This window comes from Rana temporaria, chromosome 7, assembly GCF_905171775.1.
Source record: "Rana temporaria chromosome 7, aRanTem1.1, whole genome shotgun sequence".
In the NCBI taxonomy this organism is placed as follows: Eukaryota; Metazoa; Chordata; class Amphibia; order Anura; family Ranidae; genus Rana; species Rana temporaria.
Genome location: NC_053495.1, coordinates 28,410,659 through 28,482,747, shown reverse-complemented (window position 1 = coordinate 28,482,747; position 72,089 = coordinate 28,410,659).

The following is a 72,089-nucleotide window of genomic DNA, read 5'->3' as shown; positions in this document are numbered from 1 at the left end:
TGATCCCAACTCCTCACCAGCACTGCCACTGATCCCAACTCCTTGCCAGCATTGCCACTGATCCCATACTCCTCACCAGGGAGTAAGAGAAGGAATAAAAATAGAGAACACATGGAAGGAAGAGGAAAAGAGGGGGAGGAACAAATAAAAAGGGAGAGAAAGAATAAGAGAAAGAACAAGAAAGACACCTAGAGAGGGATGGGGATAACAAACAAGAAATTAGGATAGAGAGAGATAAAAGGGAAAGAAAGGAGAACAAAGAGAAAGAGTGGTACATCCTTAAAGGTTTTAATATTGTACGAGTGGAAGGGACTCAGGGAGCGCTAAATGTCCGTGGGTTAGGGGCGCAAATGACTTGTCTTGCCTTGGGTGCCAAAAACCCACGATAGGAAAATAATTTTTCCGTTAGGGGTCCCCACAACTTGGGAAATTTTATCAAGGGGTCACGGCACTAGACAGGTTGAGAACCACTGCCTTAGAGCTTCTTGATTTCGTTTTTTTGACTGGTGCGATTCAGAAGTCATTAGCTGTTCTATTTACACAGTCAATGGGCTTATATAAAGGTGACAGATTTTTCTGATCAGGCAGTATTCAGGTGATATTTCTATATTAGGAAATCACTCTCAAAAGGCAGTGATCATCATCCAAAAGTCAATGGGGTTGATTTACTAAAGACAAATAGACTGTGAACTTGGAAATGTGCCATTGCCCTCTACAAGTGCAGTTTCTCCAGAGATTAGTAAATTAGGTAAGGCTTCACATTGCAAGGAGTACCCAATCACGTGCAAGGAAAAGAAAAAAAAAAACAGCATATTTGCTTGCACATTATTGGATGATGGAAGTCATCAGAGCTTCTGCTCATTTACTAAGCTCTGGAGAAACTTCACTTGCGGAGTCTTTTTGCCTTTAGAAAATGAACCTCGATGCATTAATTTATCTCTGCCTGTGCATTATTGGGAGTGTGCGTACACGTGCAAACCTCCCACTTGTGAAAGTGTGTATCAATTGTGTCCTGACTTGAAGAAGGAAAGGACAAGAATGAGGCCTTGTACACATGACCGAGAAACTCGACGGGCGAAACACATCGTTTTGCTCATCGAGTTCCTTGTGAAGCCGTCGAGAAACTCGACAAGCCAATTTTCTCTATTTCCGTTAAGGAAATAGAGAACTTGCTCTCTTTTTGGCTCGTCGAGTTTCTCGACAGTTTCCTCGACGATAATGTACACACGACCGGTTTCCTCAGCAAAAAAATATCTCCCAGCAAGTTTCTTGCTGGTTTTTGCCGAGAAACTCGGTCGTGTGTACGAGGCCTGAGCATGTGGTGAAGAGCACTTCATACAGAAAAATTAGCTGCACAGTGGAGGTAAGTATAACATGTTTTTTTTTTTTAAATAAAAAAACTCCTTTTAAGGCTTTACAACCACTTAAATTTTTTTTATTTCTTTTATAGCATGCCATCAAGCATACTAGCGCGAGCTACAGTATGCCTTTATTTTATTTTTTGGCGCCATACTCACAGTTTAATTCCGTAGTGAAGTTTCAGACTCCCCGCGGGGAATGGGCGTTCCTATGCAGAGGGAAGATGATTGACGGCTGGCTATGGCGCGTCACGCTTCCCGAAAATAGCCGAAATAGGACTTGGCTCTTCACGGCATCTGCGCAGTCAGCTCCTAGTCTGTGCGCAGGCGCCGTATAGCGCCGTGAGGAGCCGAGACCTACTCCGGCTATTTACGGGAAGCGTGACGCGCCATAGCCGGCCGTCAATCATCTTCCCTCTGCATAGGAACGCCCATTCCTCGTGGGGAGTCTGAAACTTCACTACGGCATTAAACTGTGAGTACGGCGCAAAAAAAATTAATAAAGGCATACTGTAGCTCACGCTAGTATGCTGGATTTAATGGTAGAAACTGGTTTCTTAGGGTGAACCACCGCTTTAATTGCTTTAACACCATTTATAACCATACATTGGTAGACAGAGGGTTAAAAAACCCACACATATTGAAAAATGCCTTTGTTGAACTTGTAAGTAACTTTGCCATGCTTTGCACAAGAAACTGAATTTTGGTGTAATTTTGAATGGGACCGATCACAGAATAAAATTTGGCATTTTTATTTACAGCAACCCTAGGTGTATTGAAATGAACACTAATCAAATTTTTTTTTGTTTTCATTGTCCCAAGTTACCTGTCGATCGCATTAGAAAAGAGAATTTTACAAACAAAAAAGAAAATAAGAGAATTTTGTAAGACAATATTGCCTGAAGTCTCAAGTCTTGAAACAACTGACATATTTATTGCTTCAGTATTATAAGTATTGACAGGCATATTGGCTGATCAATAGTCTTATTGTGGAAATGTGAACATGTCTCTGATCCATAAGCGGTATACCGGCGCCAGGTGGTAAAATACGTTGTCGAAATGAATGTTTTATAACTGTTCAGATTATTCTGACGCCCATACCTTCACGTAAAGAAAATACACCAAATGAGTATTTTCTATCAGACCGTTGTAAATCAAACTCAACAAATTCCTGCAAGGAGGCACCTAGTGTATTCCAGAGGTCGGCCTGAAATAGATTATTTATCATGTCTGTTCAGCTCTTCAAATGAGTATCCATCTTCAGCAAGTCAGATTATATCAGTTATATCAACCTAAAGGTGATATTTGACCCTTTTACTGGTCATAACCAATTATAGCTATGATCGGCTGTAGCCTGACACACGGAGAGTGTTATCTGGGACAGGAGAAGAAATAAGATTTTCATTTTTTCTCCCTCTAGAATGATTTACACATATTTAGTAAAACAATGGAAACTGAGAAAGAATAGCTACCAATCCACCTTTGCCTTTCTTTAGATCATGGTGTGTGCAGAACAATGAAAGCTTGTTTGATTGGTTGCAATGTGTTACTATACTTCAACAAAAAAAATGTAACTAAGTAATACCATACAAAGAAAGATTTTTATGGGACTTTTAAGGCGCAAGAAATACCAAAAAATTTAAAAAAATATATCAATTTAACCACTTCAGCCCGGACCATTTGGCTGGCCAAAGACCAGAGCCCTTTTTGCGATTCAGCACTGCGTCGCTTTAACTGACAATTGCGCGTCGTGCGACCTGGCTCCTAAACAAAATTGAAGTCCTTTTTTACCCACAAATAGAGCTTTCATTTGGTGGTATTTGATCACCTCGGCGTTGTTTTTTTTTTTTTTTGCGATATAAACATAAATAGGGCGACAATTTTGAAAAAAAAAAATGATATATTTTGTTTTTGTTATAATAAATATACCCAATTTAAAAAAAAAATATTTTTTTCTCAATTTAGGCCGATATGTATTTTTCTACATATTTTTGGTAAAGAAAAAATAGCAAAAAGCGTATATTGATTGATTTGCACAAAAGTTATTGCGTCTACAAAATAGGGGGTAGTTTTATGCCATTTTTATTATTATTATTTTTACTTGTTATGGTGGAAATCTGCGATTTTTTCTACTGCGACATTATGGCGGAAACATCGCACACTTTTGACACTATTTTGGGACCATTCACATTTATACAGGGATCAGTGCTATAAAAATGCACTGATTACTGTATAAATGTGACTGGCAGTGAAGGGGTTAACCACTAGGAGGCGGGAAGGGGTTAAGTGTGTCCTAGGGAGTGATTCTAACTGTTAGGGGGCGTGGCTTGCAATGATACGTCACTGATCGCTGCTTCCGATGAGAGGAAGCAGACGACCAGTGACGTCACCAGGCAGAACAGGGAGATGCCTTGTTTACAAAGGCAACCTTCCGTTCTGCCATTCCGTGACCCGATCGCGGGACACCGGCGGACATCGAGACAATGGTCACGGAGACCGTGCGCGCCCGATAGAGCGCAGGTTTAAAGCAATGTATATATACGTTGCTTTGCCTCCCCTTGCCATTCTGCCAACGTATATGTACGGGAGGCAGTCGGCAAGCGGTTACTAGATTAAAAGTTCATTTTAGAATGAAACCAAACACAGAATTAATCAAGCTATGGTCCATGCCATAATAGAGGCCATAGCTCAAGATAAAATAAATTACTTTAAAAATATATGGCTCCCTTGGGTAACTTATTATTTACAACCAAGCTTCGATTATACCCTGTTGTTGCCTTGATGGTTCTAGGCTTTCTCACATCAACCATTATAAATAAGCAAATGGTTATTATTGCATTCAACCCCTGGGATTCTTCCTGTCACTCCTCCTTTTCTTCTCTTCTTTTTTCTACTTCCTTCTCCCTTTCATCTTTTCTTATTCTTTTTTCTCTTATTTTTCTTTTAAGGTTCAAACAGCTCAACTTATATATACTCCACTATGTTTCAGTTATAAGATCCTAGAAGTTTTATTGTAGTGTTTAGTCCCGTCTTACGCTTTCAACTATATAACTTGGATTAATATTCTATATTTATTTATTTTTTTCTTTATTTTTACCTCTCTTTACTTTATTTAAGGCTTTATTACATTATCCATCTTCGATGTTAGCCTTCATAGTTTATATCATAATTATTATCCGGATTCTAAGCCTGGATTAGACTATGCAAAAGAGACTTTCTTTAGTTAATACGTGGAGCAAATGTTTTGATAATTTCATGCATTGCTTTTGAACCAATTTCTGTGATTATTATTTTTTTTTACTGTGATTTGTTAAAAATTCAATAAACTAATTGGACAAGGAAAAGTTCATTTTAAATAAATACATAGGATACATTCAACGTTTGATCTTCATATATAGACAGAAGGTGCAAACTGATTAGGTCTCGAAATGTTTCGATATTTCAATGGCTTCTTCAGGAGAACTTTAATATCAGGCACTGTATATGAGATCACTATGAGAAAAAATTAACATTTTCAGACAAATATAAACACAAAATTAATTTTTATATAAAACAAATCCAAATTAATTTCAATCTCCCAAATTTTACTGAAGACATATAGCACACTACAATGAACTTAAAATTAACTTTTAATCTATTAAATTGATATATTTTTCAAAAAGTTTTGTATTTCTTGCACCTTAACCACTTTACAACCGGAGGCCGTCTTTTAACGTCCTCGGCTTTGTGCAGCTTTGTGCGGTGATATCTGAATGATGCCTTCACTTGCAGAGGGCAACTACACTTTGCAAAGTGCACAGTCTTTTTTCCCTTTAGCAAATCAACCCCTATGATGGCTATATCACTTGGCACTGATGCTGATGACATTGCTCTTTCGGAATATGCTGGTGATGAACAAAGGAAGGACTGGCCAGCATAGAGGTGAGCAGGGGCAGACTGACCATTCGGGCACTGCCCGAGGGCCCCATGACACTAGGGGGCCCCATCAGGGTTGCCAGCGTCAGTAAAACCAGGGACAGTATGAAAAAATCTGTGTTTTTTTTACATCTGTCCCTGAAATGTTCCTTACCGACATCCTTTTGGTCTAAAAATCCCAAATATTATAGCTGCCCAGCCTCTCCAGTACCTTTTCAGTGTGTGTATGTGTATTCTGTGTGTATGTTTACTGTGTCTCCTTTTGCCCGGGGGGCCCCATAATCTCTTATTGCCCGGGGGCCCCATTAGTTGTCATTCCACCCCTGGAGGTGAAAGATCTCTGCTCTGCAACTAGAGGTGGCATGTGTTGGGCTGGGGAAGGCTTGGACATACTGGGTACAAAGCATAGCTTAGCCAAAAAAGGCTTTAATGCAGTTTGGAAGCCTGAAGAAAATGCCTCCATTTCCTTCATGTAGTAAGGATATAAAGTAATTGCTATCCCGTAGTCATCTATTTAATACTGACATTGTACACGCTACTCTGCAAACTCACAAGCATGCAACCTGCTGTGCGTATGTTTGAAGAAGAAATGACCTTGCACAGGTCTTCATATTTGTTAATTCTTCTGCTTCTACTGATTCACTGCGACGGCGCAAACAATTAGTGTATTTTAAATAGAAAATATAGGAAATATGTTAGGTCAGCTTAGATACAAACAGTGCTTATTGGGGTTATTTTATCTGTACTGAAGGCTTCCAACGCTTCTTTTGAAATTAATGCAAGCTTGTGTACACATAAATTCAAACTAATGATAGTAAGGCCTAAGTTCAAAGCTTCGACTCTATACAATTCACAGCTTTGCTTTTAACCCAGCCATCATTGCTAATAACATTTCACTGTGTGCAATTCAATTAAAAAAAAAAACCCCAAGGAATAAAAGGCGTTTTTTTTATTCGTTATTCAATATTTTTTTAATACTTCCTCTATCGAGGCTTTCTGAAGCATTAATGTGGTATTTGATGTACTGTGGCTTCTTAAGTGCCAGTGAGAAAATAAAGTACTGTATTTATTGGTGTATAACACTCACTTTTTTACCCTAAAAATAAAGGGTAAACTGTGCCCGCGTGTTATACGCAGGGGGGCGTGGAAAGTTTTTTTCCTGAAACTTCCCTCTTAAAGTTAGGGTGCGTGTTATACGCCTGTGCGTGTTATACGCCGATAACTACAGTATAAATTCAAGGCCCATCTCATTCCTATGTTTTTACTCCTTGACAGGAACAGACAACAATTTCTTGGTGGGCTAGCAAGCTCCTCCTCTTCTGTTGCACACATCATTTTCTCCTACCAGCAAGAATTTAAAGTGTAACTCCACAATCATGTGAAAATAAATAGGAAAGAAAGAAATAATATAGCATATACAATTGCTACTCAAGCCATATTGTAATTGAATTATTAATAATTACCTTTGATTTTCAGTCTTCAACTCTGTAATTTTCTGTAAAATTAAATGGAATATGTCGACCTGGAGGCGTCCTGTACACCATTGGTGTATCAATGTGATTGGATCAGTTTTGTTTTACAATTACATTTTTTGCAATTATTAAAACATTTTTTATTTATTATTCTTTACAATTTATTTATTACTGGAGGAGTATGGAGGGGGACTGGAGGAGCACAGAGGACAGAGGGGAACTGGAGGAGCAGAGAGGCCATGGAGGGGGACTGGAGAAACATGGAGGACACGGAGGGGGACTGGAGGAGCACAGAGAGAGGACATGTAGGGGGACTAGAGGAGGACCGGAGGAGCACAGAGAGAGGGACCGGAGGAGCATGGAGAAGGACACAGGGGACAGTCAGTGATGATCGGTGTGGTGAGTTACAAGCACTGATCTCCCTGTATAGATTTCAATAAGGCAGCTGAAAGCCGTGGGGGGGGGGGGGAAGAGAATAAGGCGGCTGTCAGCTGCTTTATTGAAATCTATACAGGGAGATCGGTGCTTGAAACTCGCCACACCGTTTATCCCTGACTACCCAGGTATACCAGTGTTGACTCGGCACCAATCCAACCCTAGTTATAAGCAAGTGAGAACTTCCCTTTTGGCTGGAGCTTTCCTGTAGTGATGTCATGGGTTAGTCAGTGCCCATATATAAGCCAGATTGGCAGAATCCTTAGTGCACTTGACGCATGAGAGTTAAATACCCCACACCAGCACATATGTAAATAGCACGTGTAGGTCTTGAACAGGGGCAGGAGGTCGGGATGAGTAGATCTGCACTCAGGAAGAGCAAGCTATAGTCTTTCTGTCCCTTAGGGCCAAAGGGCTAGGGAAAAGGCCTTTCAGGCCAGGCCAAGAGTTCTCTGTGTGAGATTGCTTCCCTGTAGTGTGCCGGGAGAGGTGTACCTATGGAAGAGGTGTGCCCCCAAATGCCAGGGCCCATGATTGCAAGGTAAGAGGCTAGCATTCAGTCCCCTCCAAAAGCCACTGTCCTGGGTGAGTCTGCCACAAGCACCATATCCAGAGAGGTGGCAACAGGCTTTTCACATACATGGAAGCCCCAGGTATCTAGGGGGCGGATGACCGAAGGGATCATTTCCTCTTGCTTTCAGCGGCACTACAAGCCTTTCAGGTCACAGTGATTGACCACTCATAGACAGCTCGCAGTCAGGACCATAACAGCCAATCACAGTGGTCATATGATCAAGCCGCTTCTCACCCCCTGAGCATGAGATCCATTTAAAAGAATGCTGAGATTGGGTGGAAAGGGGTTAACACCACAACAAACAGCTAGGCGGCCTGCCTATTTTTTTTTTCTTAACCAGTGAGATGTGGCACCATTGTGTGTATAAAAATAAGCACAGCGTGAACTGTCTAAGACAGCAGTCTTGAAATGGACATTGTTGCGTCTTTGCTAGCAGGAGGAATGACACTGGGAGATAAAAACCAGTTCAGAGAAGTAAACATGGTGGAGATGTCAACCCTAAAAATGATATGATCCAGCACTGAACGAGCGCAGGAATAAAGAAAGAACCAAGAAAAGAAAATTACTTAAGAAACCCGGCTATAAAATACTTGTCTAATAATTGAAGAAAATTTCCCACATGCTGCCCTAAAAAACGTTATACATTTTGTTCTTTTTTTTTTTCCTCGATCGGCAGCGTTTGAAGTTGATATGTTCTTCGGATGTTCCCACTCAATGTCCCACACGATTTATCTTTCCTTCTGTCTCTGTTGGACTTCTTCGAGGTTCCTTGACAGCTTGTTCACTTTTGAAATGTGTTCTGAGAAGCTCATTTCCTTTACCACGATTGTATTCTGTTCAGAAAATCACTGGAACACTGCCGACCGAAATGTTTCATCCACACTGAGCTCTGCTGAATCTGCTCCTCTTGGCACATGCCATTATTATCCCGCTAAAAAGAATTGCATTTCATTTTTTTATTTTATTTTCTTTAACAGGACAATCATTCAGTTTATTTAGAGTTATTCATTGCTGCGCCTTTTGTAACGCCAGTAAATGCAATGTAAGTACAAAGGTTGAACATTATATTTCTTGAAAAATAGTTACTTTATATCATTGTAGGCTTAAAGAGTGAAGGATTTTAAAAGGCAACATTTCTATAGAATTTGTTGTTTTATATTTTTAGGACACTATTTCATGTACTTGGGGGGGGGGGGGGGGGACTAAGCTGTCCATTTACATACGTTTCTGAAGTATTCACAGAACCCTCAAAAATAATACTTGTAAGCTGTCCAATGTGTTTATTGCCTATGGTCGTCAACTCCATCTAGTGGTTATAATATGGTATTTGGAATATATGGTATCCTGATTAAGGTATTTCAAGAACATACACTATTATGGCCAGTAGGTGGAGCTGACAACCATAGACGTATCAGTTGTGCATATTTTTAACTGATTCATGACAAATGTCCCCATACATGTGTAATATTATCTCTCTTATCTCTCGGTGACAACTAACATAAAACTTCTCCCACCCTTCTCCTAACATCTATACCAGGGATATGCAATTAGCGGACCTCCAGCTGTTGCAGAACTACAAGTCCCATGAGGCATAGCAAGACTCTGACAGCCACAAGCATGACACCCAGAGGCAGAGGCATGATGGGACTTGTAGTTTTGCAACAGCTGGAGGTCCGCTAATTGCAGAAGAGGGATCTATACTAACTACCCTGTGGAGTAAATATTTATTTATTTCAGGTACTTATATAGCGTTGTCAATTTGCACGGTGCTTTACATATACCTTATACATTCACATCAGTCCCTACCCTCAAGGAGCTTACAATCTAAGGTGCATATACTTACCTATTTTCAAGCTGCTAGGGTTGAATAATTTGTGACTACCACTATCTAAATGAGCAATAAACTCTTGCAGTGCCTTAGGGTTAAGCGCTACACTTTAACATACCCTTTAAATTATCATTGGGTTCACAAGGGATTGGATACATTAAGGCCGCGTACACACGGTTGTTCCAAACCGATGAGAATGGTCCGACGGGCCATTTCCATCGGTTCACAGCTGAAGTGGCCTGATGGTCTGATGTGCGTACACACCATTGTTCCAAAAACCGATCGGGTCAGAACGCGGTGACGTCAAACACACGACGTGCTGAATAAAACGAAGTTCAATGCTTCCAAGCATGCGTCGACTTGATTCTGAGCATGCGCGGGTTTTGAACTGATGCTTTTGTGTACTAACCATCGGTTTGGACCCATCGGGCAGCGGTCCATCGGTTCGATTTTGAAGCATGTTTTAAAATTTTGGACCGAAGGAAAACAGACCGATGGGCTATACACACGGTCGGTTTGGACCGATGAAACTGAACCTCGGTCCATTCTCATCGGTTTTGTCCGACCATGTGTACGCGGCCTTACAGATAACATTTGCAGATATTATAGAAAGGCCCTTTATCTGAGTGGTGGGGAAATGGCATTTTTCACATTTCCTTATAAAAACTGTCTCACAATATCCTGATAACCTTAGCTGACTTCACAATAAAGGAATGTCATTACAAACTGACCAAGTCCTTAAAAAGTTATGTTGCTTGCAGGGGGGGGGGGGGGGGGGCTGGTCCTTTCCTTACATACAAGTCCTGTATATAACACAGCTAAACTTGGAATAATCAGTCTCTACCAGGGAAAGCAAGCATCTGGTTCTGATCATCTGTGCCACGCCACAAGAGCAAGCAGGACCCTGTGGAGGAAAAGGCATCTTTAGTTAAGTATTTTTGTTATACTTTTTAATATTATTACATTTGTTATCTGTATCTGTTATTATGAGATGAAAGAAAAATCCTGGATTGCCGCACTCCTCAAAAAACGATGTCTTTATTCAAAACATGAAAAAACAACAAAAATTCAAATGGAAAAAACAGCCAAAATTCATGCAGTCAACCAAGAAGTGGATTAGGAAAAAAGAGCTGACATTTTTCGCATCCTGTGATGCTTACTCGTAGCTTTGAATAAAGACATTGTTTTTTGAGGAGTGCGGCAATCCAGGATTTTTCTTTCATCTCATGGTAATTGAGCACAGCCAGCACCCTCTTGGTTTGTTGGGACGGAAACAATAGGGATTGATTGTTTTTAGAGCGGTATACTTCTCTGTATCTGTTATTACTTAAAGTGGAGTTCCACCCATAAATATAACATTACATCAGTAGTTTTAAAAAAAATTCATTAGTCCTTTACGAAAAACATTTTTTTTTTTAGATGCCTTCAAAGTGTTGTTGCTAGGCAGAATAGTTAATCTTCCCACTTCCTGCACCTAGGTGCTTAATGCTTCCTAACCTACACCGCACAGACTCCTGGGAATGTAGTGGGTGTAACTTTCCAGGAGTCTGTGCACTCCCCAGTCTCAAAGAATCATGTGACTTGGACAGCACAGGTGCTGAAACCTGATCTGACACTGCTTGTGCAGCACTGAGCATGTGCGAGATTTGCAAGGCTGAAATCCAGGAAGTCATACAGTCTGGCTTCATGATGCCCACACTTAAGATGGCCCCAGTCAATTTCTATTTTATAAAGTGTCTAAATGCTGTAACAACCTAACAAAACGGACCTTAGTTTACAGACTAACTTTACTAGAATACATTAAGCTTGTGTACTACAGGGGTATTTATATTTAAAAAGTGAAATTGTGGCCGGAACTCCGCTTTAATTAAATGTTATACTTATAAGTATTTTAGTGATCTCTCTTTGCACATCTTAAATACAACCCCAAAAATGGAAACTATTACATAACCGTGATAAAACACTAGGCAAAGTTTTTAAAGAACATATCCTTTAAAGGCTGTGTAATCTACTGAGTAATTTAAACACCATAAAGTTTCTCAGACTTGTTATGCAAACTGGACATGAATTTAATGCAGTGATTACCCTAATTATATCAGCATATCCTATTTGAAATATAAGTTTAAACACAACACTGAACAACGCGTATCCCTGCTAATGAAGTTCCTGTTCACAGCTGTAATTATATGAAACTAATTTATATCCGGAATGACTATAAAAGTGAAGAAAAGAAAATGTAGGTTATCTATAGTGAGTTAATTCAGTTTTGGATGCTATAATTACAACTGTGCTATTTCAGATCGCCTTTAAAGTATTAGCAGAATCTAACTTTTCCTCTGAAACATCACATTTAGCGATATCAGGTTGAATAACTGCTGAACTGTATAATTAACACCATAAGCTTCCTTTATTCACAGCATGGCATTGTACAACCTCTTTGGAGAACCAAAGGAAGAGTACGTGTGGCATAGTGTTGGGATGAATGAAAAACTTGGGCAAAGTAAGATTTTGGAAGTTGCCGGCAGTAGTCAATTAGGCATCACTGTTCGTTTAAAAAAAATCCCCAAAGAATCGTTTGCAGATTATCTCTTTTTTTTTTATTTCCATTACTTTGCAAGTCTTACCCCCACCATTTTGAAAGGGTGGTAATATTGGGATTAAATATAAAAAAATCACTTCTCATTATATGACCTCAGGGATGGACTGGCCATTGGGACTACAGGGAGTTTCCCGGTGGGCCGATGGCTCAGTGGGCCGGCTTCAGTGACAGTGGACCACCGCCGCCCCCCTCCGCTCCTCTGTCTCTTCCTTCCCGCAGTGCTCACCTCCTCTCCCTCCCTGCAGTGCTCACCTGGGGGGGATAAAGAAGCAGGGGGAGGACCAGAGGAGAAGGGGGGGTGACAGAGGAGCATGGGGGGGACCAGAAGGAGCACGGTGGAGGGGAGAGACTCAACAGGGCTGACTCAACAGCTATGGCCTGGGAGTTTCTCATGTCTTCCTAATCTTGTCCCATAAGGGGGGGCACCGAACTGATTTTTTGCCCCGGGTGAAGTAATGTCTAGCTTCCCCACTGGTACTGTCTATAAGAGGACCAGTACCAGCCGTTCTACTCTAATAAAGTAGAATGGCTAGTGGCTAGTGAAGAGGGGGGGGGCTTGGGTGGCCAGGGGGGGGGGTGCGGGAGTTGTCCGGCCGCCATGGGAGAGACCTGTTAAAGTGGGCCAGTCTGGATGAAGTCCAGGGCCAAATTTTTGTCCCAGTCCAGCCCTGTATGACCTGCAGAGGGAGAAAAGGAGATGTAGTCTGAATGTTTCTTATGTAATTTGTATGCTATAGAGTATTATGAAATTTGTATGAAATTGTTTTATCCTCATAGGGGGGAGTTAAAATTTTTCCTATAGCTTCGTTTAGGCCTGTTGTGTCATGTAGTTTGGGATTCCGTTTAGTTTTAGGGTGCTTGAATAACAAGTTTGGGTATTTCTAAAACATGTGCAGCCTTTTGAGTATATCATAACATGAACAGTAACTGGAAGTCCCTATTTTTAAGTTCACAATGATTGAAACTTGTCATTGTGTCAGGAACTGGATCACCTGCTGGTGGCACTGTTGTCCTCAGAGTGGAAGGTTTTAGTACCGGTGTCCGCCAGTGCGTGTCTCCCAGCAGCAAGCAGATCCTAGTAATCAGTCCCCACTTGATTCTGGCTTCTGTGAGTGTATTTAGTCCCTCCTCTAGCAGTATATCTTGCTTCAGTGCTTTGCCTTGCTTGCCAGATACTGCTTCTGATTTATCCTGACCCTGCTCCTGATCTTGCTTTTGCGCTGCATCATGTATGGTGGTGCCTTGTACCTACTCCCCCTTGTTCCTGATCCCAGTCTTGGTTCCTCATTCCTGACTGTTCTTTGCACCTCCAGGTTTACCATACGATCTGTGCTCCTCATTTTGTATATATTGCATTAAAGATAGTTTGTTAGGTATATTGTCTTTGGTTTATGGATTTACTTGTATCTTCACATTTACTGGGTATCTTATTTGCTAGTGTGTGGATGTGTTTTGTTTCACTGTCTTATCTATGTCACACTGAGGAAATTTCCCTTCACTTTCTGTCCTACAGACACAGCAGGAAGTGAGAAGAGGTTTCGCTCTTAGAAAATTTTGCTCCTGTTCCTGCCTTTTCATATGACAGCTCCAAATTTTGGGATTTCCCATTTTTTCCTGTGACAGAGACAATGGTCAGAGGGTATAACCTCCAGCATATTTAACTCAAAACTAAGAGAAAGCTTTGCTCTACACTTTAACCTCTTGGCGCTGGCGCTTTCTGGCCCTTTAAAGGGTTTAGGATGCTGAGAGGCAGGATAGGTTTTATGATCATGATTGGCTGTCACGGCAGTCACATGATTGAAAGGCTCCCAATCGCAAGTAGCAATTGGGAGCTTCCCGTTAGCTACCAATAACTGTGCCAGGTGTTTGCTATTGGCACAACTGTATTTACACTAATTGGCGCAAATATGTGTCCGCTTGGTACCACGGGCCACCCGCCAAGAGGCCGCATATTTGGGGTTAAGGCACATCATAGCTGATGAGAACCATAAACCTTTCTCTTGAGACCTTGAAGAAAACATAATAGTTTTATTACAAAATAATAAAAAAATAATCTTATTGTTGCCAAGATGGTCATAAAACAATATGTGACTAGGTTGTGTTATGAGGCTGCAGATAACAATAATCAAAAAAGAGGGGTATTACATTTTTATTATAACTCATTACAGTCTCATTTTGTAAAATTGTATATGTAACACTAACTTTTTTATTTTTATTTGGATTGAGAATGAAAGGGTTAAAAACCCCAGTTTGTGTCCCATTATGGAGATGTCATCTCACCTCCTGTCCTGGAAACAGAACAGGAGGTGAGAATCAGAAAATCAATTGTACCTAGAACAGTTGTCCCCATTGCAAGATTTACACTTTACTCCTGTTCCTGTGACAACGGTAACAATTTTGAATTCATACCACTTACTGTGCTGAAAATGTGTGGTCACCAGAACAAATATACAGAGAAAATCTCCCAAGAATAGACACAGATGGCAAAAAATAAATAAAAATGATTGATGGTGTTCTGGCCCTTCCCTACTCTATTTTTAAAGAAAAGGTTTAGCTATAGATACATAGTTACAGTGTCAGCTGGTGCTCAAAATTTTTGGGGGGCGCAAACAAACTAAAAAACAAACAAAAAAACATCAATTGCAGCCACTGTGCCATCAAACGCAGCCACTGTGCCATCAAACGCAGCCACTGTGCCCATCAATTGTCGCCACTGTGCCATCAAAAGCAGCCACTGTGCCCATCAATTGCCCCATCAAATGCCACCAGTTTACCCCATCAAATGCCACCAGTTTGCCCCATCAAAAGCCGCCAGATTGCCCTCCAGCCCGGCACTAACCTTTCTCGGGTCAGCGGCCCTCCTCCCCCTCCCTCCGAGTCCTCAATGTCTTCTCCTGTCATTTTCATGTCAGGGATGCTATGATTGGACGCCTAGCGCCTGTCGTTTCAGCCAATCAGGAGACGAGAGGCGGGTCAGTGTTAGGGAATCTATCTATTGGAGATTGAGGGGTGCAGTTGAGAGGGGGCAGCACACCTGCACCCACAATGGACGCACTGCCACTGCATAGTAACATGCTTTAGTTCCTGCACTATTGTAATATTTGAGCACAACACCTTATAATCAGATTTTGCTGATTAACAAAGCCGCACATTAAGAAAGAATCCCTGGATCATGTTGATATTGAATGCCAGAAAAATTTTAGGTTATGTAATGTATTCCAGAATAAAGTAAAATTCACACTAAGCCTGTGCTAGCAATCTGGAAACGCTGGCATTTGCCAGAATGTCTTGTATGTTTAAAATTATTTGCAGGTTGATATTCACACTTGTCAACCCAATGTTAACACAGCAAAGTTAACTACATGCTGTTATTCTGCTTTTGGCCTCAGTAAGGATGCACTGTCTAGAAAGCTTCTTTCAGTTGCATTTTGTTGTTTTGCAAAAATCTTATTCAGATTTGTTGTGTGGTGTCCCTATTTAGTGTAGTCCCTGGTCTGCGGCTCTCCTGCCCTCTGCCGCATAGACTGGGCTGTCATTGTTAGTGCTGCTGCCATACATACAGTCTCTCTTCCTCTTTCCGGCTGCCAGTGAGCGTCTGTGTGGGGAGAAGAAGAGAGAGAAGATACAGGACGCTTTGATAGGACTGCTGGAGTCTGACCACAGTTCAGGATACAGAGAATATTGTGACTGGCTGCAGGAATGGACATGCACCCCTTGCCCGAGGACTGCTGGGAGGAGCAAAGACTTGTGGGGGTGGTAGTCCCCAGAGTGACCGGAGTATTGTAGATCTGTGTGGGACCCAGATATGAGTGGTGACCAGACACTTGGCTCCTGAGCCTGAGAGCTGTCTGGTATAAGTGTTCAGCATGGTGTCGATGAGAGACTGGGCTTTAGTACCTTTGCAGAGGGCACAGCTGTCAGAGAGACCCAGAAAGCTAGACCAAATGGACATCACTGGTTCTGTGAGGAATCCCCATTACTGGGTTTGGAGTCGCCACTAACACCATGGATTCCAAATATCAGAGAGTGGAAGGAGGCCTAATTACAGACTGCAACGTGGTGAGATGCTATAACTTCCTTTCTTATTTCTGATACCTTGCCACCAGTGACACCTTGCCTTGGGATACATGTTGGGTTTTTATGCCTTCTACTATGAGATCTATTTCAACCTACAACACAGTAACTTTGGGCCCCTTTTTTTCCCCTGGTCCCCTGCTTTACCCCTCCCTCATTTATTCATTTCACACTCTAATTTTCACCCTTCACCTTCTCAATCTTTTTATGGTTTATGTTCACGCGTGTCATCATCCCCCTACTCCCCTCCCTGTGCACCTTAGGTTCGGCTTCAGCGCTCATAAATATTTTGTTTACGTCAGACAAACAGGTCCCTCCATGTATGTGTTCCCCCTTGGCCACCGTGGGGGTTTTGTCTGGCCCCACCCAGTGCACCCCATCGGCGGACCTGCCTTAGGTGAGCAGTCATACCCGTGTCCCTTTTCTTTGTTTATCTACATTGTTTTTTAGTTTATTATTGATATATCGTTTAACTGTTTCTAGATCTTCTCCTGATGAAGCGGGATTACCCGCGAAACTAGTTGAGATACTGCCACAACCCTCAACTCATCGCAATGTTTTCCCCTACCGGGGACCTCTGTTTTGGTGTTGCTCGGTTGTGACTTTTTTAATTTTGTAATTGTCTGTCATGTTCTTGTTTTGTGGAATAAAAATGTATTATTTTTTTACATATCTCTATCTTATTTTGTAATTCTATACCGGTACCGTGATAGTCCTAATTGGCCCCTCTTGCTTCCTCTTGGCTCTTTGGTCCGGGGACCTTAGACCCAAGTACCCTATATCTTGATTCCAAGGATGATGGTACCCCCTACTACAATACTAATCTATTTTACCCCTGAGGCTCCCTTTTTCAAAAAAATGTCCCAATATTTAATATTGCACTAGCCAATGGCAGGGGTTTCGGGAGACTGGAGGACATTTTAGCTTCCAGTAAAGCCCCTTTAGTTAGGGTCTCCCTGGATTCAAGATTCAGGTACAAAGACACTTGATGGTGGTGTTGTACAACAGAGTTATCATATTGTTATTGCTATTCCATATGTTGCTTTGTGGGGAGCATTCCCCGAAATAAAACTTTTATTTAGCCTTGATCTGTCATTGCCAGAAGGGCCGTTGCCATTAGGAATACTAACAAGATATGTTGGACTAGTGGCTCTGAGATGCCGGATACCCGTTGACTCATTGGTGGAGCAATATATAGTCACCTGCTTCCCATTCAGACCTGGGATCCAGAAAAGTCTTCAATTACTGACTTTATTTGCAGCTCTGAGATGTAATGTGATTAAACGCCAAAATCTGAAAAAGTAGCTAATGCTGGAAGGTGTGAAAAGCTGTGTCTCTATTACTAAATCCTTTAAAAACACACACCTTTTAGCCTGCCCACCAGTCAATAAGGCATCATTTGGGGACATTTAGTTAAATTTTCCTCTCCAGTCAAAGGTTCCCAGTCCTTCCCTGCTTCGGAGTTTGGTCCTCATTGGGTTGGGTTGGGAACTGGTGTCCCTCCCCCAGGCTCTAAGGGCTCAGCCTTTTGGGGCTGAGGGTGTGAGCTTGTGAACAAAGTTGAAGGCTTGTTCTAGGACCACTACAGCTAGGGACCCTGGAAAAACATAAGACCCACCATTGATCTGAATTCTTGCAGTTGTATTACTGATAAGAAGTCGGAACCTCTACTGCAAGGAAGTTATTGAAGTTCAGCCTGCTGGGACATCTCAGATATTGGGATAAAGTAGATACACTTTCTACATTACCCACAAGGAAAAAGAAAGGGTGCTTCAACGGCTTAAAGAGTTATCGATCTAAAAAATCTAAATCCATCGGTAATATAAAATAACAAAAGAGCCCACCAAACCAAGCCACAAAATATTTGTGTATAACGTTACACATTTACGTGGCAAAGGTGCAAATTTGGTGAGATATTGGAACATTAAAGCAGTACATTCATAAACACAGTAGCATTTTTAACAAATCTTCAAAGAAGTACATTGAAAACACCACATGCATGGATGTGTCAATAGATAAACAGCATAGAAAAAGATAAGCTTCCAGGTGTTTTCTCAAGTACATCCCATCTATTTAGCATTGTATAGAAAGAAGCATTATTTCTATCTCAATGGGGATTTACATTGAACTAGCATTCTACAACCTTAGCAACACTTGGCGTATGGTTGTGGAGCGGTTCCATTAACTTTAATGGGCAAGTTTGACAGGAAAACTATGATGTTACCTGCACCATGGCTTTGTTATACCCCAGCAGCTACTCAAAATGTGTTCCTCACTAAGTGCACACAATCTCGATTAGTCTAAACATTTTTTTTATAACAAGCAGCGCTAAATCTATGACCAATAAAATAAGAAAAAAATAGAAAAAAAGAGAATATTCACATTATATATTCACATATAGAAAATGTATAAATAGATAATAGTAAAAATAAGTAATGCCTACCAACTACTTAGCAGTGTGCACAATAGTGCATACAAAATACAATATTCTTTGTACTTAAAGGGTCACTAAAGGAAACATTTTTTTTCGCTAAATAGCTTCCTTTACCTTACTGCAGTCCTGGTTTCATGTCCTCATTGTTCGTTTTTGCTCTGATGTTGCTGTAATTGTTCTCTGTTCTGGACACTTCCTGGTTGTCTGTTTCCTGATGACCACAGTACTGGGAGATTTTAGTTCCATTTTCCAAACCATCAATGCTCTACAGGGAGTGCAGAATTATTAGGCAAGTTGTATTTTTGAGTATTAATTTTATTATTGAACAACAACCATGTTCTCAATGAACCCAAAAAACTCATTAATATCAAAGCTGAATATTTTTGGAAGTAGTTTTTAGTTTGTTTTTAGTTTTAGCTATTTTAGGGGGATATCTGTGTGTGCAGGTGACTATTACTGTGCATAATTATTAGGCAACTTAACAAAAAAAAATATATACCCATTTCAATTATTTATTTTTACCAGTGAAACCAATATAACATCTCAACATTCACAAATATACATTTCTGGCATCCAAAAACAAAACAAAAACAAATCAGTGACCAATATAGCCACCTTTCTTTGCAAGGACACTCAAAAGCCTGCCATCCATGGATTCTGTCAGTGTTTTGATCTGTTCACCATCAACATTGCGTGCAGCAGCAACCACAGCCTCCCAGACACTGTTCAGAGAGGTGTACTGTTTTCCCTCCTTGTAAATCTCACATTTGATGATGGACCACAGGTACTCAATGCGGTTCAGATCAGGTGAACAAGGAGGCCATGTCATTAGTTTTTCTTCTTTTATACCCTTTCTTGCCAGCCACGCTGTGGAGTACTTGGACGCGTGTGATGGAGCATTGTCCTGCATGAAAATCATGTTTTTCTTGAAGGATGCAGACTTCTTCCTGTACCACTGCTTGAAGAAGGTGTCTTCCAGAAACTGGCAGTAGGACTGGGAGTTGAGCTTGACTCCATCCTCAACCCGAAAAGGCCCCACAAGCTCATCTTTGATGATACCAGCCCAAACCAGTATCCACCTCCACCTTGCTGGCGTCTGAGTCGGACTGGAGCTCTCTGCCCTTTACCAATCCAGCCACGGGCCCATCCATCTGGTCCATCAAGACTCACTCTCATTTCATCAGTCCATAAAACCTTAGAAAAATCAGTCTTGAGATATTTCTTGGCCCAGTCTTGACATTTCAGCTTGTGTGTCTTGTTCAGTGGTGGTCGTCTTTCAGCCTTTCTTACCTTGGCCATGTCTCTGAGTATTGCACACCTTGTGCTTTTGGGCACTCCAGTGATGTTGCAGCTCTGAAATATGGCCAAACTGGTGGCAAGTGGCATCTTGGCAGCTGCATGCTTGACTTTTCTCAGTTCATGGGCAGTTATTTTGCGCCTTGGTTTTTCCACACGCTTCTTGCGACCCTGTTGACTATTTTCAATGAAACACTTGATTGTTCGATGATCACGCTTCAGAAGCTTTGCAATTTTAAGAGTGCTGCATCCCTCTACAAGATATCTCACTATTTTTGACTTTTCTGAGCCTGTCAAGTCCTTCTTTTGACCCATTTTGCCAAAGGAAAGGAAGTTGACTAATAATTATGCACACCTGATATAGGGTGTTGATGTCATTAGACCACACACCTTCTCATTACAGAGATGCACATCACCTAATATGCTTAATTGGTAGTAGGCTTTCGAGCCTATACAGCTTGGAGTAAGACAACATGCATAAAGAGGATGATGTGGTCTAAATACTAATTTGCCTAATAATTCTGCACTCCCTGTATGTGCTAGTTCTTAGATCTACTTACTTGTGTCCTCTGGTACATCAGGCTAGCAGATCCAGAGTGCCTTGGCCTTACCCACACAGTAGCTTCCGACTTGGTCTTCCACCTCGGCAGACTGCCCTATAGAACCCTATAGGAAGCTGTGGCTCAGGCATGTCAGGCCATTGAAGCTTCGCCGGCAGTTTATAAACACAAGCAGTACGTAAGACACAATTGCGAGATAATTGTACATCTGGAGTCGGGGAATGTTGGGTTTGTTTGGCACAGAGCAGAGGCTAAAAGGATAAGAGCACTTTGTTTGAAAGTGCACTTATCCTTTAACAGTGAGACTATTTAAATGGACTGTCTTAGTATCCACAAAACAGAAACAAATAAGAACCTCCAGTGACCTTTACAACGATCGCAACAATATATATATATATAACTGGTATGAAGAGGATTGCTTTCTCAGAACAAAAGTGGCATTTCATTATAAGGGGCATTAAACATAAATTACAACCTGGCCTACGTAAGTTACACAAATGTCCAATATCTCATGTTGATGGCCCCATACTATACATAACTGTGAATGTTATTAGTGCTTCCTTTATTTTTTTTTAGGTTTACTTGTCTTTTAACCAATTAATAAAATATAAAATATGGAACATTTCATCTTTCTGCAGATGGAGCACATGGAAAACTCTGGGAAATGTCATAGAACAAAATGGATTGCCAAGAAAATGAGTCACACCATATGATGGTATAAAATTTGTCGGCTTATTTAAAATCTTGAGAGAAGTGAGAAGAATTGTTATCAATGATGGAGAGGAACCGGTGGTGAAGTAAGTCGGGGTGAGACTATAGGTATCAAAGTTTGTTTCAGATGGACCTAAAATGTCAAAGTATTCTTGATCCAGAAGGTAGTTGTGAACAAAATGCTCTGTACAATTTAAAAGTGCCTGCGGATTTTGTATGACAGCGTACATACTAGGGTTGTCCCGATACCGATACTAGCATCGGGACCAATACTGTGCATTTGTGCGAGTACTTGTACACACACAAATGCTCCCGGTGCCAGATCTGATACCTGGAACTGGAAGTCAGCATACCGAGAGGGCGGAGCGGAGATCGGTCTGGCAGCAGCGGATCAAGGGGGTATGCTGGCCAGAGCAGGAGTGCAGGGCGCCACCGCATATTTCTTCCAAAACGGTGACCGGAGCAGTCACATTCGGTACAGGAAGTAACGTTCTGTGTCTCCGTTGGAAGGTAAACATCACAACACCCATCTTAGTACACCCTGCACTCGGCTGCAGTAAGTCAGCAGCGGACATCTTGTTACACCCAGGTCTTATAGTTCGGGCTGGGTGTAACAAGATGTCCACTGCTGGCTTACTGCAGCCGAGTGCAGGGTGTACCAAGATGGGTGTTGCAGTATACTTACTAGAAGTTAAATGACATGAATGATGAGAGGAAAGGAAGGATTTTGCAATGGTATATGCCATATAGCATGGGTGCTCAACCTGTGGCTCTCCAGCTGTTGCAAAACTACAATTCCCATAATGCCTCAGCCTTTGGGAGACATGCTTGTACCTGTCAGCGGCTTGCAATGCCTCATGGGAATTGTAGTTCCGCAACAGCTGGAGAGCCACAGGTTGAGCACCCATGCCATATAGCATTGCAAAATCCTTCCTCTCCTCTCATCATTCATGTAATTTATTATGCAAATGCCAATCAGTCCTGCATTTCAGTGCCTGCCCATAAGTGCCCATAAGTGACATCAGTTCCATCTATCAGTGCCCCCTTTCAGTGCCACCTATCAGTGCCAATCTATCAGTGCCCATAAGTGCCATCTGTCAGTGCCCGTCAGTGCCACCTATCAGTGCCAATTAGTCAAATTGTCACATGACATGAAAAAAAAAGTATTGGTAATCGGTATCGGTACTTGAAGAAAAGTATCGGTAGTTGTACTCGGTCCTAAAAAAGTGGTATCGGGACAACCCTAGTACATACTTGTACACCCAACATTAGCTGAAAATCCTAAGGGCATTTAGAGAAATTATGAACTAAGGGGCCGAAATATCTGGGGGGTTCATTTCTCAGAATGCCCTAAAGATTTTCAGCTAATGCTGGAAGCCCAACCTTTCAATTAGCTTTGACAAATCCCAAACTGGTGAGTGAACCCTCTTCAAGGACTGCACACAGCAAAACCACCAGCCCTCAGTTCATTGTGCACTAATTCTCAAAATCACAACACTTTTGAGCAAAGCACACTTTTTTTTATTGCAATTTTGTCAAAGTGAAAAGTCTCATTTTTGGTCATGGTGGATCCCCAAGGTTGTTAATAGAAACCGCGTTTACTGACCTTTTAGGTGAACGAGCAATGCACCTCGAGGTGATTGGTGGTTGAAGAGTTTTTAGACATTCACCTCAACACTATTTAGTGTAGACTTTTTTGGAGCATTGCAATTTTAATATGGACATTTGTTTTGCTTTATAATAGCGAGCGTGTTTATTTAATAACATCATTAAAAGGGTTTTGAAGCAGATGTTTTAAACTAAATAAGGTATAGATGTTGATATTAGTAGCACAGAGTAATTAAATTTGATTTATTTATCACGTGTAGATATTAATTGTATTATCTATATTATTGCATATGTTATCATTATTCATATGTTTTAAGGAACAGCACACAAATTTGTTTTGAATATTATTGTTGCTAGAGTGATTGAGTACACTTGGTAGGTGGCTGCAACAGTTTTATTTTAAGGCGTGTTCACATTTATTAATTTATTCATATATAGCAGTGCAAGAGTCATATGGCTACAATAGACAGAGTTCCCCTTTTACATCAGAGTTCCCCTTTTACATCTGAACTTGCAGAGTTCCCCTTTTACATCAGAGTCCACAAAGTTCCCCTTTTACATCAGAGTCCACAGAGTTCCCCTTTTACATCAGAGTCCACAGAGTTCCCCTTTTACATCAGAGTCCACAGAGTTCCCCTTTTACATCTGAACTCGCAGAGTTCCCTTACACTGTAAGGGGGGACTTTGCTGACTCTGATGTAAGGGAGAACTTTGGGGACTCAAACATAAGGGATGCTCTAGGAACCCTGATTAAAGGGAGAACTCTGATGTATGGAGAGGACTCTGATGTAACGGGAAACACTGTGGCCTCTGGTGTAAAGGGGAACTGTGATGTAGGGGGTGCTCTGAGAACCCTGATTTACCTTAGTGTACTTACTCAGAGGCAGGAGAGAGAAGGAGACTTTAGACACAGACAGGGATGGGTGGGGAGGTCACTCATCCCTTGGCAGTCAGCACCTCTCATCCAGATGTATCTGAAGCATTTTTACTTCAAATTTCCGGCCCCCACTTTCCTTTTCTGAGCCACAGCCCTAGGGATTGAAGTGTGGGCAGACACAGAGGGGTAGGAGTGGGAGGAAGAGGAGTAGATTGAACCCTCTCTCCTCTCCTGTCTGTGTGAATGGGGGGGAAGGACTGTTAGTGCTGGCTGTGGGTCATGTTAAAGAGAGTTTAAGGCCTCGTACACACGACCGAGAAACTTGACAGAATCCATCAAGAAACTGGGTGGGAGAGCTTTTTTGCCGAGGAAACCGGTCGCGTGTACGTTTTTCATCGAGGAAACTGTCGAGGAACTCGACGAGGAAAAAAGCTTTACAAGTTCTCTTTTTCCTCGACGGGAGTCTCAATTTCCTCATCGTGTTTCTCGTCAGGCTGGTTTTCGACGAGAAACTCAAACGTGTGTATGCTTAGAAACCCTCGCGTGCTCAGAATAAAGTATGAGACGGGAGTAAAAGTAGCATTTGTAATGGAGATAACACATTTTTCACGCTGTAACAGACTGAAAAGTGCAAATCGTCTCTTACCAAACTTTTACTTAACACGCAGTAACATGAGATTAGCAAAAGCAGCCCCAAGGGTTGTGCCAGTGGAATCGAACTTCCCCTGCCGTTGTATGTGTTGTACGTCACTGCGTTTGAGAACGAGGGGATTTTGTCTTGACAGTGTGTACGCAAAGCAAGCTTGTCGAGTTCCTCGACAAGCCTAACAAGGAACTCGTCGAGGAAAACGATGTGTCTTTTCCGACGAGTTCCTAGGTTGTGTGTACGAGGCCTCACAGACACTCTCAGCTTACATAACTGCATCCAGCATCCCTGCTAGGAAGCCATAGTCCGGTCTGAATAATGTGTCCGGGTTTCAGGCCATCTGATTCCAAACCCGAACTGTCCGGGAGAATCCCAGACTGATGGCAACCCTAGTTTGGTTATTTTAGGCTCAAAAAAGGTCTCCCCTTCTTCTGAATGATTTGTGAAGTTCATCTTGTGAAAATATTGGTCAGTGTGTTCACTGGTTCAAGCAATGCCCCCTCTCTAAGTTCACTGCATTCTTGCACAAAGACAGAGCAAAGGAGGAAGGTTACGTGGTACAGAACGCTGTGAATTTGTCTGATAAACTTTATAACAAAGGTTGAAACAATCAACAGTATTGCATGGAGCTGCTCTTAAAACCTACGCTGAAAACAGATAACATTCTGCAGGAGTTGAGTGAGAAAATCTATTAGGGTATAATGGAAAGCAATCATTTTATTTAGGAAATGTTTGTGTGCAGGTAATGGAAGACACAAACTGACTCACCTTGCAAAGTGTTCACAGCAGCACGCCAACATCCATCTCAGAATAGTTGTTCCTTTTTGTTTTCTCTGTTTTGTAAAGCGTGAGACCGCAGCCAAGATAGAAAAAGAAAGTCACAGTTCGTAACCTCTGGCCGATCCCATCGGGGAAGCCATTTTGATGTTTCTGTATTTGCCCTTTTGCTGTAGGAGATCAGCATCAGTGCAACTGTTACCAGATAGATTGACTTTCATCTTCCGTCCGCAGCTGGATAGCTTTGTTAAACAAAACTACAGAACAAACTTTTCAATTCTTGGAGGAGCGTTTCTTTTTAACTTCTATTGTTGAACAGTGACATTTCCCTTAAAGGGAAAATGTGACCTTATATACAATACTACTCTGTTGGACACTCTAAAGCCTTCATTGATTTTGAAGTACTTAGGTAACACACACATAAGATGGTTGAAAGTGGACCAGCCAACTACACCCATCAACAAAAAATAAACCTATGAGATAAAAATAAAGACCCTTGGATATTATAAGAATAGGCAAAGCATCAAGCTGGTCCTTGCTTTGCACAAAGATCATGATATGGCCTTTTCCTATCGTGATGGATACATTCTCCTGTACAATGCCCTCATTACTTTACCTTTATAGTAGAATGGCTTTTTCAAAGGAACCACAATAGATGGGAAACATACAGGTGCATAAATAACACAGAGCTTTGGGCAATGTGGGCTCAGCAAGGTGTCCAAATCTAGGACAGAATACCCATCACTAGAGCACATTATCCAATACCTGTCAGTTCCATGGAAGCCCAACTAGTGTTAAAGCTTTTCTTTTTTTTTATTTCCATGTGTGAAGGGTGGAAGGGTTAGAACCAGAAATGGATGTACCATTAACCACTATGGACATGTGCCTATAGACTACGTATAGTTATTGGTGGCTCATTTTTCCACCATGGTTAATAAATATAGTCATCCCTTAAAAGTTTAATTATACATAGTTACATAGCATAGTTCCCTATTGTCCCTGATTTCGAGGGACTGTCCCTGATTTGGAGCAATGTCCCTCTGTCCCTCATTCCTCCTCATTTGTCCCTCATTTTGGTCTGATCCATATAGTTGTATATAAAATGCACTTTTTATCTTTCAAAAAGTGTCTCTTAGTGCTAGACCTTTCATCCAGATTTCAAATTGCTGCATTTGTACATTTTAAAAGCCAATATAAAGGAATATTAGTGGTAAAAAAATCACTTGTGGATTTAATCAACCTTTTTTTGTTAATTCTCCTTTAAGGGGGTGTGGCAGGGGGCGTGCACTATGCCTACATACGTTTGATAGTAGGTGTCCCTCATTCCCATTTCAGAATGTTGGGAGGTATGCCATAGTATTGTCACAGTGTTCTAAACAGTTAAGTCATGGTACACTAGGTGACCCCGATATTGTGTCAATCTCGCTCCCTTTCTCGGCGAGATTGACCACCTACAAGCCTCATCGCGGGAGCCAGCGCCAAGCTGGCTTGCCGCGATGGAGACAAAGCCGTCATAGAAGCGACGGGAGATCCGACTTGGTTTCCTGACAATTCTAGCTGCGGCATTTGGTATGCATTCCTGAGAGGGAGAACTCCACGCCAAATTTTAACTAAAAAACCGACATGGGTTCCCCCCCCAGGAGCATACCAGGCCCTAAGGTCTGGTATGGGTTGTAAGGAGACCCCCCCTATGCCGAAAAACTGACGTAGGGGGTCCCCCTACAATCCATACCAGACCCGTATCCAAAGCACACTACCGGGCCGGCCAGTAAAGGAGTGGGGACGAGCGAGCGCCCCCCTCTGAGCCGTACCAGGCCGCATGCCCTCAACATGGGGGGGTTGGGTGCTCTGGGGCAGGGGGGCGTACTGCGGGGCCCCCCCACCTCAGAGCACCCTGTCCCCATGTTAATAAGGACAGGGCCTCTTCCCAACAACCCTGGCCGTTGGTTGTCGGGGTCTGCGGGCAGGGGGCTTATCGGAATCTGTGAGCCCCCTCAAATAAGGGGACCCCCAGATACCGGCCCCCCACCCTAAGTGAATAAATATATGGGGTACGTCGTACCCTTACCCATTCACCTGGAGGCAAAGTGTAAAAGTAAATAAACACGACACAGGGTTTTTAAAATAATTTATTAGTCTGCTCCGGGGGCCCCCCCTGTCTTCTTTAGCTCTTTTAGCAGGGGGCTTCTTCTTCACCGCCGCCTGGTTCTCTTCCGCTCTCCGGGGGGTCTTCTCCGCTCTCCGGGGGTCTTCTCCGCTCCCCGGGGGGTCTTCTCTGCTCTCCGGGGGGCCTTTTTCTATCTTCTCCGCTCTCCGGCGCACCCCGGTTCTTCTCCCGCTCTCCGGTGCCTTCTCCTTCAGGGCTGGCCGCTGCTATCTTTGTGTGTTAGCTCAATTACTAGCAGGCGGCCAGCCCGCTCTTCTGTGATGTCTTCTTCTTCTCTTCTCTTCTTCTCCCTTCTTCCGATGTTGACACAACGCCTCTTCTCGCTGCAATGACGGGTGCGCGGTTTGCATCCGATTTATATAGGCCTCTCTTATGATGTCACAGTCCCATCATGCTCCGGTACCTACCCACGTGGTACCTACCCACGTGGGTAGGTACCGGAGCATGATGGGACTGTAGCCAGCAACAATAGACCTCCCTGAACAGTAGATCCGTTTTAGCAACGACTGACCTCCCTCCATCAGCAACAACCCCTTGCCATTGCATGCAGTCAGTACTGGGGGTGCCCGGAACTCCGTCCCCCCACGTTCCCGCTGAATAAAAGCCCTGCCTCTATGCCAGTAAACACTTGCTTGCCATTCACACGAGCACATTCTCGTCAGGCTACAGTCTGCCTATAAGGCCAAACTGAATAAGTTATGCACTATGGCTAATGTCCAGCCTGGCTTGAGATAGGTAATTTGGGAAGCAGTTCCCTCACAGCACCATCTATCATAAGGGAGAACACAAACTTAGCTCATCACAAATACACAGGAGTTGATTTTCTCAAACTGGAGAGTGAAAAATCTTGTGCAGCTGTGCATGGTAGCCAATTAACTTCTAACTTCAGCTGGTTCAATTAGGCTTTGATAAATAAACCTGGTTGGTTTCTAAGCGAAGCTGCACCAGATTTTGCACTCTCCAGTCTTAGTAAATCAACCATATAGTCACCTACCAATATGTTCAGCCAACCTGGTGAGTCTCATTTTTCTGAAACCTTCAATAGCAGAGCTGAAAAAACACGTATTTTCGTGAATGTTGGCTGGAAGAGTTCTGCCGTCTGAATGCAGAACAAGTTCACGGCCAACGCCCTTCAGACAAAAATTTGTCCGATGGAAGTCTGATCGTGTGTATGAGGCTTAACAGTGCAGAATGTTACCCAACACAGAAGCTCAACTGCTATGGCTTGTATAATGATAAAACCATATAATGGAATTTGTGATGGTACAGAATATTTATTATGGAAGGTACAGAATGTGCATTTCTATTCAGTACTGTAATACCAGTGATGGCATTTTCAATGTTCTATAACTATGCTAATTACAGGTGAACCTAACAAGGGAAAGCTGCAGAGGGGTATTAGCATCTTCTGTGCTCAGAAAGCAAGTTATGATTTTGCCCCTGGCTATCCTGTGAAGCTGTTAGGAGACCTCTAGGCTAAATTCCCACATGAAATCCCTTCACTAGCCCCCTGACTCTGATCAAGCTGTACTGACATTGTAGAATACTGGTGATGCCGCCTGCAGCAGTTGTGTGCATATAAGATGGAAGCAGAGAGCCTGTATATGCTTGAAACATGCATAGATTAGAAGCAACCAAAAACCTGACTTTGCTCTGGCTAACCACTGCCTTGGAGGCTTGCAGCATGCCCTGCATATTCCTCATTTATGTAGAGGTGGGGGATTTCCATGGTACGACTCCTATACTCTATTCGGTTCACCAATAGGTGTTTGAACTATAAATCAGAAGTACCCCACTCATCAGAATGTACAATATTGTACAATAGTCTTTCCTAATTTCATTAATATCCCAAACATACAGTTGTGCAATTGTCTATGGTATTGCAAAATGGATCCTCAGGTTTATTTTCCACTTTCACGATGAATGTTAAAATGAATTTAGAACATTTTTATGTTTCAATGATTTTTATTGGAGTTTTAATACAAAGATATAACAATTTTGACTGTGCCTTTAGATCTGTGCCTCCACAGATCTACCACCGACAGTCAATTATGCATTGTAATTTTTTGACTAGCTGACCCAGTTTGATGTGGTCTGCCTTTAGTTTGGTGGTATTTTGGTTTGGTAGGCATGTTTGGTTCCACTCCTGCATTTTCTTTTGTTTTTCCAGTGCTCTTTTTTGCCAGACCAACTAAAGGTAGGGGCAGGTTTAGGTGATCTCCTGCCCCATATCTATTGATTAGCACACCTGTGCTCCTTTTTAGGAGACTTTAAAATTCACAGTTAGGACTGCAGTACACAGAGTGCCTTGTCGTTGGCCTGCAGCTTACACAGGTATTTGCAAATACATGCAACTAAACCTCTATTTTTAAATGCATACAGCTAGACAGATTAATTTGGTTTAGTGCTTTTTTGGTTGGTAACTTTAAGCCTGGCTATTATGGAAACATTTTTTATATTCCATATATATATATATTTAATCGCATATTGCTAAAAACGCATCCCAAACCCTCCCCCCCTTTTTAACAATTTCGACTTTTCATTGTACAGCATCAGTACAAAACTTTGGGCTCATAAAACTCTAGTTCTGTTCACTACATTAAAAAGTATAAAAATATGTGCAAAAGTGGGCTGGTGCCTATCAGTACAACAAGGTATCTTAAACTGGCTCATTATGCCCTGAACCCAAGTCCATCAGATAACCCAAGCCACTGCAGGAGGCCCGCCCGTCCACAAGATCCACCCCCCCCCCCACCAACTCATCGGGGGGGCTCAGATCCCCAGGGCGCGCAGGCCCCCAACCAGTTAGCATTAACTGACAACGATCATACCTAATTATACCATCAAACAAAATAAAAAATAAAAGGAGAGTCAAACAGACCCATAAGGTCTAAATCTGCCCCCAATAATAGGAGAGCGAGAAAATTTAACAGAGAAAAATAATTGAAAGAAAGCAAGCGGAGCGATGAGAGAAGGGATAAAAGAAAAAGAAGGGGGGGAGGGCGAAGATGGAGGATGGATGAGCCTTGGCGGCCAGCGTAAATATTGCACCCTAAGATACGACGGCGTAGGAGACTTACGCCGCTCGTATCTTAGCCTAATTTAAGAGTATCTGGTTTCGTAGATTCAGAGTTACGACGGCGTATCTACTGATACGCCGGCGTAAAGCTATCTAAATCCAGCTATGAGAATACACATTCTCTTTTTTCGGATAAAATAAAAATGACTTTTGGCTATAGATTTCACTTTCTTTTTTCCCCCCTCTACAGCCCATTACCAGGCAGAGAGCACCAGGTATTTCTTTTAATGCACATGCTTGTTTTCTGTCTTTTCCAATGAACAGTTATCTGGATTATCCATTGAAGATCATCCCCTGCTGTCTCGCCAATGAACCTTCAGCGTCTCTGTTATTCAACTTTTCGCTACGGCCACGGCACAGAGTGAACTTTCTGTTGCTTGTGCTCAAAAGCTTATGATACTTTATACTAAGTGAACACGAACATCTAACATAAAACACCTCTTTTTTTTTCTTTCTGTTTCTTCTATTGGTTGGACTGCCAGACTCTTGCTTTGCCTCTTATCGCAGCCAGCCTGTGTCTTGAGCGTCTGAACTGTTTAACTAGTAATTCTGTCTTCATCCAAGAATTTCCTGAAACACAAAGCAGAGTCTAGGTAATCCTCAGGGTGGGGCAAGTAAGTAGGGGTGACATTGATTATCTATGGTCATAGCTCGATATAGTGAAGCAGTATTTATCCTGAAATAACTGAATTTGGAAAATACTGCATTATGGCCACTAGATGAAGCTGATGGTCATAGGGGACCACTGCATTTAAAAAAAGAAATTGTGACGACTGGGTGAATGCTTGTGACATTTGCTCAACTAATTTATTTTTAGATAGACCCCTAGGAGTCTGACAACAATATTTCAAGGGGCTCCCCACAGTAGCTGGGACACCAGCCAAAAGTGGTGCAGTGCAGGTTCTAAAAGTAGAAGGGTGAAATCTCCGAGGGAGAGACACATTCACTTGCAAGATGATTCTAGGTTTTCTTGCATGCACTACCCGTTTCATAATTACCCTACAAAATGCCAATGGGGCTCAAATCAGGACTTTGATTAGGGCCGTCCATAACTCTAATTGTTCTTTTTGAGCCATTCATTTGTGAATTTGCTAGTGTGCTTCAGATCATTATTGTGTTGAAAGACCGATTTTGTCTCAACTTCAACTTTTTGTCAGCTGGCCTCATATTCGCATCAAGTTTGCTTTGATATGATAAATAATATATAGTTCACATGATGACTGCAAGCTTCCCAGACCCTGAAAAGCAAAGCAAGCCCAAACCATAACATTTCCACCACCATGTATCACAGTGGGTATGAGGTTCTTCTCCTGAAAAGTTGTCTGCTCTACTGTTACTATGAGAAAAAAACTCTATCATTGAATAATCAGTCATCAGCACATTGCTTCAGAAGGCCTAGCCTTTGCCTTTATGTTCAATTGTAAACTGTAGTCTTGCTCTAATGTCCCTTTTGGATAGCAGAGGTTTTTTTTTTTTTTTTTTTTAACACACTTCTCATTAAGTTTAACTTGTATCAGAATAGCAGATGCATGTTCTTTGACCCGACTGTTTTAAGAGTTACATGAACACCCCACAGTAAAATTTTGGGGCTCTTGGAGACTCAATAAATGATCAGCCTGAATTTACTGGGTCTACCAGTCCTGGGCAAATTAGCAGTCTCTTGAAATGTATGTCACTAGTAAGTCATGTTTCTTATTTATCAATGTTTGAAAATAATTTTCCAGACTTACATGCATCTACAACTTTAGATCTAAGAGACCTCTTTTGATCATTGCATGATGGCACCACACACATCAATAGAAAAGAGCACCCTAGATCTCAGATATCTGAGGTTAAAAATCACCTGCATACTCCCTAAGGAGGTTCCAATGTTACCTATTCTGGAACATCAAATTCTAATTTCTGGATTTGAAGTGGTGGTAAACTTAATTACTTCATATGACAAATTTAAATTTTCATTAAAGTGGACAGCCACTTTAATAAAATATGCAAACTGCAACCTGCATAGGCAGGGCCGTCTTTAAGGCAGGGAAAATGGACAGCTGCCCTGGGCCCTTTGATTGGGGCCCAAAGCAGCTGCCTCATGATTGCCAACTATCCCCGTTTAAATTCCCTCGTCCCTTGACGTTTTAGTCCTGGACTGTGTCCTGATATCTCAGTGTTAAGTGCTGTTACTAATGCTGCCCAGCTCTGCCCTATTGTTGTGTCTCACCCGCAGACCCTGTGTTTACATGTAAATAACCATCATTCATATGTAAATAATGAGATTATTCAAATGTAAATAGCGGCAGCATTCATATGTAAATAGCTGAGGCCGGCAGCATTTTATATGTAAATAAAGGTGGCATTCATATGTATATCATGCCCCTCTGCAGTGAAGAGATGATATGCTAAAACCTCTAGCAACCAATCAGTGAGCAGTATTACTGTACAGTAATCTCTATCAACCAATCAACAAGAAAAAAATCATATGCTGTAACCTCTAGCAACTAATCAGTGAGCTGTAATGTGTGCTGTAACCTCCAGCAACCAGTCAGTAAGTGGTAATGATATGCTGTAACCTCTGGCAACCAATCACAATCACTTCCCGATCTGATACAGTAAACTGTTTTTAAGTCTAGCTGATATTTATTGTATGTCTCAGAGCAGATGAAGAGCAAAATTGCATGGGGGGGCCCCAAGAAAAATTTTGCCCAGGGTCCAATCAACATTAAAGACGGCCCTGTGTATAGGTGTGAACCAGGTCTCAGTAATGATTTGGAGCAGGTAATGAAGTGTGCACAAATAAAGAGAAAGTGGCTGCCAAATGTTAATGGAAATTTTTTAGAATAAAAAGTAGTTGTTTTTGGTGTTCAATTTAAACTGAAGATCATGTAAAGGGGTATATTGTGTGATAACTTCAAAATCAGACTCCCAGGAAATAATCATCCAGAGATTTTGAAGGATTAGATATGTTGTTTTGTGAAGTTAAAATTCCCCTTTAGGCAGACGTTTACGTATTTTAAACGGAATCCCCTGTACAAGGATTACAAAAAGTAGAGGCAGATTAGTCCCCAACAGATGGGTTGGCAGGGGGCAGGCCCCCTCAAATACTCTGGGTCATCCCAGATGGGGCCGTGGAGTTCGGGTGGAAGATGGAGTGTTAGGCCTTGTACACACGATAGGTTAAACCGATGAAAACGGTCTGATGGACCGTTTTCATCAGTCCAAACCGATCGTGTGTAGGTCCCATAGGTTATTTAACCTTAGGTTAAAAAAATTAGAACTTGCTTTAAAATTTAACCTATGGATGGTAACCGATAGGTCAAAACCGATCGTTAGTATGCAAAACCATGGGTTAAAAACCTGTGTATGCTCAGAATCAAGTCAACACATGCTTGGAAGAATTGAACTTCGTTTTTTTTCAGCACGTCGTTGTGTTTTACATCACCGCGTTCTGATGCGATCGGTTATTTAACCTATGGTGTGTACGCATGACGGACCATCAGTCAGCTTCATAGGTTAACCTAGGACAACTGTCCTTCAGACCGTTTTCATCGGATGGACTGATCGTGTGTACGAGGCTTAAGGAGGCAGTCAGAGATCCTTAAGGGAAGCCCCCTAGTCTGGGGGGGGTGACCCCGGGTCTGGGAGCTTGGGTGCAGAAGGGATCCTCTTTGTGACACACTGAGGTGTCCTGGCCAAAGGCACAGGAGCAGGTGTGAGGACAGCAGGAGGAGAACACTGCTGGGCAAATCTCCAGGTAAGAAGACAGCCAGATGGGTTGGTGAGTGTTACAGTCGGGGAGGACTGAGGCAGCCTGAGAGGACTGGTTGAGAGCAGTCTGAGATGGATGCAGAGTCAGTCTGGGAGAACTTTGGAAGTTTAGCCAAGAGGGCTGGAGAAATGGGCAGATGCAGGTGGGCTGGCAGTGCTTGAAGAGGTGGTGCTGGGATCAGTAGCCACAGAAGGACAAACGGGCACTAGGACTTTGCTACACAAACAAGGGGCCCATGGTCCATGCCTGTAAAGGGCGTTTGCTACCAATCTAACAGTGCCAGCTGGTCCTGGGAGTTGTATTGATTTAAGCATGTGTTGTGCTGGAGGAAGCTGATGAGTGTAAATAGCTGTACAGAAGAAGTTTTGTCCCTGAAAGCTCTGATAAGGTCAAATGTGCATCCCATATTGCCCACCCCCCTAAAAATAATACATAACATTACAATGGACTATTCCTTGCCTCATGTGTGCTGTGAAGATGCGTTGTGCCTGGCTGTGCAGGGTGGGAATCCCTTTCAATTTGCGGCTGCTTAGAGGATGCGCTACACTTGCAAAGTACACACTCTATTTACCTTTAGTAAATCAACACAGAGGCCTCTACTGAATGAGTTCTATGGAGTGACCAGGAATAAAGACCATGTAATCAAAACCTTGGCATTGGTCACACGATAGGCTCTGAATGAGATGAGTTTCCAGAATTTCCTGGAGAATGATATTTCCTGCTGTATCTTTGACTATCAATCTTTAGAAGAGAAATATCTCTAAAATAAAGCAACTTTTATCACTAGGCTGACCAATGCAAGAAAACATTGACCATGTTGGTTCTTGGAATCATGAGCTGTATGCAAAGTGACCTTTAATGGTAAAAGCAATGTGAATTTCTGCCATTCATAAAATATGCATCTTCATTTACATAATCATTTTGCATGTGGGTGTGCAAGAATTCATAAGAACAGAACTACAGACACAGTGCACACTCCTACACATACACACATGGCAGTGTGTGAGTGGGCATGTCACCCATCACCATGTGTTTCCTTTCCCATGCCAGTTTAACCTAGTTATCCTGTTCTCAGAACAAGGTGTCTAAATGCATAGAGTCCAAATGTAATAAAACACAGATAAGTTATTATTTTTTTCTTTTTCATTTTGTATAAAAACATACTGTTGTTACTGTAAAATATAGATTACGTTAACATTTTTTTGACATGAAGATATTTGTTAAAAGTGACATTCATGGTCTAGTTCTCATTTGCTACTAAAATCCCATGTGCCCTAAAATTACACTAAACTCTGCTCTTTTTTTTTATTTTATTTTTTATATCTTGTTAAAGTCTGTATTCTTAACACATAAAAGTACCTTCTGTTGCTCTCAGCCTCCTGCAAATATTCAAATTATCAATCTTTTTTTTGCTGCTGTTATCTGACCCCCTGTTAGAGGGTGGCTACTTTCATTCTCCATGGCCGCACTATATGTAGAAACATGGCCACCCTCTCTTGCTCACCCCCGAGATGGACTATGAATTATGGGATTTTGTAGTGTGAGGTAATAGGAAATCATCAAGTGGGGACAAATGTTCAGAAGACAACTGTCTAATGCCACGTACAGACGATCAGAAATTCCGACAACAAAACCGTGGATTTTTTTCCGACGGATGTTGGCTCAAACTTGTCTTGCATACACACAGTTGCACAAATGTTGTTGGAAATTCCAAATGCCAAGAACATGGTGACATACAAGACGTACAACGGCACTATTAAAGGGAAGTTCAATACCAGTCGTGTTAGTAGAAGTTTGGTGAGAGACGATTCGCGCTTTTCAGCCTCGTGCTTTTCAGTCCCTTACAGCATGACGAATGTGTTATCTTCATTACAAACGCTAGTTTTACCATTCCGTCTTGTATTTGATTCAGAGCATGCGTGGAATTTTGTGCGCCGGAATTGTCCACACTCGATCGCAATTTACGAGAATGGATTTTTTGTCGGAAAATTTGAGAACCAGCTCTCAAATTTTTGTTGTCGAAAATTCCGACAGAAAATGTCCAATGGAGCCTACACATGGTCGTAATTTCCGACAAAAAGCTCGCATCGAACACTTGTTGTCGGAAATTCCGACCGGGTGTACGCGGCATTAGATTAAATCTTCCTCTTTGGGGAGATTTTCTACTTCCTGTTGCATCTCCAAGATGGGAAGTGAAGAGTCCACTCCCCAGCAGGACACAGACAGCAAAAAAGGAACTTGTTGATAGGTGCTTTAACCCTTCCCCACTCTATCCACTATCCACTCTATCCTTCCCCACTCTATCCAATCTTATGGGTATACAAGCACATTAAAACTGAACTGTAATCAAAATATTTATTAACAAAACGTTTTTTTATTGCAGATGCGGCAATCAATCAGACAATCAAAACAGCCAAAGATCAGAACCTGGAAGAAGCTCGGAAAGAACATATCAGCAACAGATGAGGGACCGCTTGAGTGGAGGTAAGTATAGTTCCACTTTAAGAACTTATCAACAGCTAAAATAGCAGCTAATGGGTTATTTTTTTTTATTATTTGAGTATAAATGCTTTTATTGAGAGATATATAAAAACAATACAAAAAGAACCAGTAATCAGGATACAATCTATTCAGATAAAAACCCCCAGCATAAATGTTATAGATGTTAGGCTCACCATCTGTGGTACGCAATACAAATCAGAATCTATAGCATATGTGAAAAATCTGTTTCCAACTATAAAGGGATAGTATACAGCAATTCCAAAGTATATCATCGTCCAGCACCTGACTTTAGAGAGAGTATCAATACCAAACTTAGGTACAACCTATTTGACTAGGTTCCTAAAAAAAAAGGTAAGAACCAGGAGCAAACCAAAAAGGTTTAAAGGGAAAGTAACCTTTTACAACCGATCAACACCAACTGAAAAAATAAAAATAAAAAAGAAAGCGTTAAACCCTTATAACACATCACCAGGAACAATAGCATAAGGTTGGTATCAGCTTCCCATTGAACCACCGTAAGATGACCAATATGCCAATTTGCGATCGTAGATATGCATAGTGTCAAAGATGGTATGTTCCATCCGAGTAATGGCCTCCATTCTTTGCAGCACCTGGGACCTGGGCACCAAAGATAAGTGTCAATTCAGAGCAATACCCCATAGAGTAGCACAGAAAAGTGTGTGAGCTATTTTTTGGGTTGGGGCAGTTACATCAGGTAATGGTGCAAATAGTAGGCACATTGGTAATGTAAGGGTAATTAGAGACCCGGTCATTTGAGCAACCTTAGTGGTCGCTTGAATCCTGATAGGCTTAAGGCTTGGCCAGCTCCAAAATGTGTGGAAAGATGTACTTGTGGCAGGGCAGCCCCTAAACCAGGTTTCTGAGACATTTGGATAGACATTTTATCAGGGGTAAGATACCATCTCATGTGAATTTTCACTACAGTTTCCTTAAGAGACATGGAGCGTGTGCATTTTGTGCATAATTAATAACATATGCGACCATTCTTCAGTGGAGAACTCTTGTCCTATATCCGTCACCAGCGAGCCATAGCTCAGGATTTCTCTGGTAAGTGTAACCCATTCAGATAACTATAAACCCTTGAAATATTCCCTCTATCTCTAGAGGAATTACAGCAGATTGACTCAAAGGCAGAAAATCTGGGCCTAGCATTTTAGGAATATAATGATAAAAAAAAAAAAATCTTATTTAAAGGTATTTGTAAAATTCAGATCTCGGTATATCAAATTGGTCCTTGAGGTAGGAAAAGGAGCAAAACTGTGCCCTATGGGTTACAGCATTAAGTGTAGTTAAGGAATTAATTTCCCATCAGAGAAAGTTGTTGGGGAATACAAAGGCTAGAGTAAATCTCTAATGGGTTATCTATTATACTTGAAAGGCATAGTCCACCTTTTGAAAAGGTGTAATAAATGCCACCAAAATATTAAAATCATACATGTACTTTTGTTACATTTTAGCATTCATGCCTGCAAAGCATTGCATGTGTAATAAAACAGTGCAGCGCAAAACAATGGGGGCCAGATTCACAAAGGGGATACAACGGCGTATCTCCTGATACGCCGTTGTATCTCTGTTTCTATCTATGCGACTGATTCATAGAATCAGTTACGTATAGATATCCATAAGATCCGACAGGTGTAATTGTTTTACACTATCGGATCTTAGGATGCAGTACCGCGGCCGCCGCTGGGGGAAGTTCGCGTCGTAAACCAGCATCGGGTATGCAAATTAGGAGTTGCGGCGATCCACGACAGATTTTCGCGTTCGCTACGTCGCCGCTAGTCTAGTTTCCTGTCGCAAATTTAGTCGTCGTTTTGGGTGCCCTAACTTTAGTCAGCAATTGTATTGCTGTCTAAAGTATGGCCGTCGTTCCCACGTCGAAATTTAAAATTTAACGTTGTTTGCGTAACACGTCAGTGAATACGGAAGTACGCTACACGCGTTGCCGTTCGGAAAAAATTACGTCACGGCACGCAAAGCACGACGGGAATTGCGAAACGGAGCATGCGCAGTCGGTCCAGCGCGGGAGCGCGCCTAATTTAAATGGCACACGCCCATTTGAATTGGCCCGCCTTGCGCCGGAGGCCGCCGGCGTAGTTTTCATCGCAAGTGCTTTGTGAATCAGGCATTTGCGATAAAAACTTGCGGCGGTGTAACGTATCTACGATACGTTACGCCGCCGCGATTCTACGTGAATCTGGCCCTATGTTACAATAAATTACAATATGTCCATGAGTGATCATAGAAAAAGAATATATCAAAAATGGATGCATCAAAGCGTGTGCAGCTCATTTATTACACATGTCATTCGGGAATTTTTATTTGAATTTATCCTTAGTGCTGGCTTGCATATTTTGTTTATAATTGTTTTTTTTCCAGCGCTGAATAGTTTTCTATTTTTATTGCAAAGCATTGCAATCATGATCAGTGCATCCTGGATTTCGATGCACAGACTCCTGCATTATTTAGCCCCAGGTCCAGGTACTGAACGTCTGTTCTGGCCTTTGGAGGTCTTTGAGCTCCTGAAACGTGTTAGTGTTCTATGTTATCTTGTCATGAACCCATATCAATATAGTACAATTTATTTTCATTAGACTATGTGCAAGCATGATTGGTCACAGTGTTCACGTGGTACCGGCAGCGAACCGGTACAATGATCAGTCATCGGCTGTGTCCACTGGAAACAGCTGATGACAAATCGCACTGCTACAAGACCCTGCAGCCGTGCGAGCGGCACTTTCTGAGAGGACGTCATATGAAGGCCTCTCAGAACGGTAAAGCCACTGCCCGGTCTATAGCAGAATGATGGTGGTGGGTTTCTGTCAGTGGACACAGATGTTTTCGGATCAGTGTACCGGCTCCCTGCTAGTATGATTTGATCGCTGTGACCAGGTGTTAAATAACAAACATGTTATACTTACCTGTTTTTTTACAGAGTAGCCCCAATTCTCCTCTTCTCGGCACCCCCATTGGCACTCCACGCTCATCTCTTCTGCCTAGTTTCCCCATAGCAAGCAACTTGCTATAGGGGGCACCAGAGCAGGCTCGCTCCTCGAGCTGCTGCTCATGTGTCCATTCATACACGGAGTGTGGCTTGGCCCCACGCCACCCCCCCTCTCTTCATTGGCTCACTGGCTGTGACTAATAGTAGCGGGTGCTAATGGCTACCGCTGCTGTCAATCAATAAGGCCTCGTACACACGACCGAGTTTCTCGGCAAAAACCAGCAAGAACCTTGCTGGGAGATATTTTTTTTGCCAAGGAAACCGGTCGTGTGTACATTTTGGTCGAGGAAACTGTCGAGAACCTCCAAATTGGCTCGTCGAGTTCCTCGACGGGCTGGTTTTCGACGAGAAACTCGAACGTCTGTATGCTAAGAAACCCGCGCTTGCTCAGATTAAAGTATGAGACGGGAGTAAAAGTAGCATTTGTAATGGAGATAACACATTTTTAAAGCTGTAACAGACTGAAAAGTGCAAATCGTCTCTTGCCAAACTTTTATTTAACACGCAAACACATGAGATTAGCAAAAGCAGCCCCAAGAGTTTAGCCAGTGGAATCGAACTTCCCCTGCCGTTGTATGTGTTGTATGCCACCGCGTTTGAGAACGAGGAGATTTTGGCTTGACACTGTGGGCCAGATCCACAAATATCCTGCATAACTTAAATCTTCCGATTTAAGTTACACCGCCGCAAAATTTCTACCTAAGTGCCCGATCCACAAAGCACTTACCTTGAAATTTGCGGCGGTGTAACTTAAATGTGTCCGGCGCAAGGCGTGCCGAATCTAATGGGGCGAGTCCCATTTAAATTAGGCACGCTCCCGCGCCGGACGTACTGCGCATGCTCCGTCGGGTAACTTACCTGACGTGCATTGCGCTAACAGACGTCCCTCCGACGTCATTTGCTTAGACGTTAACGTAAATGGCGTCCAGCGCCATTCACTGACGTCTTACGCAAACGACGTAGAGTTTTAAATTTCGACGCGGGAACGATGGCCATACTTAATAGGGCTTAGTCAAATAGGACTTAGCCCTAGTTTTACACGGCGTAACTCGACGTAAACGACGTAGATTTAGCGCGACGGACCCGTCGGAATGTTCGTGGATCGCCGTAAGTGTTCATTTGCATATTCTAGGCCGGCCGCAATGGCCTCGCCACCTAGCGGCCGGCCTAGAATTGCATCCTTAAGATCCCACAGTGTAATTCAATTACACATGTCGGATCTTCTGCCTATCTATGGTAAACTGATTCTGTGGATCAGTTCCATAGATAGAAACAGGGATACGATGGCGTATCTCTTTTGTGGATAACCCCCTGTGTACGCAAAGCAAGCTTGTCGAGTTTCTCGACAAGCCTAACAAGGAACTCGACGAGGAAAACGATGTGTTTCGCCCGTCGAGTTTCTCAGTCGTGTGTACGAGGCCTGAGAATGGAGAGACCCAGGAGAGCTGCTGCTTTTGTGCACATCGCTGGATCGAAATGGGGCTCAGGTAAGTTTAAGGGGGGGCTGGGAGCGCTGCTGCACACATAGATGGTCTTTAACCGTTATGCATAGAATGCATGAAGGTAAACATATTAGAGCCTTTACAACCACTTTAACTCTCAACCTATTAATTAACCTGATCCTAATCTTGTAAAGGCAACAAATGTGATCATATATTATCACACCAATGGTAATAACCACATCACAGTGAAATGTTCTTGTACCAATGACATAACTTTATGGAAAAAAACGAATGAACAGCAGTAGTGATATGATCCCCTACTGTGCTGCTGTGGAATTATTGCAGAGTCAAAAGTTTATATGTTCCACTTTCTTAATATTTCAGTTGGAGGTGTTCCACATAAAAGGAACCAGACTCTAATAAATGTCCCAAACTAGTAGGATCTATCAAGAAACCTAAATTATTTACGCATTCCTAATATGAACACTTCATGCTGAGCAGTAGCCTTCTATCGAGCTTCTCTCCGTCTGATAATATGCTGGCAATAACATTCCCCAGTACGATCGTGTACTGCAAACTTTTAAGGAAGAAAAAACATTTACTTAAGAGCCTCTGTAACTCTAGCGGCTCACAGAAAACTGTTGTGTAATAAATCTTATCTGCAGCGTTGCTTTTTGTCAGTGTCAGAATATAACTGTTGGGTACCAGTTTGCTGCCAACTGAAAAAAATATATTTAAACTAGGAAGAGTGTATGTGTTAGAACTTAACCGCTTAAGACCCGGACCATTATGCAGGTAAGGGACCCGGCCCCTTTTTGCGATTTGGCACTGCGTCGCTTTAACTGACAATTGCGCGGTCGTGCGACGTGGCTCCCAAACAAAATTGGCGTCCTTTTTTCCCCACAAATAGAGCTTTTCTTTTGGTGGTATTTGATCACCTCTGCGGTTTTTATTTTTTGCGCTATAAACAAAAATAGAACGACAATTTTGAAAAAAATTCAATATTTTTAACTTGTTGCTATAATAAATATGCCCCCCCCCAAAAAAAAAAAAATGTTTTCCTTAGTTTAGGCCGATACGTATTCTTCTACATATTTTTGGTAAAAAAATCGCAATAAGCATTTATTGACTGGTTTGTGCAAAAGTTATAGCGTTTACAAAAAAAGGGATAGTTTGATGACATTTTTATTAAAAAATTTTTTTTTTACTAGTAATGGCGGCGATCAGCGATTTTTTTCGTGACTGTGACATTATGGCGGACACATCGGACACTTTTGACACATTTTTGGGACCATTGTAATTTTCACAGCGAAAAGTGCTATACAAATGCACTGATTACTGTGAAAATAACAATGGCAATGAAGGGGTTAACCACTAGGGGGCACTAAAGGGGTTAAGTGTGTCCTATTGTTTGTTTCTTACTGTAGGGGGGCGTGGCTGGACGTGTGACGTCACTGATCGTCGTTCCCTATGACAGGGAACAGACGATCAGTGACAAGACGCAGAGAAGAACGGGGAAGGTTTGTTTACACTCACCTCTCCCCGTTCTTCAGCTCCTGTGACCCGATCGCAGGACACGGGCAGCGATCGTGCTCCGTGTCCCTGCGGGCGCAGTCACGGAGCTTCGGACTGGGTCGCTAACCCGCCACCGGCGGCGTGCTCGCGACCCACGGCTGGGTTCTTAAAGGGGACATAGATGTACGCCCTTGTGCCCAGCCGCGCCATTCTGTCGATGTATATCGTTGTGCGGCGGTCCTTAAGTGGTTAAAGCTACCATTTCTATTTAAAGAGACACTGAGGTTAAAGGGGTGGTTCACCCTAAAAACTACTTTTTCTTATTCCACTGCCCCCCCACATTACAATCCGATTAAGGCTCTTATTATTTTTTTCATGCTGTACATACCTTAGTACAGCATATTCACTCGTGCATCCGGGTTGCGAGTCCCGCGGGAGTGGGCGTTCCTCACATGCTGGTGATTGACGTTTTGCCCCAAAACGAGCTCCCCCCCGTCACGTAAGCCGCGTCACGCGAAAGGAGCCGAACGGCGAGTCGGCGCTATACTGCGCATGCGCATCGCCATTCGGCTCCTTTCGCCAATCGTGACGCGGCTTACGCGACGGGGGGGGGGCTAGTTTTTGGGCAAAACATCAATCACACACATGTAAGGAACGCCCACTCCCGCGGGACTCGCAACCCGGATGCACGGGTGAATATGCTGTACTAAGGTATGTACAGCATGAAAAAAATAATAAGAGCCTTAATCGGATTGTAATGTGGGGGGGCAGTGGAATAAGAAAAAGTAGTTTTTAGGGTGAACCACCCCTTTAATTTACTAAAGCCAAATGGGTTATTCACTCTGCAAGGGACATTTCCCCAGAGCATAGTTGATTTGGTGAAATATCACTTTGAAAAGAATATCCAATCACAAAAAAAAAGGCGTATCTGCTTACACATGATGGGATAATGGAAGTAGGCAGAGCTTCACTCTATTCACTAAGCTCTGAGGAGAATTCCCTTTCAAAGTGTAACTTCCCTTGCCTTTAGTATATCAATCCAACTGTCCTCCAAATACAGTTGTGCTCATAAGTTTACATACCCTGGCAGAATATATGATTTCTTGGCCGTTTTTCAGGGAATATGAATGACAACACAAAAACTCTTCTTTCACTCATTGTTAGGGTTTGGCTGAAGCCATTACCGGTAATTATCAATCAACTGTGTTTACTCTTTTTTAAATCATAATGGCAACATAAACTACTGTACCCAAATGACCCTGATCAAAAGTTTACATACCCAGGTGATTTTGGCCTGATAACATGCATACAAATTGACACAAAGGGGTTTGAATGGCTATTAAAGATGAAGTAAACCCTGATGGGTTTTATGTCCTCTTTTTCCCCCCTGCAAAAGTAAAGCATAATGGGCTACTATGCATCACATAGGAGCCCATTATGTGACACTTACCCGCAGGAGAAGCCCGCAATGTCCCCGTCTTCCTTACTGGCAGCGAGCGTCCATTCTTCACCCGTCTTCCTTCCAGGGGCCGCGAACTCCATCTCTGTGACTGGCCGGAATCGCGTGATGTCACTCCCACGCATGCACGCGTTTGCCGCCAGTCACGGCATGACCCCAGCCTAAAAACATGTGGTGTGGCTGTTTCAAGATGCACAATAAGGAGGCACTTGAAGAAAGATGGGCTGCATGGTTGAGTCTCCAGAAGAAAGCCGTTACTACGCAAATGCAAATAATACGCAAATAATAATAACATTTATGGACTTTTGTCTCTTGCTAACCCTCATCCCCCTTTACTTTCCTTCGACCACTTTTATTGTTCTACCTTTAATCTCATCAAAATTTTTTTTTTCTAGAATACTACCAAAGGTCATTCTGATTTTGCCTAATAGGTAAAGAAAAAATTAACATAAAAGCAAAAAAAGTGATAGGAAATACACTATATTGCCAAATGTATTGGGACGCCTGCCTTTACATACTCCGCAACCTTGTGGACAGCCATCTCAGAAGAGTTGAAGCTGTTATATCTGCAAAGGGTGGGCCAACTCAATATTGAACCCTACGGACTAAGATTGGGATGCCATTCAATTTTATGTGCGTGTAAAGCCAGACATCCCAAAACTTTTGACAATCTAGTGTATGTTAAAAAAAAGTGAAATTGACATCAATATTTACTTTTGAGACAGTTGACTATTACATGTATAGTGTATAAGCTTGTTGTACATCGAATTGCAAAACCAGCTATTCGTGTGGGGTTGGTCCTCTCTTTATGGCTTTAGGAGCCTACTCAGCTGGGAAGTCTTTCCACAAGATTCTGGAGTGTGTTTGAGGGGATTTGTGCCCACTAAGCCAAAAGAACATTTTGTGGGGCCTACATTCTGACCCTAAGTGGAAACAGGTGTATGGCACTTCCACCTTCATGCATTTCGCCTGTTGCTCAGACTCTGAGGCTGCTGACACCACTATAACACATGGATTCCTGGAATGATGATCGGCACCATGATTAAGGCCTGATGGCTGAAACATGTTGGTTGTTTTACAGCGATTGAACTTGCATTTTCAATAAAGGAAGATTATTTTTGGATGCTATATTGAGTGCCGACCATCCTTCCTATGAGCCATACAATCTGACCCTGGACAGATGACAAGTGGTGGACATGAGGGGAAGCTGTCCTGGGCACTGTGGTATTGTGTAAGGTGGGGGGGAGCGAAGAGATTAGTGGGGGGGAATTTATTTTATGAGGGGGAATTTGGGGGTGTGCTAGGAGTGGTGATTTAGGGGCATTTGTATTGGGAGGGGGAATGGGGAAGAGGATTTGTGCTAGGAGGGAGAATTTGGGGGATTTGTACTAGAAGAGGTGATATGGTAGAAGGGGGGGGGGGAACTGTGCTAGTAGGTATAATTGGGGGGGGGGGTATTTTTGCCAGGAGGGGAATTGTGGGGGGGTTGTGCTAGGAGGGGGGATTGGGGGGGCAAATGTTTTGGAGGGCGATTTAGATGGGAGGGGAGAAGATGTGTACTCGGAGGGGACATTTGAGTAGAGGATTAGAAACAGAATTTGGGGGGGGGGCATTTGTGCTGGGGAGATTTGGGGGATGGACTGGCAAAGATTTCTGCTGGGAAGGTAGATCCCAGCAGGCAGTGGATTTCTACTGGGAGGATAGGGAATTTATACAGAGGCCTTGTACACACGACCGAGGAACTTGTCGTAAATGAAACACCGTTTTCTTCGACGAGTTCCTTGTTAGGCTTGTCGAAAATCTTGACAAGCTTTCTTTGCGTACACACTGTCAAGACAAAATCTCGTCTTTCTCAAACGCGGTGGCGTAAAACACGTACGACGGCACTATAAAGGGGAAGTTTGATTCCAATGGCGCCACCCTTCTGAGCATGTGCGGGTTTCTAAGCATACACACAAATGTGTTTCTCGTTGAAAACCAGCCCGACGAGGAATACGACAAGGAAATTGAGACTCCAGATGAGGAAAAAGAGTACTTGTTCTCTTTTTTCTCATCGAGTTCCACAACAGTTTTCTCGCTGAAAAACATACACACGACCGTTTTCCTCTGCAAAAAAGCTCTGCCACCAAGTTTCTTGATGGATTCTGTCGAGGAAAACAGTCCGTGTGTACGAGGCCTTAGGGTACAAGCATGCAGATTAGCTCCACAGTTTGGCATGTTCGGGCCGGACTCTAGATGCCCATGTCCCGATCACTGGTTGCAGGAAAGAAATTTGCTTGGTTCCCAAATCACAGACGGTGTTAATGTGGTAATCCCTCCTGCTGAGCCAGTGTCTTCTTTGGGCGGTGGGCAGGAGAAGACAGTGATTATTGTTTGCGATAATCGGAAGAGAACCCGCAGGCTGGTTGTACCCAACTGATCAATCAACTTGGTACATTTAGCCTGCCCATTAACGGTTCGAACCTTGGATGGTTCCTGCTCAACCAGCCGAGATTTGAACCGTGTATAGCCGGCTATAGATTCTTACAAATGCAGTTCCTTGCTGTAAAAGCAGAACCAAGTCAATGCACCCACAGAAATATCCAAACTTTTTTTAGCCTTATCCTGATAACTATGTGTGCTGTGTCACAGCAAAAGCCAGCAAAACTTATTTTCAAATGCTTGATTCTTAGTTATTTATATTTGCAATATTTAATTTGATAATTCTATAAAAGGTCCTCAATTTAGCTGATTACACAGCAATTATACCCCCTACTACTTTCAGTACACTGGAGTTTAAACTAAATTACAATCTAATTAAACACTGGGGAACTTTTTCTTTCCTTCATTTTTTATTTTTTTTTGGTAAATTTGGGACACGTATTTTATGTATATTCTATTTTAGCAGAAAGTGCCTGTAGTGTGATAAACTGAACACTGGAGGGATAATTGCTTATGTTATCCACCCCTTAATACCCTGAAAAATTACAATTACCGTATATACTCGAGTATAAGCCAAGTTTTTCAGCCCTTTTTGGACTCGCGGCTTCCTCCTGGTCCCGTCCCCTTCTGTGATAGGTGTTTGACACTGTGTTCAGTGTTCTGCCTATCACGGACGTTCTTTCATCCTCGGACTCAGTTTCCCAGCAAACACTGTGTTCAGTGTTCCGCCTATCATGTACCTTCTCTTGTCCGAGGATGAAAGAACGTCCGTGATTGGCGGAACACTGAACACAGTGTCAAATGCCTATCACGGAACGGGACGGGACCAGGAGGAAGCCGCGAGTTTTAAAAAATGGATGCTCGCAGCGCAGCCTGTTAAGAATTTCAGGTACGCTGCAATGTGCACAGTGAGATTGTAATGGGCACAGTGAGGTAATGGGCACAGTGATGTTGTAATGGGCACAGTGAGGATGGGCACAATGAGGTTGCAATGGGCACAGCAAGGTTGCAATGGGCACAGTGAGGTAATGGGCACAGTGAGGTTGTAATGGGCACAGTGATGTTGTAATAGGCACAGTGATGTTGTAATGGGCACAGTGAGAATGGGCACAGTGAGGTTGCAATGGGCCCAGTGAGGTTGGGAACAGTGAGGCGTGAAAATGGGCACAGTGAGATGTGCAAATGGGCATTGTTGACCCTCTTTTCCACTTACAGTAGCTGCTGCATTCTCACCCTAGGCTTATACTCGAGTCAATACGTTTTCCCAGTTATTTGTTGTCAAATTAGGTGCCTCGGCTTATACTTGGGTTGGTTTATATTTACGGTACTTTGGATCTAATGGCAGCTTCACTAGATAAAACATACAAAATCAAATTTCTAATGAATAAACATAAAATAAAAAAATAAAAATGCTAAAACAACCTAGGACACACAGTTAACCTCTTGATGGCCCCCTACTGTTAACTCCTTCCCTGCCAGTGACATTTATACAATAATCTGTGCATTTTTATAGCACTGATAAATGCCAATGGTCCCAAAATAGTGTCAAAAGTGTCCGATGAGTCCGTCATAATGTTGCAGTCACGATAAAAATCGCTGATCACCGCCAATTACTAGTGAAAAAAATGCCATAAATCTTTCCCCTATTTTGTGGACACCATAACTTTTGCACAAACCAATCAATATACGCTTATTACGATTTTTATTACCAAACATATGTAGAAGAATACATATCGGCCTAAACTGAGGAAAAAAATATATATATATATTTTTAAATTGGGATATTTATTACAGCAAAAACTAAAACTTATTGTGTTTTTTTTCAAAATTGTCGGTCTTCTTTTGTTTATAGCGCAATAGATAAAAAACGCAGAGATGATAAAATACCACCAAAGGAAAGCTCTATTTGTGGGAAAAAAGGACGTCAATTTTGTTTGGGTACAAAGTCGCACGACCGCGCAATTGTCAGTTAAAGCGACGAAGTGCTGTTTCGCAAAAAATGACCTGGTCATTGATCAGCCAAATCTTCCGGAGCCTGAAGTGATTAAAGAGTGACATGTTAGATATTTATTTACTTGATGTAACTTCATCTTTCACATTATACAAAAATATGGGCTAACTTTACTGTGTTTTTTTTTAAAATATGTGTTTGAAACATTCCTGTGCAATTACTGTGTCACGTAAAAAGTTGCAACGATCGCCATTTTATTTTTAAGAGTCTCTGCTAAAAAAATATATAATGTTTGGGGGGGGGGCTCTGAGTAATTTTCTAGCCCAAAAATTATGATGATTTTTACATGTAGGAGAGGAGTGCCAGAATAGGCCAGGTATGGAAGTGGTTAAACAGTGCGTGTTTAGTATCACTTTACGCTTAGGTTGGACATCTACCTAAGTTTAGAGCATATGTGATTCTATTCTATTATTGTGTGCCTGTTACTGGATCCATACATTAGAACTACTATGTAGCTCGATCACGAATACACATCTCAGATCCACAAATTTCACTGACCACCCTACTCAGGTTATATTGGAAGATTTTCATCTATTGTAAAGGAAGAAAGTTCATCAAACCTGTATGCAAAGTATATCTGGCTTCTTATAATATTGCACATATGCCAATTGATGGATGTTCCCTCCCCCTCTCTTTTATCATATTTCAGTAAATTGGGCCCCAAGGGCCCGTGACCTATGACATTTGGCAAACCACACACCACAAGCTAATATATAAAGGATGGTTAGACCACACCAAGGGCTCAGTAACACAAGGAGAGGTTTCCCCAGCATGTAGTAGAATGTTGGAAGAAATAAAAAAAAAGGCTTTTTTTTGCCTTTTCTGTGAGGTTTTTTTTTTTTTTTTAGCAGAATAATAAATTATTGAAAAACATTTTTTTCAAGACATGGTAAGCAATACAACGTTAAACTTTGAAATGATGGTTGAGTTCCACATTAAATGTATTAGCAGATTTAGAACCACTAACAAATTGAAGGAAAACTCCATCTCACACTTTATAATCTGTTACAGCAACAGTTTTTTTTTTCTTAAAAAGTTGGACACATAAAAAAAACTATTGAAAGTAAAAAAAAAAAGAAAAACTATACAATTTTCTGTAGATTTTTTTTGTTTAGATTTACTAAAACCATATAATATGAGGTCAAACCCTCTGGCCCCGTACACACGACCGAGTTTCTCGGCAGAATTCAGCCAGAAACTCGATCGGAGCTGAATTCTGCCGAGAAACCCGGCCGTGTGTACACTTTCAGCAGAGGAAGCCGACGAGTTCTTCGTCGAGCCAAATAGAGAACATGTTCTCTATTTCCTCGTTGTTCAATGAGGAAAGTTGGCTCGCCGAGATCCTCGGCGGCTTCACACAGAACTCGACGAGTAAAACGATGAGTTTTGCCCGTCGAGTTCCTCGGACGTGTGTACGGGGCCTCAGAGTTTCAATTGTTATGCAATCAGGCAGGCCCTTGCACTACATGGTTTTGGTAAATTTTAAGGACATCAGATAACAAAAGTTTGTATAGTGCGTATTAAGCCTCGTACACACGACCGAGAAACTCGACGGGCGAAACACATCGTTTTGCTCGTCGAGTTCCTTGTTAGGCTGTCGAGGATCTCGGCGAGCCAAATTTCCCCATTCCCGTCGAGGAGAAAGAAGACATGCTCTCTTTTTGGCTCGACGAGATCCTCGACAGTTTCCTCGTCGAAAAATGTACACACGACCGGTTTCTTCGGCAAAAAAAAAAAAAAACAGCAAGTTTCTTGCTGGTTTTTGCCGAGAAACTCGGTCGTGTGTACGAGGCCTTATAGTGCAGAACGAAAACATTTGGTTTGTTTCATGTTGATTCATTATTTACATAAATCTGTTTAGTTAAATTAGTTTCATTCATTTAATTATTTGGGGGAATTGGTTTTGTTTATTCGTTTTCGAATCGATTCGAAAAGTTTTCAAATCAATTTCAAATAGTTTTCGAATTGGAAAAATCTTTGAATTGGAAAAGTGTTTCAATACAAATAGCTTTCCTATTTCCTAATCGAATCATTTTCCAATTTCCAAAGAGAATAAAATAGAATAGAAAATAATATTTTTTTCTCTTCTATTCCTTTATTTTCTATTCTATTTTATTATCTTTGGAAATTGGAAAAACGATTTGAATTCGAAAACTATTCGAAAATCATTCAAAATTCTGCCAAATTGTTTTTAGTTATTTCTGATTCTTTTAAATTCGGTACTGCTCTAATTTTGAAATTCGGATACATCCGAATTTCCGAAAAACTTAAATTTGTCCAAATTTTAATTCGGAACGAAACAAACAGTATTGGGTCTTAGGGAAAGAGAGTATGATCTTGTGGAAAAACAACAGAATTACTAGCCAGATCACCAGATGAAAATAGAAGAAAGAAAGCCTAAAAAATAAAATAATGCAGCCATCACATCTAAGAATTGGCAAGCAGCAATATAATAAATGTTTTCTTTTGGGTTTAATCTCGCTTTAATGCATTGCATGTATTAAAGCGGGGGATCACTCAAAAATCAACTTTCTGCCATTAGATCCAGCATGCTGCTGACATCTGCAGTATGCTGTTTTTTTTTGTACTTTTTATTAGCCGTTGTTATCCGGCTCCGAGTGGGGATTCCTTCCGGGTATAGGCGTTCCTAAGCCAATCGGAGTTGATTGACGGGCTGCTAAAATACCGAAGTGACACTCGGGTGTTTACGGCGCCTGCGCAGTCAGCTCTACACGGCAGGCGCCGTAAACACCCGAGTGTCACTAAGGGTATTTTCGGAACGCGTGACGCGCTTTAGCAGCCCGTCAATCAACTCCACTTGGCTTAGGAACGCCTATTCCCTGCAGAAATCCCCCGCTCGGAGCCGGATAACAACAACTGATAAAACGATACGTACAAAAAAAACCCAGCATACTGCAGATGTCAGCAGTATGCTGGATCTAATGGCAGAAAGTTGATTTTTGGGTGAACCTCCGCTTTACGATAAATAACCTTTTTATAAATCGCTCTCATCCAGCCCCCCTAAATGCTTATTTATTCCCAATTTCAATCCAGTCCTTTGCCCCTCTCTCTCTCTCCTTACAGGACTCAGAGGCAGCCACAAGCTCCTGCTGCTGTCAATTAAATTTAGCGAGGAGGGAGCGTGGGGTCTATAGACACACACAGTCCAGCTCAGAAATTAGCCTACAATGTCTGCCCCCATAATCAATGGTTGGCTATATGGGCAAGCAAGGAAGAGGAGCTCACTAGTGAGGAGCCCCAAAGACCGCTTGCCCGAGCGCCAGCACAGAGATTTGTGTGTGCTGTCAGGGAAGAGGAAACATATAGTTTTTTTCTTGGGAGAGTGCACGTGATCAGCTCAGGGCCAATCAGCACTGTCCAGACAGAGGGTCAGGGGATCTTGCAGTCTCATAGGACAGTCAGCAAACTCCTCCCACAAGCTTTAATCAGACACTGATAGAAGTCACTGATGAAAAAAGATTTTTAGCAGTTTATATTTACTAAAATAATTGCATTTCTATGTTCTGTATATTGTGGGAGACCAGATATAGTATAGTGAATGCAGGGTTCTGGGTTTAGTAACACTTTAACTTGGGGCATCATGCTGAGGAACTTTAATACAGAAATTACAGGCAGTAAGAGGTCAAGACCAGTATGTCAAAATGGGAACCAAACTTTCATTGTAAACAAGATCAAGTATTGCTAATCTAATATATGAAATATGGCTGCAGATATAAAATGAGAACATAGAGATGAAGGGGTAGGGGTGCACAGTACAGTGAGTGTACCTCTAAGTATATAGAATAAGTATATAAAGATACGTATACCTTTAAATATGGAATGTTGGGGTTGATTTTCTAAAATTGGAGTGCAAAATCTGGTGCAGCTGTGCATGTTAGCCAATCAGCTTCTATCTTCAGCATTTTCAATTAGGCTTTGGCAAAAACAAAACAAAAAAAAAACTGAAAGCTGATTGGTTTCTATGTAGAGCTGCACCAGATTTTACACTCTCCAGTTTTAGTAAATCAACCCCACTGTGTACTAATATGGCGCACTGTCATTTTCAGCCAGCAGATGGCTCTGTTGGCTACTTTTTATATGCTTTCTCCTTTTTTGTGTTTTAAAAAATTATATATATTATTCATCCCCATGGAAGATACACCTGCTGGAAACCAAAAATCCAGTTGGCAGATGTTTTCTTTTAAAACAAAAGTTTGGATGTAACGCTGTGTATGCCAGATGAACCCTTGGATGTATACGCACCTGCCTTGTCAAGTGCTGGAAACATTGAGGCTGAAACATGATAGTATCACTCCGAGGCTGCACTGCGATGACATCTCAGCTGTGGGAGATTCTGATTTGTTGTAGGAACAGCTCTGGGCTCAGATGTATATTTTACAAGTACACTATATTCCAGAAAGAAGCAAATACAGTAGCTGCTCTCCTCTTTGCACTGAACAGTAATATATTCCTACAAATCAGTTGATATAGGAATCCATGCAGGAGTTTCCTTTAAAAAAGTTTTGGGCTCCTAAGTGTTAATCACACATTCATTTCAGCAGAAATCTAACATAAAAGTGTTTTATTACATTCATTAGTGTGAGGCCTTCTTGAGCTCCCACTTTGCATATAATCCACCAGGGGAGAATGTGGCTTAGATGGATTAGCATTATTGTTCATGCACTTGCATGGCTGGCTCGTTCCCCTCCCTTATAAAATAGGCAACGTTTATAATCAGATTAAACCTTGCCATTTATTAATGCTGCAAAACTAGATATTAAAGAGCAACTCTGGGCAACAAGTCCATTGAAATGCTGTTCAAGGCACGCTGCAACTAGGGATGAGCTTCGTATTCGAGTCAAACTCATGTTAGACTCGAACATCGTATGTTCGTTCGTTTGTCGAATTACGAACATTTTGGGCCGTTCGCGACAAATTCAAGTTACGTTTCACAGCCCATAATTCACTGCGGCATCGCTGGCTGATGATTGGCCAAGCATGCACTATGACCCGAATGCTTGGCCAATCACAGCTTGCAAAAAACGGAGAGCCATAATTGCCCAAAGCCAGGGTGGCTTTGGCCAATTATGACTCAGGTGGGTTAGTACACGCCCTACACTATAAAAGGCCGCCTGCAGGTCGGCCTTGTGTAGTGTGTTGCGGTGGTTAAGAGAGAACAGAGAGAGACAGAGAGAGTGTCATTTTTTGCAGGTAGATAGAGCAGGCAGGCAGGCAGGCAGGCTAGTCAGTTAAAGTTACAGTGTGTAGAGGATATATATACATCCCAGGTGTTGTACATATATTTATACACTGTATAGTTTAGCTAGATCAGTTCTTCCTAATTTACTGGCAGGCAGTGATTGTGCTAGCTGCAGTATTCTCACGTGGTGTATTGCCTGTGTCCTCTGTGGTTTGCACCTAAAGCTACTTGGTGTGTACTGCACGTGTGCTCTGCAGTTTGCACCTAAAGCTACGTGGTGTGTATACTGCCATTGTCCTATGCAGGGTGCACCAAAAGCTACGTGGTGTGTGTACTGTCTGTGCTATTTTTCTCAATGATTTTCATCCATATTGCAGGGACCAGACATTACATTAAAGCAGCAAGCAGTTTTAAATAACTTTTTTCTTATAGTAATCTAATTTTGTGCAGGGACAGTTCTAAACACGTGCTACTTCACAGGCATACTATAGACACCCAGCAGGTACAATATTTAAAGGAATTTTTCATTTTTTAAATTTTTATTTAAGCATCATTAAAATCACTGCTCCTGAAAAAACGACCGTTTTTAAAACTTTTTTTTCCATTGATACATGTTCCCTAGGGCAAGACCCCGGGTTCTCAAAGACGTTTTACGACAATAACTTGCATATTAGGCTTTAAAATTAGCACTTTTGAATTCGAACGTTCAAGTCCCATAGACGTCAATGGGGTCAATGGCAGTAGTACCTTGGATGATCTCATTGAGAGGGGACAGAATGTGGCCTGGCTGTCTAGTGCCCAATCAGGAAGGTGTCCAGATGAGATGCGACCCTACGCTTTCCCTCCTGGTCAGCAACCTCTTCCTAACGCTAATACTGTTCCTAAGAGACAGGGTGCCTTTCTTTACTCTGCTAACTCGCAAAATGCGCGCCAAACCTGGGAGCCAGGGCCTTAAATAGGCTCTGCCTGGCCAAAGATAGTCACTTGAGTCACATGGAGATGAAGCATTCAATTGGATCACGTCCCTAGTGACCCAGGAAACCATAACCTCCTGACTTCCTCTCTGCGGGAATAGCGCCACCTGCAGGGGAGAAAGTAGACTGCACCTGCCTACAAAGTTACAGAACAGGAATGCCTAGGAACACTAACATATCAGGGAGTGCACTGATATTTTTCACTGAGGAATTGAAGACAAAAAAAAAAAATCATTGTACTGCTCAGGCAAAACTGTCAAAATGTTTCCTATAACATAGCAGCCAGTGGGCTGATGGAAGAAAACTGAACGGATTCTGTCACCCAAACAAGCAAGGTGGATGCAGGAATCCTCATTATTTTTTAATAGTGGAGATTCCTATGCTGTCAGAATATATTGATCAGTGCTGCAGCCAATTGGCTGCAGCTTCTGATCAAATGGAAATTTTTCCAACAGTCCTGTTTGTCAGAAGTTGGTCAGGAACATCCAAGATGGATCAAAATTCGACCAGCCCCTGCTGAACTAAATAGATTTCACTCTATCTATGGCCAGCTTTAGGGTGCTTCTGGTGGGGACTGCAGCCTCTTGCTAATCATAGAGCCGTGCCACCTCCCTTCCTCAGATCTACATCCCTTTATCTTACCATAGAAATCAGAGAATAGATGGAGGAGAAAATAGAAGATGTCATTGGGTCCTGTTTCAAGACTTAACAAAAGCTTAAGTGCCCCAGCTACTAAAGAGCAATTCAATGCAATAGCTACAAATGCTACCTACTGAAGAGGACAATATCTCAGGAGAAAGAAGTGGGGTAATTATGATCAATGTTACAAGTACCATTAATTTCTTGAAGTGACCCTCCTTTACCAATGCAGGGCAAAGTTAAAGGGTCACTTAACCCCATGTTCAGTAACTGGGGCTTGATAAAGAAAGCTCTGTGTAGGCTTCAGGACTAACCTGTGTGACCTTTCCCTGTGACATCGGGGTAAATTACAAAGAAACTAGCATTGTCACATGGGAGAGCTGAAGTGAATTTATGATTTTCACTTTACTTTACCCAACAAAAAGGTTTGTTAAGAACAAAGCATGCAATAACAATGCCAAACAGTACATTGCACATTTTTGTGCACACATAGTCAATGCTACCAACAGTCTAGAAAATACACATTGTCACAAATAATAAAGGTACATTCACGCACCATCATATATCACCTCATTATCCCCTTGACTAGAGATATCCTCATCCTACATTAAGCCTGAGCAACCTATCCATGATCAGATCTACTGGGGTTAGCCCATAAACTTCTAAATGTGGAGCTCATAACTTTTCATATTTGTGCGGGCATCCCCTGTGTTGATATATAACTTTTTCCATCTGCAATGTGTTACCAACAGTAGTAATCCATTCCCTAACTGTAGGAGGGTCTTCCGACTTCCAGTGTACCATTATTAATTTACAGGCCAAAAATAAGACCCTAAATTTAGCTTTTCTGGTGTGATTTTCTCATTCATATTCATCTAGCATGTTAAGCAGACATGGTTTTGGATCTAATGGGAGCAGGGCCGGTGCTACCACGAGGCAAACTAGGCAGCCACCTAGGGCACACTGCTGCCTAGGGTGCCCGGCCTCTGTCGTTCCTACTCTCTTCTCTGTGCAGCAAGCAACTAAGTCTCAGCATCAGCAGGTAGCCGCTGCTCCGTTCGCACATAGTGTCAGAGGCGCAGCAGCGGTGGAGGACTGTGTCTGTGTCCCGACTCTAAAATAAATGGAAGCAAGCAAACATTCATTAATGGGCACTGGTAGGCTGCATTTGATGGGCACTGACGAGGGTGCATTTGATGGGCTCTGATGAGGCTGCACTTGATGGGCGCTGGTAGGCTGCATTTGATGGGCGCTTTATTAAAAAGGTGGGGTATATATGGGCAGGGCAAAGGGGGTGGAGTCAAAATTAGGTTTCGCCTAGGGTGTCAAAAATCCTTGCACCAGCCCTGAATGAGGGAAACACCTGGAACACCCCATGTATGGTCGTATTTACGCCCAAAAATACGTCGGCTCAATGCCTGTGACGTGAACGTAATTTACGCACAGCCCTATTTGCGTACGACTTACGCAAACGACGTAAAAAAATACGCTTGTTCCGACGTCTATACTTTGCATGGGATGCACCACCTAGAGACCAGCTTTATCTTTACGCCGGTGTATCTCTAACGTAAACGGCGTAACTAATTGCGACGGGGGCACGTACATTCGTGAATTGGCGCATTTAGTCATTTGCATTTTCTACGCCAAACTCAACGGAAGCTCCACCTAGCGGCCAGCGTAAATATGCACCCTAAGATATGACGGCGTAGGAGACATACGCCGCTCGTATCTTAGCCTAATTTAAGCGTATCTGGTTTCCAGAATACTCTTAAATTTACGACGGCGCAGATTCGGACTTACGACGGCATATCTACTGATACGCCCACGTAAGTCTCTGAGAATCTGGCCCATGGTGTGTAACCTATGAGGAGTGTAATAAACCCTCAAAAAAGTGTATAGCTGAGTCAGTCTCTGTGTCACATTTAACGAACAATTAGGAATTTTCTCCCACTCGTCCCCAGTTAGCTGGCCCTCATCTTTAACCCATTTCTTCAGCACCTGTAAAGGTTGTTTTTTTTTTTTCAAAAAAAGACTGGTGTAGCATTGTGATATGAATCCTTTAGAGGATTCTGCATCTCACTTTACTTTCAGTGGCTGAATGGAGCTTCTTGGGTGCAAGGAAAGGTGAGTGCGTGCCAGGGAGGTTGGGATTTAGGGTTGAACTTTAATAATAAAATAAAAAAATTGAAAATTGGCAAACATGTAGGTTTTTAATGCAGAAGAGACATCAGATCAGTTATCAATTTTGGCAATGCTGAGATATATAAACTCCGGCACAAGGACAGAAGGGACATCATATTGGCCAGGCCCAAGAAAATGGCCAAAGATCAGTATCTGGAAGCCGATCTGGCTGAAGATAATAGAGGCCAGCGGAAAGCTCAGGGGTAACACAGCATTGGAGAGAATGTGAGTATAGTTTCCCTTTATTGAATCCTTTTCCCTAAAATAAATATACAATGCAAATAATATGTAAAACATGTAAGTTTTTAATGCAGAAGAGACATCAGATCAGTTATCAATTTTGGCAATGCTGAGATATATAAACTCCGGCACAAGGACAGAATTGACATAAAATTGGCCAAGCCCATGAAAATGGCCGAAGATCAGTACCTGGATGCCGATCTGGCAGAAGATGATAGAGGCCAGTGGAGAGCTCAGGGGTAACACAGCATTGGAGAGAAGGTGAGTATAGTTTCCCTTTATTGAATCTTTTGCCCTAAAAGAAATATACTATGCAAATAATATGTAGGCTGCCAAGTCTGATATCCTTCTAAAAAATGCTAACTGCCTGGATGTACTTGGCTTTAATACTTTATGAACCACATACAAAGAGCAAGCCTTCAGCATGAGAAAACAGAACTGATCTGCATATATGTTCAGTGTCACAAATATGATTGGTACTAAAGCCAAAGACAACCATGAAGCTTGTATTTTCAGGAGATCAGCAATGTCTGCTGCTGTTCATTGACACTTTCATAACTTGCCTCCACCCTGCGACTTGTCAATGAAAGGAGAAGTAGCAGACTAATGGGATCACCTCTCCACCACTCTGCTCTCTCATCCTACTACCGTGTTTCCCCGAAAATAAGCCTGGGTCTTATATTAATTTTGGCAGCAAAAGACACAGTAGGGCTTATTTTCGGGGTATGTCTTATCATGTAACGTGCTGTCTTCTCCCCCCCCTCCCCTCTCCCTCCCTATCAGGAATCCCCAGTGTGAACTGATTTAAAATGCTTGTAAAATCCTATAATTTACTCTAATACAGTAGTATATAATGTACAATATGTGTGTTTCTGTAATATAATTGTGCCAAATACCTTTGTTTATAGCGCCGCTCTGCACTTCTGTGACCCGCTGGAGCTCTATGCCCCGCATTTATATTACAGAAATACACACATTGTACATTATATATTACTGTAATAGAGTGGATTATAGGATTTTACAAGCATTTTAAACTAGGGCTTAGTTTCGGGGTAGGGCTGATATTGCAGCCCTCCTGGAAAATAACAATTGGTCTTATTTTCGGGGAAACACGGTAGCATGCTTCTTGCACTGTGGCACAACTAACTGACTACTTGTCTTGCTTTTCCCTCTTCCCATTGGAGCTCTTCTTTAAAAGGGGTTGCAAGGGGCTCAACTCAAATTCAGGAACTGACATTACATTAAAAATACATTTAAGAATATATTCATCTGTGTTGTTTATATCTGCCTGGAGTTCCACGTTAAGCATTCCCATTTACAGTACCTGAAACCCAGTTTGTGACTAGTTGTCTTTAAGTACATTGAAGCAATGCCAGGGGTGTGCAATCCTGAACAGTGTGCCGCATTTCTCCTCTATAGGACGTTCACATAATGCTGATGTTAATTAGCATTCCTGTGCACCGGAACATTGCAGACTTTCGACAGAGTTCACATCTTTGGTGCAGACGGATTGAAGCTTGATTTGAATATTTAATGGAAAATGATTCTTGCAGGTCACCCACTGACATCTGGGATGAAGCAGAGGCCATGGGGCAACCAAATCAAACACAGGAACCCTAATGAACATCCCCAGTTGGATCGTTTTTCCTTAATTAGTGGGCCATCAATTATTCTTTTCATGACCTGTGCTGCAGCTTTATTGATGTGGCAGAGTTTTACTAAGGTATCACAAATCATTAGTGTGTGTATAAAGTGAGGCAGGCCAACAATGTTTTTTATTATCAATAATTAACATTTACCTTTCCATTGTTGATGGGTCACCTAACGGAAAATTGGTGGGTTAAAATAACAATTGAAGCCAGATTAACCACTTCATGACTGCCCACATTAGGTCTACATCATAAAAAAGCACTATTGTCTCTGGCTGGGTGTGTATTAGTCATTTATTGTTAGGTGTGTACTCCCCAGTTTACGACTCTGGATTACAGACACTATTTTTGTCAAAGTTGGCAAGATCCTGTGGGATAATTTATGTATTTTGGACATTGTCCTTCAGTGTTTGTATCTTTGAGGCTATCCTACAGGATCCAGGACACGGTTCAGAGTGATAGCAAAGTGCCACGTTCTGGAACACTCCTCGTTTCATCACCCAGCACTGCAATTATATTAGTTATAGTGGATCTCCTGCCCAAAAGTGACAGCATAGTTCCAGTCTGATAAAGAGGAGAGGAGCAGCATGTGAGCAGGTAATCAAATACAGTAAGTAAACACTGAACAGCAATGAAAACATAACAATTGGTAAGGATATACCACTGTGCTACCCAAGTGCTAAAGTAAAAAACAAAACTATAGTGTTCAAAGTAAATCAATAAATAGCTGTGCTAGTATATGAAGACGAGCTGCTGCAGCCACCCACTGTGTTCCCACCAGTATGAGTAGTACATTGTTTAAAGGCTGGTGTTACGCAGGCTCTACCGTATATAAGTGTATCAAAAAAATGTATAATATAATTATAATGTATGAGGCGGAGTGAGGCAAAGAGATCAGATGAAAACACCACATCCCTATATACGCATGGAGAAAAAGGGGAGGGGAGGTAACAAACCATCTTTTTTAAAGGTGTTCAATTAAAAAATGTAATAACAATTACAGATTAATAAAATGAATTTATATTTTATTACAACAATAAAAAACACGAGAGAAATGTTCCATCCTTATCAAAGATAGTTTGTTCTGTTCAAAAGCATATGTACACACACTACCACTCGACATGTTTCGCTTTACAAAGCTTCTTCAGGAGATTCAGGTGTGCTGTATTAAATGCTATATATAACAAAAAGACATCCTCGTAGCAAGTAGCAACAGATCTCACTCCAAACTCACCAAACTTTCTAAAGAAAGGGCCCGTTTACTGCCCTTCAGACTTTAGGGGGGCTGGACTGTGCCTAGTGGCAGTAAACAATACCCGATCTTTGGTTTTAGGGGGTGAAATAGTTGGAGCCAGTGGGAGCAACAGTACACCATTTTCATTGTCAGTGGAAGGAATTATGCCTCATCGTAGTTGTCAGTGGAAGAATAGTGCCCTATTGTTAGTGTCAGGCAAAGAAATTATGCCCCATTGTTAGTGTCAGGGGAAGGAATTTTGCCTTAAAACTCGTACACACGATCAGTCCATCCGATGAGAACGGTCTGAAGGACCGTTGTCATCAGTTAACCGATGAAGCTGACTGATGGTCCGTCGTGCCTACACACCATCAGTTAAAAAAACGATCGTGTCAGAACGCGGTGATGTAAAACACAACGACGTGCTGAAAAAAACTAAGTTCAATGCTTCCAAGCATGCGTCGACTTGATTCTGAGCATGCGCAAGTTTTTAACCAATGCTTTTGCATACTAACGATTGGTTTGACCTATCGGTTAAGCATCCATCGGTTCAATTTTAAGGCAAGTTCTCATTTTTTTGACCGAAGGTTAAATAACCTATGGGGCCTACACACGATCGGTTTGGACTGATGAAAACGGTCCTTCAGATCGTTGTCCTCTGGCGATCCTATCGTGTGTACGAGGCCTAAAGGACCAGTTCTAGGCAAACAAAGGGCTGTAGCTTGGAGACCACTGCTGTAGACAAAGGAGTGTCTAGTCACACTCACATTCCAGGAAGAACACTACTAATTTTCAGGAAGAATTCCAGACAAAAGGTAAAATTACAAGGTACTGCTTAGGCACAATTAAATTATCTATATGTTCCCAGGCCCGGATTTACACCCTTTGCCGCCCCAAGGCTGGGTCCTTCAATGCCGCCCCCCCCATCATCACATGGGGGGGTGACACGAGGGGGGTAAGCGATTTTTCGCAGACAATGACTGGTGTTAGTGCTTCAATCATTCCGGCACCATGGTTGTTATGGTGCCAGGATGATTGAAATGCATTATTTCTATCATAACATTGTAAAATAAAATGAAATAGCTCAACTCACCATAAAGCAGAATGAGTGGGAGCCCTGAGCCATGTCACTTGCCACCGTCACTTGTCACCAGATGGGAATGTCACTTGCCCCACTGCCTGCCACCAGATGGGGATGTCACTTGCAACGCTGCCTGACACCAGATGGGGATGTCACTTGCCACGCTGCCTGCCACCAGATGGGGATGTCACTTGCCACGCTGGCTGCCACCAGATGGAGATGTCACTTGCCACGCTGCCTGCCACCAGATGGGGATGTCACTTGCCACGCTGCCTGCCACCAGATGGGGATGTCACTTGCCACACTGCCTGCCACCAGATGGGGATGTCACTTGCCACGCTGCCTGCCACCAGATGGGGATGTCACTTGCCACGCTGCCTGTCACCAGATGGGGATGTCACTTGCCACACTGCCTGCTAGCAGAATGGGGATTGCCACAGTTACCTGGCTGCCACCCAAAAAGTACCAGTTTGTCACTAATTGCATGTAAATTCAAGCCCCCCCCCCAGCATTTCAGAGTACTTACAGCCAGGTACAACGCTGTCAGCCTCTCCTCTGCCGCGCAGGGAAACTAGCTGCAGGTGAATCGTAAAACTGAGGCACATGAGATGAGAGTGAGGGCGGGCGGTGAGAAATGACGTCATTCTCTCTCTTCTGTGTCACGCAGCCTGTAAGTAAGGGCGGAATTTGTAACAGCAGTGCGGGCAATGAGAGAATCTCTCTCCGCCGTCGCAAGGCCTGAGGCCGCACCGCTGAAAAATTACTTGTCTCCTCCGCCGCGTGGCGCCGCCCCTGCACACAGTGCCGCCCCGAGGCCTGGCCTTGTTGGCCTTGTGGGAAATCCGGCCCTGTATGTTCCCTATAGCAAACTTTCACTTTTTGAGTTCAGTTCCACTTTAATAACGAAGGTGGCTCCATAAAAAGTTGTAATGGCATTACACAAATTGGAAAAGTTAAGAATACATTGCCATATGGAAAACAGATACAATGCTGTTCTCTACATATCAAACTTACTTGTGATCCACATTCATTTTTACTTTTAAAAAGGAGATAAAACAAACATAAAAGGAGTAAATATAAAGCGGTATTAGGGCAGTGTTCCGAAAATGTCTAACTTGTTTCCACTTCAAAAGATTTAATTAACAAAAGCACACAGCAAAATTCAAAAGCAGCACAAAAATATTCTGCGGCTACCAAACACATGGAATGAAAGTGCTGAGTCGGAATGCTGTATTAATATTTGAACACAGGAACTCCTGGTCGTAGTGCTAGCCTAGGGTTATCCACCATTAGTTGATAGCATGAAAAACTGGATGCATTTTGAACCTTGACAGAAGCTTTCTGGTCCAATTCTGTAACTTTTTCATTCTGTACAGAAACAGCTGAAAGTTACAGGCGTTGTTGAAAACGCAAGTTAAACACATTAGTGCAGAAGGCGAACAGCTGACACCTGCTTATTTTATTAAATGAAAAATACTTTCAGCCCTATTAAGTGTAAGCATCCATTTCAGAAGAAATATAACATGGGTTATCCATCAAACATGGAAAAGTAACTGACTCTGGTGACCCTCTTTTTATCATTAATAGAGATGGATGGATATTAGTTATTCAAGTGTGGAAAGAAAATATTCCATCACCACCTAGATAGAACTTCATTATGTGTAATTATAGATATTGTTTTACAAAACGTTTAAAGGGATATTTTTACAATGACACTATATGGCTATAAGTATGTGGACACCACTCCAAATAATTGAGGTCAGCTCTTTCCGGCTAAGATTACCATTAGTGCTACAGCAACAAAGACAATTGCCCACATCCAACCTTGTAGCAACAGTCTTGGGAATATCCTTTTCTGTTCCAACACGACTCTGCCCCTGTGCACAAAACCATGGCCTTAAATGGGTTGTAAAGGTATAATTTTTTTCCCTAAATAGCTTCCTTTACCTTAGTGCAGTCCTCCTTCACTTACCTCATCCTTCCATTTTGCTTTTAAATGTCCTTATTTCTTCTGAGAAATCCTCACTTCCTGTTCTTCTGTCTGTAACTCCATACAGTAATACGAGGCTTTCTCCCTGGTGTGGAGTGTAGTGCTCGCCCCCTCCCTTGGACTACAGGAGAGTCAGGACGCTCTCTACGTTGCAGATAGAGAAATGAGCTGTGTGTTAGTGAGCGTCCTAACTCTCCTGTAGTCCAAGGGAGGGGGCGAGCACGACACTCCACACCAGGGAGAAAGCCTTGCATTACTGTGTGTACCTCTACCCCTACATTATCCTTGTGGGTCTCCTTAGTTAATGATATTATGCGAATGGAGGAGATGTTAGCCATAGATTCTGACACCTACGATAAATTCAGGTCCCTATGGCTTTTATGGATTGATTACTCTTACTCTGATTCCTTAAAGACATTGCTGGCACCTCAAGTTCAACCCTGATACTCGATCCACATATTCTTAGCACAACTAGGGCGTCATGGCCCGCTCGGTTCTCGGTTCTTCTTTCCCTCCTCCACCACCCATCTTCCTCCTCCTTTTCCTCTCTTCTTTCTTACTTTTTCTCCTTCTCTCTTTTACATTACTCAGTTATGTTTCTATTACTTTATGTTTTCTCAATCTTCATTATTTCTCCATACCACACACTATTAACGACCCGACATAGGAGACAAACTCATTGGACTCACGTTGAGTTTCCATTGTGCTGTATTTCAGTTAGTATATATTAACATGTTCCATCCTATACTGTAAACACTTGATGATTACATGTGTTGTATTTATATACTGAAAAATAATAAAGACATATTTACCTCTAAAGACATGGATTGATGAGTTTGGTGTAGAGGAACTTAGGTGGCCTGCACAGAGCCATGGTCTCAACCCTATTAAACACCTGGGGGATGAACTGGAACACTGATTGCCAGCCAGGTCTACTCATCCAACACAAGACCTCCAGATTGAATTGACTGAATAAGCAAAAATTCCCACAAACATGCTCAAAATTTTTGTAGAAACCCTTCTGGAGGCTATTATAACTGCAAATTCAATGTTGATGGTTTAAAAATATGATGTCCAAGCCCATATAGGATTGATGATCAGTTTTTTTTGGTTAGTGTTCAAATAACTAAATGTGTGTATGAATTTATGCCTAGCTTTGCAACCCCTCCCACCAGGCAACATAGACTTGGCAACACGCTAGACCACCCTGGACTCTATACAAATACATGCATACATAAGGTACAGCTGGTGGTCAGGTTCACTGCCTAGCAACTAGATATTGTTCTTTGAGAAATCTTGCATTATACATAGATTTTTTTTTTCAATAATGATACATTAATTATTTTTCTCAGTGGGAGATGCTGAGAACATTAATTACATTTAACAAGGATTTTTAATGAATTTTAAATTACAATGTGAACTTAAGCCATAGTTCAGCATGTTGGCCTGGTGGTTAGCACTACTGTCTTACAAACAATAAAAAAATGTTGCCGCGCTAAACATAGATATTGAATAAACAAGTGTCCATAATGTGTGAACAACTGTTCTAAATAGGGAAGATGAATTCATTGATGAACATCCAGTAACAATGAGAATAATTGATGTGAAATTTGATCACCCAAGTGCACCTCCACCAATATTGATATAAAATGCCTCCTTACCAGAGCTCTAAACTCCAAATTATAAGGCCCTGTACACACAAGGAGACATGTCCGATGAAAACGGTCCGCGGACCGTTTTCATCGGACATGTCTCTTGGGATATTTTGGTCTGATGTGTGTACACACCATCAGACCAAAATCCCCGCGGACAGAGAACGCGGTGATGTGGCGGTGACGCGGCGACGTGCGCAAACCAGGAAGTTCAATGCTTCCACGCATGCGTCAAATCAATTTGACGCATGTGCGGGATTTCGGTCCGCTGGTTAGACGTACTAACCAGCGGACATGTCCGACGGACAGGTTTCCAGCGGACAAGTTTCTAAGCATGCTAAGAAACTTTTGTCCGCTGGAAACCTGTCTGCTAGGCCAGGAAACCTGTCCACTAGGCCGTACACACGGTTGGACATGTCTGCGGAAACTGGTCCGCGGACCAGTTTCATCGGACATGTTCGGTTGTGTGTACGGGGCCTAAGAGTCTAGACAGGCGTGATATGCAAGTATAGAAGATCCAATCAGCTTCCTCTATTATATTGCAGGTGGTGGCACTGTCATGGCTGATGGTAACGTTTACTCCATAGTAGGGCCCATGAAGGAAAGATAAAACAGCTACATAGTGTAAAACTGCTTAACAGTTTATTAAAAGAAATCAGTGCTAAACACTTACAGAAATCCGGTATAAAACAAGCATTAATTAATCCAAGACATCCTAGAAGTCGATTGACCAGTATATACAGTAGGTGTTTGTGATATTGTGCTTTTAGCAGGACAGCGTCGCGCTGATACTCGGCGACAGGGTGCCGAGATCTCGCCGACATCTCACACTCACTGGAATAGTGACAGCACATCCCAGCAAGCGCGTCATAGAAGCGACGGGAGATCCGACTTGGATTCCCGCCAATTCTACACGTGTGCGGCGTTTGTTATGAATCCTGAGGGGGAAGTCCCCGCCGGATTTTAAATAAAAATCCGGCATGGGTCCCCCCCTCAGGAGCATACCGGGCCCTTAGGTCTGTTATGGGTTGTAAGGAGAGCCCCCCTACACCGAAAAAAACGGCGTAGGGGGTCCCCCTACAATCCATACCAGACCCGTATCCAAAGCACGCTACCCGGCCAGCCAGGAAGGGAGTGGGGACGAGCGAGCGCCCCCCCCCTCCTGAGCCGTACCAGGCTGCATGCCCTCAACATGGGGGGGTTGGGTGCTCTGGGGCAGGGGGGCGCACTGCGGCCCCCCACCTCAGAGCACCCTGTCCCCATGTTGATGAGGACAGGGCCCCTTCCCGACAACCCTGGCCGTTGGTTGTCGGGGTATGCGGGCGGGAGGCTTATCGGAATCTGGGAGCCCCCTTTAATAAGGGGGCCCCCAGATACCGGCCCCCCCACCCTAAGTGAATGAGTATGGGGTACATCGTACCCCTACCCATTCACCTGCAAGAAAAGTGGTAAAAACACAAATAAACCACACAGTGTATTAAAATATTTTATTTTTCTGCTCCGGAGGCCGCCCCCTGTCTTCTTTATTAGCTCTTTTACCAGGGGGGGCTTCTTCTTTGATGTCTTCGGGTGGGTGGGGGCCGCCGTCTGGTTCTCTTCCACCGCCGGGGGGGGGTGGCTTTTAAAAAAGCCCCCACCCCCCCGGCGGGTTTCCTCCGGCGTCTTCGGCGGGGCTCTTCTTCTTCCGCTATCCCGACGGGTCTTCTCCGCTATCCGGGGGGTCTCGCCGCTCTCCGCTGTTGACTCGTCGCACCCCGGTTCTTCGTCTCGCAGTCCGGTCCCTTCTTCCGTGCTGTACGTCTTCTTCCGCGCTGTGACGTCATGTTCTTCACTTCTCTTCTTCTCCCGATGTTGACTCGCCGGTCCTCCTCGCTGAAATGACGGATGCGCGCCTTGCATCGGACCTATATAGGCCTCACAGTCCCATCATGCTCTGTACCTACCCATGTGATACCTACCACGTGGGTAGGTATCACATGGGTAGGTACAGAGCATGATGGGACTGTGAGGCCTATATAGGTCCGATGCAAGGCGCGCATCCGTCATTTCAGCGAGGAGGACCGGCGAGTCAACATCGGGAGAAGAAGAGAAGTGAAGAACATGACGTCACAGCGCGGAAGAAGACGTACAGCACGGAAGAAGGGACCGGACTGCGAGACGAAGAACCGGGGTGCGACGAGTCAACAGCGGAGAGCGGCGAGACCCCCCGGATAGCGGAGAAGACCCGTCGGGATAGCGGAAGAAGAAGAGCCCCGCCGAAGACGCCGGAGGAAACCCGCCGGGGGGGTGGGGGCTTTTTTAAAAGCCACCCCCCCCCCGGCGGTGGAAGAGAACCAGACGGCGGCCCCCACCCACCCGAAGACGTCAAAGAAGAAGCCCCCCCTGGTAAAAGAGCTAATAAAGAAGACAGGGGGCGGCCTCCGGAGCAGAAAAATAAAATATTTTAATACACTGTGTGGTTTATTTGTGTTTTTACCACTTTTCTTGCAGGTGAATGGGTAGGGGTACGATGTACCCCATACTCATTCACTTAGGGTGGGGGGGCCGGTATCTGGGGGCCCCCTTATTAAAGGGGGCTCCCAGATTCCGATAAGCCTCCCGCCCGCATACCCCGACAACCAACGGCCAGGGTTGTCGGGAAGGGGCCCTGTCCTCATCAACATGGGGACAGGGTGCTCTGAGGTGGGGGGCCGCAGTGCGCCCCCCTGCCCCAGAGCACCCAACCCCCCCATGTTGAGGGCATGCAGCCTGGTACGGCTCAGGAGGGGGGGGGGCGCTCGCTCGTCCCCACTCCTTTCCTGGCTGGCCGGGTAGCGTGCTTTGGATACGGGTCTGGTATGGATTGTAGGGGGACCCCCTACGCCGTTTTTTTCGGCGTAGGGGGGCTCTCCTTACAACCCATAACAGACCTAAGGGCCCGGTATGCTCCTGAGGGGGGGACCCATGCCGGATTTTTATTTAAAATCCGGCGGGGACTTCCCCCTCAGGATTCATAACAAACGCTGCACGCGTGTAGAATTGGCGGGAATCCAAGTCGGATCTCCCGTCGCTTCTATGACGGCTCTGTCTCCATCGCGGCAAGCCAGCTCGGCGCTGGCTCCCGCGATGGGGCTCGTAGGTGCTCAATCTCGCCGAGAAAGAGAGCGAGATTGACACAAAATCGGGTTCACCTACTGTAGGATTGGCTTGCGTGGTACATCACGGATATGGACTTCACCTGGTGTATTTTGTTAGAATTAACGTCCTCTGGGGCATACCCTATCTGCATTCAGTTTGCATGTTCTCCCTGTTCTTGTGTGGGTTTCTTCCTGATACTTCTTCCTCCCACACTTTAAAGACAGGCTGGCAGGTTTATTGACTCCTGTCTCAAACTGGCCCAGGTAAGATATTTTCTCAAGTCTCACCATCTACCCCATGGGTCTTCAAACTACGGCCCTCCAGTTGTTCAGGAACTACAATTCCCATCATGCCTAGTCATGTCTGTGAATGTTAGTGTGTTACAATGCCTCATGGGATGTGTAGTTCTACAACAGCTGAAGGGCCGTAGTTTGAGGATCCCTGATCTACCCCAATAGCAGAATAAAGGTCTTTGAGCCCCCAGGGAGAAAAGTTCTACATAGGTTTATAATAAATTATAGTTCTCGGCTGGAGTTTAAATAGATGTCCATTTGATATCAGTTTGTCTTCCAGTAGGGAGAATGAATGTTCCATGTAAATGCTGTCACAGATGTGCAGACATGGGGACTCCAGTCCAGAGATTTCCTCTGGAGTCCCCAATACAGACTGTTTTCAGTCATTTTCTTCCCCTTTTAACCAGTATTCCATCACAAATATGATTTTTATGATGAGTTTCCAAACAAGATTTTATCTGGCTCGCAGCAAGGGTTAGTGGAGTATCCTCAGGGCCTACTGTGCTCTCACACAGGCCTACTGTACTCTGTTCCCACTTCCGGTGTGCTTCTATCCTCCCCAGTTTCCAGCGTAGGTCTCTCCTGCTGCATTTTCATCCTCCTCGTCATTGGTTGCTGGGACTGCCAGTGTGCAGCAGCCAATTTTGTGCTTGCCCCAGCATTCACTGAAGGACAGAAGTCTAATGTTAAATCTGATATTAGGAGGACTCTGAAGTAAATGTGGATTCTGATATAAGGGAGACTCTGATAGGGACCCCGATGTAAGGGGAACTCTGATGGGACTCTGATGTATGGGAGGACACCAATTAGGACACTTATGTAAGAGGTACTCTGATAGGGACCCTGATTTATAAAGGAATTCTCATGGGGACCCTGATGTACAGTAAGTCCTGTTTCACACAGGCTTTGCTTGTATAAGAGCAGTGTGAACAGCATTTGCAGAGCTTTCAGCATCCTTTTCTGGAGCTTTTAAAGTACCATTCAGCTCCAGCTTAAAAATGCTGAACACAGATATTAATGGGAGTGCTGATTGGCACTTTAAACAAGCTGCTAGCAGGCTTCAGAAGTTCTTAAGCTTGTCGAAAGCCTGCTTGCAGCTTGCTTGAAATGGCAATCAGCACTCCCACTAGGATTTGTGTTCAACTTTACAAACATGAGATAAATGGTACTTTAAAAGCTTCAACAAAGCTTGCTGAAAGCTCTGCAAATACTTTGTCAAAGCTTTATGTTCACACTGCTCTTATACAAGCTGAAGCCCATGTTAAACAGGCCTAAGAGAGGATTAAGATGGGGACTCCGATATAAGGGGGGATTATGAGGTAAAGGGGACTTGAGAATGGTGCAATAGCCCACAATCAGCCAACTCTAGGTCATAGGAGGGCAAAAGTAAGCACACTGCTGTGACCCACAATCGAAGAATGGCCAAAAACTTTGGCCTAACTTTTATTTTGAAGATTTCATAAATGAAACAAACTTAAAAAATGTGTTCCATCCACAGCCCTGTTCCCTAGTAGTGTACTGACTATGCTGACAGCATTCCTGCTATCTGCCTCCAATTGCTTAGGGGGCCCCATCAATCCACAGAGGCCAAGCACCACCATAGGCTGCTATTCTTACATCCATGTTGTGCTGGAATCCTCGTGAGCACTGTGAAGAGGAGGATTTACACAGCACAGTTCAGTCTTTACAAGGAAAATGTTACGTTAACTCAGAGCGATGCATTAACATCTAAGCAGCCGTGTAACCTTGTATAAGAGCTTGATTGCTAACTCCTACAGAAAATGTATTTTTAAATCGAGGATACTTTTTTTTTAATTACGTGCATGAATGATTGAAGCCTCGACTTAAAATGATGTTCTTTTTCCTTTTTCGTGGCATTTGCATGAGCAGACTTTATGTGGGAACAGAGGTTTGCTAAGTTAAAGGAAATACACAAATGCCAAGTGACTGGAGCAAGAAGGATGCATTGTAGAAAATAATGCAAAATTACCTCACCACAGGAAAAAAAAGAGTGTAAGTTTAACGAAAGAAATTACTTTACCTTCATGCTGATAAATTTAAATAAGTTAACAGACTGAAATAATTGAAAATTGTAATTTAATTACAACAGAGCTTAGAAAGGTCTTCTTAAACGGTAGCAATAACTGCGCAGATATGATTCCCATTGATATTGTAACATTACCTTAAATTAAAATGGCCAGTTAAGTAAAACAGCTGTGAGTAAGCACATAAATAATGGTATTTTTCACATTTCAGACCCAGTGAAATCTACGACATATGGGGGCAGAAATATCATAATTAGTATGGAGGATATAAACAATACGCCCAGTGGTCTCTTTAGGAGATAATTGGGCTACTCTAAGTGGGTATGACCACGGGAAGTCTTGTTGGCTTGCCTGTAACTGGCTTTGAAGGGCATCTATCAAATTAAGTTGTTTTATGAAGTATTCATTATAGGGTCATATCTTGGAAATTGTTGGAAAATGTATAAAAAACAGAAATGCAGACTACTTGCTTCATAAAGTTTTGGTGAATTCACAGAAATGGTGTCATCTTGTCCACCTTTAAACCATCTAAATACCTTCCTCTCCTTCTCATCAGTTTACAGAGAAAGCTCTTACACCGTAAGTCCAATTTTAGCTTTCAGCAGATTAATGTAAAGACAAATTTCAGAAAATATTTTAAGCCCACCTTCATTTTTAACCACTTGTGGACCCCCCAGCCTGCAATGTACTGTGGACAGGTGACAGGTGGCTCGTGCAGGCAAAGTGACATACCCGAACGTTGCTGCCTGCTCATGTGCCCCCTCCCCACGACACCTGCTGTGATTGTACACAGTGGGACTCTGTCAGCAAGTCCCAGACAATGATGCATGGCTGGGACCTGATGAATAGCTGTGTCCACCTGCTGAACCTGATGGTACACTGTTGGAATTCTCTTAAAGTGGAAGTAAACCCTCCTATCATTTTCATCCAAGGAAGCTGCCATCTTGGCCTCTGTTTAACCTTCAACTGCCATGATGCTGCACATGTGAATAGTTATGATACCAGCCATTGGATGGTTTGACAGTTTGGTTGAGAGAACAACCAATTTCACAATTACATTCCCGGCACATGCCGGAAATGAGAATATTTTTTTAACTGGTAAATAGATGGGTGTACTTCCGATTCCACCCTTCCCATATGCTAACTTTGCATAGCTTATGTTGATGGCCAAATGCAGCTTGCCTTCAGGTACATTCTGCTTGCATTTGAGATCAGTTTGAGATCTTTCTGAGATTCTTTTTAGGTTCATTGA